Source organism: Panulirus ornatus, chromosome 20, assembly GCF_036320965.1.
Source record: "Panulirus ornatus isolate Po-2019 chromosome 20, ASM3632096v1, whole genome shotgun sequence".
In the NCBI taxonomy this organism is placed as follows: domain Eukaryota; kingdom Metazoa; phylum Arthropoda; class Malacostraca; order Decapoda; family Palinuridae; genus Panulirus; species Panulirus ornatus.
This window is the reverse complement of record NC_092243.1, coordinates 39,403,342-39,475,430: the sequence shown is the minus strand read 5'-3', so window position 1 is coordinate 39,475,430 and position 72,089 is coordinate 39,403,342. Positions and strand designations below refer to the sequence as shown.

The window sequence follows — 72,089 nt, the reverse complement described above, 5'->3', positions numbered from 1 at the left end:
GGAGGCGTATGGGCGGTACTTACAAGGAAGGAGTGCAGATGATTAGATGTATAGGAGAAGGTGGCAGGAGGTCAAGTGTTAGGTGCAGGGGTTGAAAAAGAGGGCAAATGAGAGCTGGGGTGAGAGATTATCATTAGACTTTAGAAACACAAAGAAATGTTTCGGAAAGAGATAAATAATGCGCAAAAGACAAGAGAACAAATGGGGACATCGGTGAAGGGAACAAAAGGGTAAGTGATAACAGCCAGTGAGAAGGAGACGGAGTGAGTATTTTGAAGAAATGTTAAATGTGATTGAAAGAGTGGTAGATGTAGGGTGTTTAGGTCGGACTGATATGCGAAGTGAGAGAGTCAGGGAGAGTGGATTGGTGAAAAGAGAAGAGGTGGTGAAATCCTTGGGGCAAATGAAATCCGGCAAGGCGGAGGGGTTGGATTGTATTGTAGTTGAATTTATTGAGAAAGGGGGTGACTGTGTTGTTGATTGTTTAGTAAGGATATTCAATTCATGAATGGATCATGGTGAAGTGCCTGAGGATTGGAGGAATGCATGTGTAGTGCCACAGTATAAAGGCAAAGGAAATAAAGGTGAGTATTCAAATATTAGAGGCATAAGTTTGTTGAGTGTACCTGGAAAATTATATGGGAAGGTATTGACTGAGAGGGTGAGGATATGTACAGAGCATCAGATTGGGGAGGAGCAGTGTGGTTTCAGAAGTGGTAGAGGATGTGTGGATCAGGTGTTTGCTTTGAAGAATGTGTGTGAGAAATACATAGAAATACAGATGGATTTGTATGTGACATTTATGGATCTGGAGAATGCATATGATAGGGTTGATGGATATGCTTTGTGAAAGGTCTTAAGAATATATGGTATGGGGAGGAAAGCGGCTGGAAGGAGCGAGAAGTTTTTATCAAGGGCGTAGGGCATGTGTACGAGTAAGAAGAGAGGAGAATGAAGGGTTCCACGTGAAGATTTGTCTGCGGCAGGGGAGTATGATGTTACCATGGTTGTTCAAATTGTTTATAGATGAGGTTGTGAGAGAGGTAAATTCAAGAGTCTTGGAGAGAGGGGCGAGTATTCAGTTCGTCGGGGATGATAGAGGCCCGGGAAATGAGTCAGTTGTTGTTTGGTGATGATACAGCACTGGTGGCAGATTCGAGTGAGTGACTGACTCTGGGAGAGTGTGTGAATGGAGAGAGTTAAGAATGTGAATAAAAGCAAGGTTTTTAGGATCAGCAGGGTTGATGAGCAGGTTAGTTGGATTGTGAGTTTTAATGGAAAAAGTTGGATGAAGTGAAGTGTTATCGATACTTGGGAAAGTACATGGCAACATATGGAATCATGGAAGCGGAATTGAGTCGTAGGGTCAGAGAGGGAGCGAAGGATCGGGGAGCACTGAAGAATGTGTGGAAATAAGATTGTTATCTTGGAGGGCGAAATTGGTTAGGTTTGAAGGTGTAGTAGTTTCACCAATATTATATGGATGTTAGGCATGGGATAAAGACAAGGCTGTGTGGAGGAGGAAGGATGTGTTGGAACTGATATGTTCAATGATAATATTTGGGATTTTTTTTTTTTTTTTACTTTGGAGGCTCCAGTCACGGACAAAAGTCCACATCAAGGCCGGGCCGTAATCAGAATATATAGACGTTGAAAGGGAAATGTGCCAGGTCATAGTTGGGAAAGACATAAGAGGGTAGAGAGATCCAAAGCTTCAAGATGTATGAAAAGAAACAGCTATCAAACTGGCCCACCCTTAAGTTGCCAACGCCTACACAGTAATCATGTGACGCAGCAGCTTGTCGAGTATTGCGTGGTCTAGCTAGTGGTGGGGGCACACAAACACCCGGCGCTCGAGATTAAATCCACAGTAATACCTGTAGAGAGAGAAAGTGAACAAACATTGCGGCACAGGGGATGCGGATAAAATTCTGAAGTTAGCTTCGGAGAGTTTATAAGTCGGAACGCCTTAAAGTCTGTCCATCTAGAACCATCCCAGATGTAAAAGCAGTACTCTGCACAAGGACGGATCAATCTTTTGTGTAAACGGGGCAACTATTCAGAAGAAAAGGAATTTCGATATCTAAACAGGACTCCCACTTTCTTACAGGCAGGCTTTGCTATTTCCGTACTAAGGTAATATGGGGTTTCCAAGGTAAAGTGGATGCTACAGTGTAGGATACAGGACATTACATTGAGAGACACCGCTGTTGATGGAGAAAGGTGGAAAGGCTGATCCATCAACAACGATAGAGACAGATCGGCCAGAAAGGAGGGGGCAAAATGAGGGAGGGAAGCCAAAAGAGGGGAGCTTAGAGATGAGAGTCGGATGCCAAACCTTGTCAGAACTTTGGATATATCTAGGGCAACTACATAGGATTCCTCAAATTCTTTTAGGGATGATAACCAGATATTAGTAAGAAGGGAAAGAATATCACCAGTGGATCTCGCCTTACGGAAGCCATACTGGTGATCAGAGAGAAGACTGTGACATCAAAATGTCTGAGGATGTGGTAGTTGAGGAGGGATTTAAAGTCTTTGGATATGGTAGATGTCAAAGCAATAGGACGATATGGAGAGGGGTTAGAACGGTCACCCTTCTTAGGGATGGGATGTACCCACACCTGATTTTAAGAAGAGAAAGTTCTGATTTTTAAACAGAAACGGAACATACGAACAAGCACAGCTTTTTTTTTTTTTTTTTTTTTTTTTTTACACGTGGATGGATGCCATCAAGACCAAAGACCTTGCTTGTGTCCAGAGAAATAAGCGTTTTTCGGGCAGTCCGAAAAGAGATTACGGGAAGAGGGACTGGATTAGTAAGAGGAACATCAGGGGTGAAGAAATGTTAGAGTCATCCAAGGTGGAGTTAAAGGAGAAAGAGGGACCAAAGAGACTTGCTTTGTTTACGGTAGAGACAGCTATAGTACCGTGAGAACGGGAAAGTGAAGGGAAGGTAGAGCGACAGAAGTTGTTAACTATGCCCTTAGCTAAAAACCAGGAAGACTTAGTGGATTAATAGGAGATAATTCACTTCCTCTGAATAAAGGAACGCTTTGCCTCACGGATAATGTGCTTGCAGTTATCTCGGGCAGTGATGAATGCTGAATGGTTGTCGGAAGAAGAGTTTTTCCAAGCCCGATATGCCTGATCCCTTGCCGGAATGGTCTCAGAACAGGAACGGTTGAACCATGGATTGGATGAAGAGGTCGTCTTGGACGAAGAAGAGATAAATGCTTCCATTTCTGCAACAATAACCTCTGCTATGCGTTTGGCGGAGACAGAAGCATCACCACATATGAGACAATAATATACAAGGAAAGTCAGAACAAAATGTTCGTAAGTTATTCCAGTCAGATTTGTTGAGATACCAGTAGTTACGTTTCGAAGGAGCTTCTGGAGGGGAAGGTGCCCGTTACAGTAGTTGCACTTATGAAAGTATGATCAGATGACTCAGTCAGGGGCGAGATTGTATATTTACAGTTCAAAGGATTAGAGGTGAAAAGCAGATCCAGAATATCAGGAGAGTGGTCACAGTGGTCAGGAATATGGGTAGAGCGGGAGATAATTTGCCCTAAATCAATGAGAATGGAGAACGTAGGCTTCCATCCATCCATCATCCGTATGGAGGAGTTCAACCATTCCCTATGGTGAACGTTGAAATCCTCGAGGTAGAGTATGCTAGGCTTTTGGGCAAGAGGATCTCACAGTTTTATAAGAGGAATCTAAATATATAGTCGAAGAAATATATACAATTTGTAGAATTAGGAGAGTAGTAGGTGAAACAAAAAAGTTGGAAGGCAGACCTTGAGCCACATAACTTCAAAGTTTTAGGACTCAAGGTCCTCGAAGCGAGCCAACAGGTGTGTTGATACTAGAGTCAGCACAGACACCAACTTTGAGCCGGACTCGTGAGTGGAGCACAGACAACACCTTTGAACCGGAATCGTGAGTGGAGATTATAATTGGATATGAAAAAGGGACTAGTGGAAACATCATTAGACAAATGGGTCTCAGAGAGAAGTGAGATACTAGGAGAGGTACTAGACAGTTAGGGTTCAACAGAGAAGAGGTAACTAGAGAGACCACGAATGTTGGTACAGTGAATAGAAAAAGAGGAAGGTCTTTCAGAGAAGGAAAGGTCGTGGGAAGGACCGATACCACTACTGTCTGAGCCCTCCCGCACGTTGGCAGTAGAGTCAGGCAGGAACCCGGAGATTCTTAGCACTGTAACGCTCCTCAGTTAGGACAGTAGTACTACCCTGGGCGACTGCTGCTGTAAACAACCTGCTACTTAATGGGTTGCTCTACGGGATATTCCTTGAGTTAGCTGGGGTATTGGGAGGGGCCAGTACACTGTCACTTAAGTCCTCCCTCTCGCTGGCGGTAGTAACCCCGGAAAGTGTAGTCATAGGAGTATACCTTAACTTCATGGGAGGGGCCATTACTCTACTCCATGAGCCCTCCCTTTCATTAGCAGCGGAGCCCAAGCATCACACCACCCACATACCACTGCTAGGACCACTATACCTTCAAACATACCCATCCTGCCACCCCAAATAGTGTCTTCTGCCTCCACACGTTCCTCATTGCAACCTGGACCTGCATCCCTTCACCCTACCTGTGGTTTGATCGAGTAATAAAAAGTGTGGTTGAGAGAGTTGAAGAAGATGTGCTGGAATGGTTTGGACATGTAGAGAGAATGACTGAGGAAAGGTTGATGACCAGGATACATCTGTCAAAAGTGAAGGAAAAAAGGAGAACGGGGAGTGAAAAAGATTTTGAGTGATCGCAGCCTGAACACGCAGGAGGTTGAAAGTTGGGCACGGAATCGAGTGAATTAGAACGTTGTGGTATACAGGGGTCAACGTGCTTTCATTAGACTGACCCAAGGCATGTGAAGTGTCCGAGGTAAACCATGGAAAGGTATGAGGTGCTGGTTGTTGATTAGAAGCTGCTGTTTCAGTGCATTACACATAACAGCTAGAGAATGGATTTCAGCAACTGAGACCTTTCTTCGTCTATTCCTGCCGCTAATCCGCGAAGGAAACGGCGATCAAGTATGAAAATAGAAAAAAAACTTATATATATATATATATATATATATATATATATATATATATATATATATATATATAGGGAGGTATATATATATATATATATATATATATATATATATATATATATATATATATATATATATATATATATTCTTTCTTTCTTTCAAACTATTCGCCATTTCCCGCATTAGCGAGGTAGCGTTAAGAACAGAGGACTGGGCCTTGAGGGAATACCCTCACCTGGCCCAATTCTCTGTTCCTTCTTTTGGAAAATTAAAAAAAAAACGAGAGGGGAGGATTTCCAGCCCCCCGCTCCCTCCCCTTTTAGTCGCCTTCTACGACACGCAGGGAATACGTGGGAAGTATTCTTTCTTCCCTATCCCCAGGGATATATATATATATTTTTTTTTTTTTTTTTTTATACTTTGTCGCTGTCTCCCGCGTTTGCGAGGTAGCGCAAGGAAACAGACGAAAGAAATGGCCCAACCCCCCCCCCCCCATACACATGTACATACACACGTCCACACACGCAAATATACATACCTACACAGCCTTCCATGGCCTACCCCGGACGCTTCACATGCCTTGATTCAATCCACTGACAGCACGTCAACCCCTGTATACCACATCGCTCCAATTCACTCTATTTCTTGCCATCCTTTCACCCTCCTGCATGTTCAGGCCCCGATCACACAAAATCCTCTTCACTCCATCTTTCCACCTCCAATTTGGTCTCCCTCTTCTCCTCGTTCCCTCCACCTCCGACACATATATCCTCTTGGTCAATCTTTCCTCACTCATTCTCTCCATGTGCCCAAACCATTTCAAAACACCCTCTTCTGCTCTCTCAACCACGCTCTTTTTATTTCCACACATCTCTCTTACCCTTACGTTACTTACTCGATCAAACCACCTCACACCACACATTGTCCTCAAACATCTCATTTCCAGCACATCCATCCTCCTGCGCACAACTCTATCCACAGCCCACGCCTCGCAACCATACAACATTGTTGGAACCACTATTCCTTCAAACATACCCATTTTTGCTTTCCGGGATAATGTTCTCGACTTCCACACATTTTTCAAGGCTCCCAAAATTTTCGCCCCCTCCCCCACCCTATGATCCACTTCCGCTTCCATGGTTCCATCCGCTGACAGATCCACTCCCAGATATCTAAAACACTTCACTTCCTCCAGTTTTTCTCCATTCAAACTCACCTCCCAATTGACTTGACCCTCAACCCTACTGTACCTAATAACCTTGCTCTTATTCACATTTACTCTTAACTTTCTTCTTCCACACACTTTACCAAACTCCGTCACCAGCTTCTGCAGTTTCTCACATGAATCCGCCACCAGCGCTGTATCATCAGCGAACAACAACTGACTCACTTCCCAAGCTCTCTCATCCCCAACAGACTTCATACTTGCCCCTCTTTCCAGAACTCTTGCATTTACCTCCCTAACAACCCCATCCATAAACAAATTAAACAACCATGGAGACATCACACACCCCTGCCGCAAACCTACATTCACTGAGAACCAATCACTTTCCTCTCTTCCACACGTACACATGCCTTACATCCTCGATAAAAACTTTTCACTGCTTCTAACAACTTGCCTCCCACACCATATATTCTTAATACCTTCCACAGAGCATCTCTATCAACTCTATCATATGCCTTCTCCAGATCCATAAATGCTACATACAAATCCATTTGCTTTTCTAAGTATTTCTCACATACATTCTTCAAAGCAAACACCTGATCCACACATCCTCTACCACTTCTGAAACCACACTGCTCTTCCCCAATCTGATGCTCTGTACATGCCTTCACCCTCTCAATCAATACCCTCCCATATAATTTACCAGGAATACTCAACAAACTTATACCTCTGTAATTTGAGCACTCACTCTTATCCCCTTTGCCTTTGTACAATGGCACTATGCACGCATTCCGCCAATCCTCAGGCACCTCACCATGAGTCATACATACATTAAATAACCTTACCAACCAGTCAACAATACAGTCACCCCCTTTTTTAATAAATTCCACTGCAATACCATCCAAACCTGCTGCCTTGCCGGCTTTCATCTTCCGCAAAGCTTTTACTACCTCTTCTCTGTTTACCAAATCATTTTCCCTAACCCTCTCACTTTGCACACCACCTCGACCCAAACACCCTATATCTGCCACTCTGTCATCAGACACATTCAACAAACCTTCAAAATACTCATTCCATCTCCTTCTCACATCACCACTACTTGTTATCACCTCCCCATTTACGCCCTTCACTGAAGTTCTCATTTGCTCCCTTGTCTTACGCACCCTATTTACCTCCTTCCAGAACATCTTTTTATTCTCCCTAAAATTTACTGATAGTCTCTCACCCCAACTCTCATTTGCCCTTTTTTTCACCTCTTGCACCTTTCTCTTGACCTCCTGTCTCTTTCTTTTATACTTCTCCCACTCAATTGCATTTTTTCCCTGCAAAAATCGTCCAAATGCCTCTCTCTTCTCTTTCACTAATACTCTTACTTCTTCATCCCACCACTCACTACCCTTTCTAAACAGCCCACCTCCCACTCTTCTCATGCCACAAGCATCTTTTGCGCAATCCATCACTGATTCCCTAAATACATCCCATTCCTCCCCCACTCCCCTTACTTCCATTGTTCTCACCTTTTTCCATTCTGTACACAGTCTCTCCAGATACTTCTTCACACAGGTCTCCTTCCCAAGCTCACTTACTCTCACCACCTTCTTCACCCCAACATTCACTCTTCTTTTCTGAAAACCCATACTAATCTTCACCTTAGCCTCCACAAGATAATGATCAGACATCCCTCCAGTTGCACCTCTCAGCACATTGACATCCAAAAGTCTCTCTTTCGCACGCCTGTCAATTAACACGTAATCCAATAACGCTCTCTGGCCATCTCTCCTACTTACATAAGTATACTTATGTATATCTCGCTTTTTAAACCAGGTATTCCCAATCATCAGTCCTTTTTCAGCACATAAATCTACAAGCTCTTCACCATTTCCATTTACAACACTGAACACCCCATGTATACCAATTATTCCCTCAACTGCCACATTACTCACCTTTGCATTCAAATCACCCATCACTATAATCCGGTCTCGTGCATCAAAACCGCTAACACACTCATTTAGCTGCTCCCAAAACACTTGCCTCTCATGATCTTTCTTCTCATGCCCAGGTGCATATGCACCAATAATCACCCACCTCTCTCCATCAACTTTCAATTTTACCCATATTAATCGAGAATTTACTTTCTTACATTCTATCACATACTCCCACAACTCCTGTTTCAGGAGTATTGCTACTCCTTCCCTTGCTCTTGTCCTCTCACTAACCCCTGACTTCACTCCCCAGACATTTCCAAACCACTCTTCCCCTTTACCCTTGAGCTTCGTTTCACTCAGAGCCAAAACATCCAGGTTCCTTTCCTCAAACATACTACCTATCTCTCCTTTTTTCACATCTTGGTTACATCCACACACATTTAAGCACCCCACTCTGAGCCTTCGAGGAGGATGAGCACTCCCCGCGTGACTCCTTCTTCTGTTTCCCATTTTAGAAAGTTAATACAAGGAGGGGAGGATTTCCGGCCCCCCGCTCCCGTCCCCTCTAGTCGCTTTCTACGACACGCGAGGAATACGTGGGAAGTATTCTTTCACCCCTATCCCCAGGGATAATATACATATATATATATACACACACACACACACACACACGCACACACACACACACACACATATACATATATATACATATGAAAAATGTAAGAAACAATTTAGAAAACAAACTTTTAGCTTGAAATGAATGAAAAAATGAACGTCACATAATGGTTCAACCTCTGGCTATGGAAAAGGAAATGTACAATTTATTCACACAAACGTCAATAGCAGTTCTCATCAATTTCACCACTGAATCAATAAGCTTCAATGTCTAAGCTACATTTTTCTCCAACTTCACTATTTTCTTGTCAAAACACCATGCATGAAAACTATCACTCCAGTAACACAACTATAAACATTTACTTCCCCTTTAAAAAGTTCTGGGGAAGACTGTCTCGATACACTGCGGCGAGGCGACGCGACGCTGACACAATCACTGTCACAATATCACTTCTGCCTCCTTCCAAGCGTTGTTTCAGGGAATAATTCCGGGTTGCTGAAGTGTCGCATAGGCTGGCACGATAGCCCGGGCCACATCGAAGACGTTATGAGCCCGGCCGTTGTCCACAGATTCGAACGCAGCGTGATCCTGCAGCGCCCAGGAAGCAGCTCACTTCCACCGGGTGGGACTGAAGGTCATAAGTGTAGTGACGTTGTGTGCGCATGTTTAGGATGTGTGAGGCAACTGTGTGGTAAAGTGCTCGGCGTGTTCCTCATGGCAGCTGTACCTTGGGCAGGACAGGTCTTGGGATATGTTGGGACGGTGTTTTTAGTGTTATAGTGATGATGGGTGATGTCCCCGATCGAAGGCGAGAGTGTTTGACCCAGTGTATGTATGGGGAGTGTGGCAGTTGATGGGTTTAAGTTTAGTGGGGTGAGGTCTAAGACATAGCTTGGGGAAGGGGGTGGTGTTAAGTGGTGTGTTGGGTCATTTCATTGTGTGTACGTCAGTGTATTGTCAGTGTATTGTCAGTGTTGTGGTCGTTGGGGAATGGGAGGGACCTGTGAGAGAGGTTGCTGAGGTATGAAACAGGGATAGGATTTTCATTATCACTTGGAAGATGGTCTTTGGTTATGGAACGCTTTGGTTTGGAGGGTCTAGTGGTGCTGCAGAGAACCGAGTGCCGAGCCTGTTGAGGTAGGATCGCAACGGGAGGATCTTGTTTCGTTGTGGAGGTGTTGTGTTTATGGCTGAGTCAGCCGGTGGTTGTTCTGAGTGCTCTGTCTGCCGTGGTTTGCGACGGAGCAAAGAAAGGAAAGAACAATAGGTGGGAGAGGCGTTGTCTGGGCTGTGGATGTTGTGCGATTCTTTTGCTTGTATAACTCTGATGCCAGTTAGTGTTTTGAAGATATTTTGTTAGCGTGTTTTCTTTTTCATTATTGTTTTTGTGTGAAGGGTAAATATCACATGAGTATCGCATGGGATGCCTGGAATGGTTGGTGTTTTGTTTAGTGGGAGTAACTGACCAATCAACTGGAGGGTGCAAGTTCAATTCGTGTCTCTCTGGGATTAAAGAAAAAATGATCGAAGAAATTTTGCGGAGATGCAGACGTTCTGATCTGAGTGAGCCATTGTTCCAAGTGTGTAACGTAGTGCTGCATGTTTGATGTTGCTACTGTGGTGTCTGGGTGTTGTGATTGTAAGGTCGTCTGCATAAAGAGGAATCCTCATATTGTGGTTTGCCTGAGTGTTATGTCATGTAAGAAGAGACTGAAGAGGGTTGGAGAAAGAATTGCTCCTTGGGAAACTCCACCGTAGAGTTTAACCAAGGGTTTTAGATGTGAAGCCGTGAGGAGTGGCTACATAGCTCGGCGTCCGGTCATGAAGTAGGTGAACCACTTCTTGTCATTATGATGCAGTTTGGTGTCAGGTTACGTGTGTGTGAGGATGTGTCGGGGGACAGTGGCGAGTGCTCTGCTGATGCCTGTAGACACCAGTTATGGGGAAATGGTGGTAGGTTGAAGTCATCTGGGATATGTTGTGTGAGGTCTGAGTGTAGTGTGGTGGTGGAGTGACTGGATCTCACGCCATGCTGTTTACGTTTTCGTTGATACTGTTTTAGATAAAGCTGTTCAATGTTTGGATACAGAAGACAAGTGACATAGGAGGAGTTGGCTGGGTTAGATGGTTTTAGGATAGGTATGATACTGGCAAGTTTCCAGATGTCAGGGATTTTGTTGTACAGCAGCAGTGGTTGAAGACGTCTAGACGTAAGTGTCTGAACTGCAACTTGGCCAAAGTGTTTTATGTTAAAGTTTGAAATGTTGTGAGGGTTTTAGCAGGAGAGTTTTGTACGGTTCTAATTGTATCGATTGCGCCAGTGGGAGAGAAGAATGGACGGGCAGTTGTCTGTGAATGGACTTTGTGTAGGTTTATCATGACTCTCCTGTGTAGGGATGAGGTTAGTTGGTGGCTGATTTCTGAGTCATGTTTCAAGAGTGTGTTTGTGTGTTCTGTGGGAGAAGGGTTGTTACTAGACTGGGAAGGTAGCGCTCCATGTGTGAGGGATGGACCGGTGCAACAGGGGTGGATCATCTTCGACATGTACCACAGTTGGCTGCTGTGGGTCCTGTGGTTCGCTGTGTTGAGGTTGGAGTGCCAGTTTGCCGTTCGGTCAGTCGGGGGCTTTGGGAGCTAACACGGGCCCCAGGGTAGTGACCCCCTAACCCCCTCTCACCGGGCCTACTTCCAGTGGTCTGGTGAGTGACGGTGTCTGAGAGTATGCATTTGTTCTATGATTTCTAGCGTTGGTAACGACTAGTTTTGCCTGAGATGTTTTTTTTTTTCTATTTTTTTTTTATGACGATCATAACGTGCGGGGAAGACGTCTGGGTTATGATTTCTTATGTCGTTGTGGGTTTTGTTGGCTGGGCTGGTTCTGGTGATGTAGTAGTGCGAGACTGCATAGTTCAGAGACGGCATTTCACCTGCACTAAAGTTTTGTAGTTTTGTCTCCATGTCCCGTGTGCTCACCTGTAGGTTGTATGTAAGTCATTTTGTTGGTTGTATGGGCCTGCTGGGGCGCTGCCACGATGGGTAAGTGGTCAGTAGACAGGTGTTGTGGCGCGCTTCAGGTTAGCAGTATGGGTGAGCAATAGTACTGTGTGGTGAGGTCGCCAGATGCACCAGACTTCGTGTCTTTTGAAGAATGATTATTGTCCAGTTTAGGATTAGCATCGCTTGCGATCTCTTCTTAAGTAAAACATCACCAAAGTTCATTCGGTATTTGCTTTAAGAATTTCGAAGATTCGAATCAAATAAGAATACAATTATCTGTAAAGCTGATCTCGTGATAATTCCAAATGGTCAAGCATTCCAGAGTTTTAGTTCAATGTCGGAGGATTTGTAAGCCGCTATTTGGCCGGGTGCGTCAGTTGGCTGCGCGGCGGGCTAGGCTATGACAACACGCACTGGGCGGTTAACTAGGGCGGTGGTGTTGGGAAACTTGATATTCAAGTAAGATTTAGCGCAGATGATGGTTTATAAAGTGTCATTGCTTGGTTATGACTTCGTAATAGCCAAAGCATACAAGCTGACGCCATCAGTGAGTCCTGCTGCTGCTGAAATTAAGAAATGTTGTACTGGCAATGTCGTCCCGTAATCAAGACCAACATCTGTCGGAGTCTGTAAAGCAAAACACATCGACCGCTTTCAGCCACTCGAAGGATGTGTGAGGTGCACATCAGATACACCGGTTCAGGAGATGTAGGTAACATCACTGATGGCACGGCTTCACTAGTCTTGATGGTCACATCTGAAGGTGAACGCCACCAGAATACCATTCATATGCAGTTGACTGGTTTGCCTCGCATGTCATGGATACATTCTTGAATCGCAACTAGTGCACCTGGGAGAGTTGCATTCAGTCAGGTGGAAAAAAAAAGAATGGCAGCACTAAGCCATGATATGCCTGGTATCATTCGCCCTCTTGACCAATAAGGAACCCACCTGGGTCATCAGGACCAGATGACAGACAACGACGAGGACTGACGACCTTCGGTCCTGCAGGCAGAACGTTGGCTGACATGTGATCCATGATGCTATCGTGATAGGTAACGCTGTTGTTGCTGAAATACACTGACCCGGTCAACGCTGAGGTGACCGAGGAACAGATCATGAAGAATACCGTGATCTGAGGTGGCTGTACGTGTGAGCCAGTACGTGCTCCAGGTGGCTGTGATGACAGCAACTGCTGCTCTGGTCTGAGCGGTTCGTCTGATCAGGGCAAGTTTCCTGCCACCCGCGTTGCCAGTAGCACAGTGTAATGATGGTCTGATGCCTGATATTGGGAGAAGTGGACTTTTCGAACCAGTAATACGTGAATATGAAAAGTTGTTACCAGGTCACATTAGCTGCCCCAAAGTAAACTCCACAAGAGGATTGCAGGGTGCCCCCCAAAAAAAATGTACTCACTTTATGACAGCTTATAATGCTGATTTTTTATATCTGAAAAAAAGTTCAGAGTTTAGGGTGTCAAAAAGTGAGTACATATTTTTTGGGACACCCTGTATACTGTATATTAAGTGTGGATTATCTACTCAGTCTCTGTCACAGACTTAACTAGCAATACCATGATTGGTGTACAGTCAACGTCCAACACCACAGATCACCTCACTATAAGTGCTCCCAGTTCACCTGCTGCAGGAGGTGACCAGCTGTAGTGTGACGATGTTTAAATGGGTAATCTGGTGCGGCTGAACGACATCATGATGTTGTGAGGGTGGGGTCGTCTGCACCTGTGTTGACAGCGGCACACTTGTAATTTTAGTACCTCCTGTGTGGGAGGAAGAATGAACTAAGGTATTAGTATAAACAAGTATGCGTATAATGTATATATTATGTATAGATTGTTATACACACGCGTGTAACATGTTTCTGATTAAATTGCATGAGCTTATCAGTGAGTCTTATTTACATTAATAGTTACTTATGTTACATAACAGTCTCAGCCACCCCCACCCTTCCCTCCCCTAACTCAAATGTTACAAAATAATTGAACGGCCCCGTAAAAATTGATTGTATTGATTACCTTAATTGTTAGATATAACCCTAAAAATATTTGCGTATGAAAGGTAAAAAGATAAAAGACAGTCAAAAGCAGATAGATTAACAAGTAAACGTGCAATACAAACAAATCCTTTACCTTTAGCATAAAAAATGAACAATTATAAAAAGATTAGGTAAATGATTCACTATAAACAGAGCAAACATTAAAGCAACCAAACAAAACAGATTATATAACAAGAAAAGAAACTATAAGAAAATATTAAACATTGAGAAAAACAAACAAAAACAACAACGAATATTAAAAAAACAAAAACAAATAAACATAGCAGAAGAAAAGTGCAATAACTTTACGAAAGAAAAAATAGAGTAATGAACCCGTCAACTAACAACAAAGAGTAACAACTTCTGCAAACATAGATACAAACGAACTTTGGGTTAACATAGAAAAGGTTGGTCTGTGTTAGGCTGCGTCATGCAAGGTTGGTCAGTCTGTATTAGTTAAGGGAGGCTACAGGTGGCGTGCAGTGCACTTTGGAACACATTACACATCCAGTAACAGAAATAACGACAAAAGTCGAGTTAAGCTCCGCATCGCCAAGATCTTTCATTAATGAGGGTTTATTTTTATGTTCTGTGATGCTCGTGTAGTGTTTATAGGATACAATAACAGTTGCCTAATTAAATACAATACCAATTGCTTAATATGACTTTGAGGACTAAATTTTCTTGAATGATACCATGGAAAACGATAAATGCCATGAAAAATGGAGAGTTGATTATGTGAGAGGAGTTAATATACCCAAGATTTATTTTAAGGTTCAATATTCTGGTCGTAATGTAGCAGGTGCAGCAGTGACCAAGCGTCGACCGTGGCGTCTGCAGCAGATGACTTAAATGTTCATATATTTCTGCTATAATTTCTGTAACCACGTGAAGTTCTCATAAGTTGTTAATTCTATTTTACCAGTGTATTACCTGCTCACATTTTCTAAGGTAAACATAATTCATAACATCTGATCTAACATAGTTTTATAGAAAATAATGCTCTAAATCCTGCTCTGCAACTTATTGTTATGCCTATGCACTAAACCAGCATTAAAAGAGACAATTAGTTTATGTTCATATCTAAGAGAACCGCAGAGCTGATGTAGACAATGACCCTCACAATCTACAGTGAGAACCTTGTCTAACCTCATGCAACATAGATTTATTACATATTCGATGTCTTACATAGATTTTGACTATGACACCAAAGTAAATCTGGGACCCTCGTCTGAATCAGGACGAGTTTTCATAAGTTGTGTTGATTTAAGCTACTGTTTCACCGACATTTACCTGTATTCTCTGAATAAGTTGTACTAAATGCAGAGTCCGCTGATGTACGTCAGCATATTTTAATGGTTATTTTTGTGGTGCCCCACAATAAGAGCTCGAGTTCATTACGTTTTCTATAATTGAACGTTCATGCAGAATTCGCTAAATATGAAATATTCCCACAATAGATATTACATGTCACAAAGAATCATGAACCATCTTCATATAAGACTACATGATTTTATAACCGGCTACAACCACGTATGTTTTGGGAATAGGGTGGACTTCAGATGATAGATTGTAATCTTTTTTTTTTGGACATGAGTTCTATCCAGATGATACGCAGTATAACGGACGGGCTGAGTTGCTTGTCGTGTCATCTAGCGGTGAGATGGTAACTAAAGTCGATACCAGATTTACTTTCACGTTAGGTATGGATAGAGACAAATGTGGGGAAGTTATATTTCTTAATCATATGTTCCTAGCCCCCCCATCTCCCCCCTCCAGGGTGAGGTGAACAGCAGATTGTCGAGTCACTAGTGTTGCCCAGACCCTGCTAGGGGCGACTGAGAGGTCTTTAAGTTTCTGGTAGTATGTGTTTTTCGTAGACATCGCAGATTTCGAGCTGCTGACTCGGTAGATGTTTTCCACCAGTGTAAGTGATTTACTTGTAACAAGGACAGTGTCATATTTCTAGCACGAAAACCAAGAGACTGGTGTATGTTTGTGAGCTTTACTGGGCTGGGAAAACCGACTCTTGTGTGGGTCAGTGATTAGCAAACGGTGGATTGGAAATGTTTTTGTCACTTGGATATGTTGGGAAGCGATTATCAGTACATGGACACTTGGCAAGAAGTAGTGATGAGTGTTTTGCGATATATAGTGGTTATAAAGAACTTCAGTGCAATACAACCTCTAGAAATAATATACAAAACCTGAATACAGTGTGACTGTCTTGAAAATATGAAAAGTTTTTAATGTTCTGAAAGAGGCGACTGATGCTTTGACGGCCCAGCTACACCTGGCCAGCGGAAGGTAAGTCACATAATTACTGGTTATCAACTTGTTTTGTCAGGAAGATACACATGATTGTGGCTCATATGTCGAGTGTTGGTTGGCGTAGATGTTTAGAGTAGTTGTATGTGATATGTCAGGCCATGATGATTGAATTATATAAGGTATTATGTAGAGCGATGTTTAGCCATGATGTGTAGACATTATAAGTGATATTTTAAGTGTTGTTTGGCCATGTTGTTGTTTGTCCATGATGATTTACCTGTTTATAGATGATGTGTTAATTGGCCATAGTGTGTCAACTGACTATTCAGATAATATGTCTAAAATGTTTTGTGGTCATGATAATTTACTAATTATAGGTAATGTTTGTGTGGTCATGATGTTTTAAATGATTATAGGTGTGAGTTATCTAGTAATGAGGTTTTAACCGAACTGAGGATATGTGTCGTGTTTTTAGCGATGTTTCAGCTGGTTACAGGTGAGGCTGCGAGGTTTAGTTGGCCATGATGTTCCACGTTATCATAGGTAATGTGACGAGTGTTGTGTGGTTGTTATGATGTGTAACTTTGGCTTATATGTCGGATGTTGTTTGACCCTGGTGTTTCAATTGATGTTATGGATGGTACGCCAAGTGTAGTTTGGTAATGATGTTTCAAGTGATCACATAAGACAAAAATTCATGTTATATGATCAGTGTTGTTTGGCCATTATGTATTAACTGGTTGTAGGTGATATGTGGAGTATTGTTTGCTTTGAGGTTTCAACTGATCATATGTGATAGATTAGGTGTTGTTTAGCCAAGACATTTCAATTGAATTAAGTGATATGTCGAAGCCATGATGTTTCAGTTAGTTGTAGTTTACATGTACAACGATGTGTAGTGATCATGGTTTGATTGTCCATTTGTTATATATGTTGAATCTTTTTCTTGATGATCATGGTTTAGCTGAGTACAGGTCGTTTAGAAACACAAAACTAAAGGAAACTGCGTAAGGCCTGTTGGTCCATGCGAGGTTGTTCTTGTGCGTCAGTCGTGGTTGTAGGAAAATTGTCAACTTATGAGACGTAACGTAACGGCAGCGTAACCTTACGCTACACAGGCAAAATATATTTTCACTTAGTATAATTCATTATTTTCACCAACGTGAGATGACACAGTACTGTATTTCTACAGTTGGGTGTTACTTATGATAAAGTTCATGCTTAGATGCGCCACAGAAATATCTTTAGAATATGTGATTAACTTTTTGCATTGTTAATGTAGTTAGTATGTAGGAAACAGGATAAGAGCATGGGAACGTCGTCCTATTTTTTTCTTATACAATGGATATTACTGGAGTGGGTTATGTAGATCAGAGCAACGGCTAGGATAGAAAATGTGTTCCTGAAACATGTTACGGAATCAAGAGAACCTCTGGAAACCCAACCTAACATTCTTTAGAGCAGTTGTTTACCTTATTTTCATTGTCATTATGTGAGTTACACTTTCGTGTTTACATCCAGTTTTGGGTTGTGTTGTGCGTATATTCTTCAGCAGGTGGGGGCGGGACGCAGCAGATGACACTGACGTGGGTATATTTCGAGTATGACCTCGAAAATCAAGGCAAATCTCAACTTCTCGATGAGGGTCGGTGTTTTCATAGGTTCTGCTGACTCGTATTTTACTTACATTTTCCCTGATCTTCATATCCCTTCTCTCTATTGATTTTGTTATTATTGGAAAATAAGGTATTATGCTTTCTATTCACTACACTGCCATAATTAGATATCACATATATTCCAGAACATTCTCTGCCACACCTTCACGAGAACTTTATCATTATTTTCACTCATGAGTTATGATAAAAGTGTTTAACGCTTCATCGATCAGTGAATAGATGATGAGCTCTTCACATAGTGACAACAGTTCAGCTCTTTGTGGCTAACGCAACCAGCGCCTTTCTGGAGAGCCATATCTATCTGTATAACTGATTGCAAAACTATGAATTACTCTTTTAACATTTGTACAAGAATCTTAGTTTTTTATCCTGATAAAGAATCTTCGTTTTATATCCTGATAAAGAATCTTCGTTTTATATCCTGATGAAGAAACAGTTAACATATATTTCAAACATCACACGCAGGACAAGTTGTCGGATCTGTAGCAACGGTTCTAGTTCCTGGCAGTTTAACGTGTGAAATGGCAGCTCGACATTTAGCAACGAAATTATCTATTTGCTTCCGTAGTTCGACTTGTGCACGTACAGTATAATGACGGATGCCTTCTACCGCGGTAGGAACAACAGTGGCAGTTCCTCGTTGTGTCTTGCACTGTCAGCTGACCCTAGTTTTCCAGCTGTCGTTGTAATTGTTGCACGAAGCGACCTGCTGGGGTCCATGACTCTCACGGCAAGTCGCTTGATAAGAGGAACATGATTTTATTTATAAAGGCTTAATGTCATCATGTCATTTGCTTTTATTTTCACGGGTGACGTCCGTACTTCCATTGTCATCTTGTACAGCATCAGTAGTAATACAGGACGAGACAAACATCATCAATATCATCATCATGTCTACCTCACACTGATGGATAGGGTCAACTAACGCCCCAGCTGACGATGTACATAGTTTTACCAGCTCTAGAATGGTAATGGTGGGGCACAGGATGAGTCAGGTGACGGCCACCAGGCTGTGACGCTGGAGTATTTGCTCTAAGTACAGCCTAGTCACACGCAGGTAGTACAGCACTGAGGTGCGGAACTGTATTTTGACGCTCTCTATTACTGGACGGTGTTACTGGTGCAAGAAGAGTGCAGGGAGATCTGTCATATCCATGTAACGCTGTGTTGCTCCTCCGGCAGCGTTGCTCTAGCAGTGTCGATGTCACGTTAACTTGTTTACACATGAGTGCCACAAAATATGTCACCTGTGAAGGATGTGTTGGGTATTGCAAGAGCAGGAACACCTAAAGGTATCACCAGATCTTTTATCTGTGTAGTTATTTACTCCAGTCATCACCATATAGATAGATACCTGGGGGTCTGTGTCGTGATGGAGGGAGATTCGTATTTATCATAACCGTATAATCCTGGATGATAGGGATCATATTTCATAAATAGGCCAACTAGCTGACATAATGCTGTATCCATTAGTGAACCATACTTCATTGTGACGCAGTTTTGTAATAATGTTAGACCTGATCTTCCTTCATACTGTCCAGTTGCTGAAGATATGAATACATTCATCCCAGGATATTGATGAAGTTAGTATGTCTCGTCGTGCTTGCGTACATTGTTTCAAAGATGATTATGGGTCTGATGATGAATCACATTGCCTCGGTAAACATGTACAGCCGCGCATGATAGTCTGAGGACACTCGCTCGTGAACACAGCCACAACTGGTAATTTTTGTTGTGTATTACAAATACTACAAATAGTCGTAAAATTCTATGGATGAATTGGGTTTAGTGCCTGAGCGGTGCCTGCAACACACAACAAACAAGATCTTATGTTCCTTACGTTCTATCATTATTAGAAATCCTTAACACACTTTATGTTTAGCCTTAATGAACATACTTTATATTGCTGTAACATCCATCCTTTCCTGGATTCCCCACATTACAGAAATAGCTAAGTCTGCCTCTAAGAAACTAGGTGTACTGTTTAGATGTCAAAGCTTCTTTCTTCTGAACAGGTGCTTCGTTTATATAAGGTAACAGTTGCTTCGTTTATACAAAGTAACAATTGTTTCGTTTATACAAGGTGTTGATTCGCCCCTGTATGGAGTACTGGTCTCACATCTGGGTAGGTTCTAGCTCTGCATCCTTACTTGACAGAGTTGCGTCGAAAGCTGTCCGACTTATAAACTGTCCAAGGCTAATTTCATCTCCTGACCCGCTTGCCCTACACCGCAATGTTGGTTCATTTTCCCCACTTCTATTGGTATCACTTTAGTTTTTGCTCCTGAGAGCTGGCTGTTTGTGTGCCCCCACCACTAGCTAGACCACGCAATACTCGGCAAGTTGCTGCGTCACATGATTACTCTGTGGCCATCGGCTCAGGGTGGGCCGTTTTATAATAACTGCTTCACTCCTTGCCCCTCGAATTTTTGGAACTCTACTTTTCACGTCTCGCCCAACAGCTATGATCTGGCACATTTTAAGAGAAAGGTTTTTCACTTCCTCCAAAATTCGTAAGTACTTTCCCTTGTTGTCTCTTCTTTTTTCCCTTTCATTAACCTCTATATTGCTCTGTGTTGACTTTTGTCCGTGACTGGAGCTTCCGTCGAATGAAAAAATTAATATTAACATAAATTTGCACGTATAGCGCAGGGGACAATCATCTTTTTCGTAGAGGACAATCAATTGTAGCGAAAGACCACGTTGAAAAGAGTTCAGCAAGTTGTGTTAAGCAAGGTGTATCGCTGTGAGTGATGTGTGACCCACGGAGCCGGATGTACCCGGCCAGAATGATACATTTAGATCCGGGACCGGAGTTTGCATGGTTAGTTTGATGATTATCTGGCCATCATAACGTAAATGTTTCATGTAAGAAAAATGCGTCATTTTGACGGAGCTAAAGCTTAGCGAATGGAATGTTCCGAACCGATTTGTTGATGATGCACTTCACTTGCCGGAGCGGAGTCTCAAATATTTTTTTCTCCTAACATTGTGGCACTAATTTGCATTCAAGTACGTAGCATGTATTAAGCTCGACGTTACGCCATTTGGTAAACATGTTTACCAAATGGCGTCCTAGCTTCGTCTCTTCGATGTATATCAACTGACTGTTATATTTCTCTCTTGTGTCTCCCCTGATGATGTGATTATTACACGAAAGTGCACTTGGGAACTTTTCGTGTTTCATTTTCACCGTGGACTCATAGGAATATATATATATATATATATATATATATATATATATATATATATATATATATATATATATATATATAAAGGCAGACAGTATGAATTATGTACGTGTATAATGTATATGTCTGTGTGTGTATGTATGTGTGTACATGAGGTGTATATGTATGTATATTTGCGTGTGTGGACGTGTATGTATATGCATGTGTATGTGGGTGGGTTGGGCCATTTCTTTCGTCCGTTTCCTTGCGCTACCTCACTAACGCGGGAGACAGCGACAAAGCAAAAAAATAAAAAAAAAATATACATGTTTATCATAATTTGTCGCTGTCTCCCGCGTTAGCGAGGTAGCGCAAGGAAACAGACGAGAGAATGGCCCAACCCGCCCACATACACACATGTATATACATACACGTCCACACACGCACATATACATACCTATACATTTCAACGTATACATATATATATATATATATATATATATATATATATATATATATATATATATATATATATATACGCAGACATATACATATATACACTTGTACATAATTCATACTTTCTGCCTTTATTCATTCTCGTCGCCACCCCGCCACACACGAAATAACAACCCCCTCCCCCGCACGCGCGTGAGGTAGCGCTAGGAAAAGCCAACAAGGCCACATTCGTTCACACTCATTCTCTAGCTCTCATGTGTATTACACCGAAACCACAGCTCCCTTTCCACATCCAGGCCCGACAGACCTTTCCATGGTTTACCCCAGACGCTTCACATGCCCTGGTTCAATCCATTGACAGCACGTCGACCCCGGTATACCACATCTTTCCAATTCACTCCATTCCTTGCACGCCTTTCACCCTCCTGTATGTTCAGGCCCCGATCGCTGTATGTTGGTGGGTTGGGCCATTCTTTCGTCTGTTTCCTTGCGCTACCTCGCTAACTCGGGAGACACCGATAAAGTATGATAAACATATATATATATATATATATATATATATATATATATATATATATATATATATATATATATACACACACACACACACACACACACACACACACACCTATGAGACCACGGGGAAAATGAAACACGATAAGTTCCCTAGTGCACTTTCGTGTAATAATCACATTATCAGGGGAGACACAAGAGAGAAATAAAAGTCAGTTGATATACATCGAAGAGACGAAGCTAGGACGCCATTTGGTAAACATGTGATTGTCCAAAACATACAACGAGCGTTTATAACCTTATCATTTTACAAATCTTATCAACAATAAAGTTATCTAATTATCACTAATATTAAGATTATACTTCTTTGTGTCTTTAATGATAGAAGATTCAATGATATTTCTCTTGGTAATAGAGTTAGAGTTAATAACTGAGATGGCATTACTCCAGTCAATACAATGATCATAGTTTTTAACGTGATTAAACAAGGCATGTGATTCTTGTCACGTTCTTATACCATATTCATGTTGCTTAAGTCTAATAGAAAGATCCTTACCATTCTGAGGAACATGAAATATATCACAATTTTCACAAGGCACTTTATAGATGCATCCAAGAGAATTTTCTGGTGAATTCCTGATTAAGATATTCTATATAGTATTATTGTTGCTAAAGGCAACATTTACATTAAAGGATTTAAGCAACATGGGAAGTAAAGTGAAATTATTACTAAAAGGGAGAACTAAAAGATTCTTGGTGTCAATGGGAGGTTTGGGCTCAACTCTATAAGATGATTTCTTTGCTAACTTAAGGGATTTATCAATGAAAGATCTAGGGTACTTGAAAATAGATCCAATAGAATATATCTTCTCAAACTCATCATCAATAAACTCTGGACTGCAAACACTAAATGCCCTAAGGAACATGGATATAAGTTAAAGTACCCTAGATCTTTCATCGATAAATCCCTTAAATTGGCAAAGAAATCATTTTATAGAGCTGAGCCCAAACCTCCCATTGACACCAAGAATCTATTAGTTCTCCTTTTTAATAATAATTTCACTTTATTTTCCATGTTGCGTAAATGCTGTAATGTAAATGTAGCCTTCAGCAGCAATGTTACTATAAAGAATATCTTAATCAGAAATTCACCAGAAAATTCTCTTGGATGCATCTATAAAGTGCCTTGTGGAAATTGATATATTTCATGTTGGTCAGACTGGTAAGGATCTTTCTGTTAGACTTAAGCAACATGAATATAGTAGAAGAACGGGACAAGAATCAAATGCCTTGTTTAATCATGTTAAAAACTATGATCATTATATTGACTGGAGTAATGCCATCTCAGTCATTAACTCTAACTCTATTACCAAGAGAAATATCATTGAATCTTCTATTAATAAGTACACAAAGAATTATAATCTTAATATTAGTGATGGTTTATACAAATTAGATAACTTTATTGTTGATCAAATTTTTAAATGATAAGTTTATAAACGCTCGTTGTATGTTTTGGACAATCATATGTTTACCAAATGGCGTCATAGCTTCGTCTCTTCGATGTATATCAACTGACTTTTATTTCTCTCTTGTGTCTCCCCTGATGATGTGATTATTACACGAGAGTGCACTTGGGAACTTATCGTGTTTCATTTTCCCCATGGACTCATAGGAATATCTTGCTCACGCGCAAAGTTGTGATCCTTTCCATGGTAAACCATGGAAAGTTGTGTGGGGCCTGGATGTGGAAAGGGAGCTGTGGTTTCGGGCATTATTGCATGACAGCTAGAGACTGAGTGTGAACGAATGGGGCCTTTGTTGTCTTTTCCTAGCGCTACCTCGCACACATTAGGGGGGGGGGGGGGGGATGGTATTCCATGTGTGGCGAGGTGGCGATGGGAATGAATAAAGGCAGACAGTGTGAGTTGTGTGCATGGCTATATAGGTATGTGTCTGTGTGTGTATATATATGTGTACATTGAGATGTATAGGTATGTATATTTGCGTGTGTGGACGTGTATGTATATACATGTGTATGGGGGTGGGTTGGGCCATTTCTTTCGTCTGTTTCCTTGCGCTACCTCGCAAACGCGGGAGACAGCGACAAAGCAAAATAAAATAAATATTTTTTTTTTTTTTGCTTTGTCGCTGTCTCCCGCGTTTGCGAGGTAGCGCAAGGAAACAGACGAAAGAAATGGCCCAACCCACCCCCATACACATGTATATACATGCACGTCCACACACGCAAATATACATACCCACACAGCTTTCCATGGTTTACCCCAGACTCTTCACATGCCCTGATTCAATCCACTGACAGCACGTCAACCCCGGTATACCACATCGATCCAATTCACTCTATTCCTTGCCCTCCTTTCACCCTCCTGCATGTTCAGGCCCCGATCACACAAAATCTTTTTCACTCCATCTTTCCACCTCCAATTTGGTCTCCCACTTCTCCTCGTTCCCTCCACCTCCGACACATATATCCTCTTGGTCAATCTTTCCTCACTCATTCTCTCCATGTGCCCAAACCATTTCAAAACACCCTCTTCTGCTCTCTCAACCACGCTCTTTTTATTTCCACGCATCTCTCTTACCCTTACGTTACTTACTCGATCAAACCACCTCACACCACACATTGTCCTCAAACATCTCATTTCCAGCACATCCACCCTCTTGCGCACAACTCTATCCATAGCCCACGCCTCGCAACCATACAAAATTGTTGGAACCACTATTCCTTCAAACATACCCATTTTTGCTTTCCGAGATAATGTTCTCGACTTCCACACATTCTTCAAGGCTCCCAGGATTTTCGCCCCCTCCCCCACCCTATGATCCACTTCCGCTTCCATGGTTCCATCCGCTGCCAGATCCACTCCCAGATATCTAAAACACTTTACTTCCTCCAGTTTTTCTCCATTCAAACTTACCTCCCAATTGACTTGACCCTCAACCCTACTCAACCCACACTTTACCAAACTCAGTAAATATCGAGGATGTAAGGCATGTGTACGTGTAGGAAGAGAGGAAAGTGATTGGTTCTCAGTGAATGTAGGTTTGCGGCAGGGGTGTGTGATGTCTCCATGGTTGTTTAATTTGTTTATGGATGGGGTTGTTGGGGAGGTGGATGCGAGAGTTTTGGAAAGAGGGGCAAGTATGAAGTCTGTTGGGGATGAGAGAGCTTGGGAAGTGAGTCAGTTGTTGTTCGCTGATGATACAGCGCTGGTGGCTGATTCTTGTGAGAAACTGCAGAAGCTGGTGACTGAGTTTGGTAAAGTGTGTGAAAGAAGAAAGTTAAGAGTAAATGTGAATAAGAGCAAGGTTATTAGGTACAGTAGGGTTGAGGGTGAAGTCAATTGGGAGGTGAGTTTGAATGGAGAAAAACTGGAGGAAGTTAAGTGTTTTAGATATCTGGGAGTGGATCTGGCAGCGGATGGAACCATGGAAGCGGAAGTGGATCATAGGGTGGGGGAGGGGGCGAAAATTCTGGGAGCCTTGAAGAATGTGTGGAAGTCGAGAACATTATCTCGGAAAGCAAAAATGAGTATGTTTGAAGGAATAGTGGTTCCAACAATGTTGTATGGTTGCGAGGCATGGGCTATGGATAGAGTTGTGCGCAGGAGGATGGATGTGCTGGAAATGAGATGTTTGAGGACAATGTGTGGTGTGAGGTGGTTTGATCGAGTAAGTAACGTAAGGGTAAGAGAGATGTGTGGAAATAAAAAGAGCGTGGTTGAGAGAGCAGAAGAGGGTGTTTTGAAATGGTTTGGGCACATGGAGAGAATGAGTGAGGAAAGATTGACCAAGAGGATATATGTGTCGGAGGTGGAGGGAACGAGGAGAAGAGGGAGACCAAATTGGAGGTGGAAAGATGGAGTGAAAAAGATTTTGTGTGATCGGGGCCTGAACATGCAGGAGGGTGAAAGGAGGGCAAGGAATAGAGTGAATTGGAGCGATGTGGTATACCGGGGTTGACGTGCTGTCAGTGGATTGAATCAAGGCATGTGAAGCGTCTGGGGTAAACCATGGAAAGCTGTGTAGGTATGTATATTTGCGTGTGTGGACGTATGTAAATACATGTGTATGGGGGTGGGTTGGGCCATTTCTTTCGTCTGTTTCCTTGCGCTACCTCGCAAACGCGGGAGACAGCGACAAAGCAAAAAAAAAAAAAAAAAAATATATATATATATATATATATATATATATATATATATATATATATATATATATATATGTATACGGGACACACGTCAGTATATGTTTGATTATGCATATTTTGATTTATGTAGTGATAGAATACATATGACGGTAACACTGGTTGTAAGCGAATGCGGCTGTTTACCGTCTGTTCTTGGCGCTACCTCGCTAACGCGAGAAACGACGAACAAGCAAAGGGGCAAGTTTATTCTGTATCTTTTGATAATGATAGTTTGTATTGGTCTCTCCAGTTGTAGTGACCTGTTTTCTCTCTCACCAATAACCCGAGTTCCCTTAATTACCTAAACTTTCTGGTTCTTTAAGACACGGTCAAAAACAAGGTTTTTAAAGTGGGGTCGCAGTAACGGGTCACTACAGTAGAACCCTTGGGAACCACTGCGACGAGGGTTGTAGTTCGTTATGGAGTGCTCTTGTAGGAAATTGATTGATTCTTATATATCATGCAAAGAAGATTTGAATATGCGATATTAAGGACGAGTCAATAAGGAATCTACTTGAAGGAACAAAGTCCTAGTTTTACCGCCATAAACTTCCCATAGCCATTAAGACACTTCGGTAGTTGGTCGGGCTGAATGCATACTAATTTGTAATTGTAATCATTCAATTTAATAGAGGAAAAAATAGTTTTTCTTATCCCAATTCTTTTTTATAACTTTCGATGATACATATTTTGTAATTTACTTTGGGCTGCCCTCACGGGTCACATTTTCTTACTCTCATTCTATTTGTAGGGATAACTTCGATAGTTGATTTTTGCCAATGTGTAGTTACGATTTATTTGGCAAAGTACATATTTATTGTACAAATACAAATATTTCACCGAGGATATTCCTCATCAAGTGTATAGATACACATTCCCAATGTGTTCCTCATGATATATTCAAGATTATTGATGACACGAGTACAAATATTCCATTGAACTTGATACAGAATCAAAATTATTTTTTAATGACTAAACACTAATATAAAAGAACTGAGGGCAGTCACTAGCATCAGTGTAGAACTGAACATTAGTCGCAAACACATTAAGATCATTAACACATCATTCCATAAAGACGATTTTACTTAGTTCCGAAGAAAAAAATAAAATCTTGGTTTGACACTGACTGACTGGTGGAGGAAGATGATGCCATTAAAACAATGTCAGTCTCCGTGAAGGTCACGCCAAAGCCTCTCCCTCCAGGTACAACATACTTTAGATAACTACTAACTCTCCCTCCTCACCTGTGATGAAGATTGCATCTCATATATTGTGGGTCATTACCATTTCTGATGCTACATTTATTCACGTTTCATGTGTTCTGTGTTCTCCTGGGAGTTACCAACCATACTAGTAATGACCAAGACTGGTATGGTCTCTGGGAGGGACGTCTACCATCCATCTTCATATATGGCATAGCCACCATCCTGGCATGTTGAATCAAAAACAATACAAAAAAGTGTTCTTGTTTTCACATCGAAATTGCTGGTGTTTTTCTCGGGAAATTGAGTTTGTTAGAACAGCAATTTAGTAGCGACCCTGTCATCCGATAGTGATGGGTTTAATGTGACACCTAAATAGGTTACGTGGAACTTTCATTCATTTTAATTTCTATTACACGATGCCTTATGGAGTCAATAACAGTTTGTTATTATTATATACCGTATGTATTGATAACAGTATACTTGTCATTATTATATACCGTATGTATTGATAACAGTATACTTGTCATTATTATATACCGTATGTATTGATAACAGTTTACTTGTCATTATTATATACCGTATGTATTGATAACAGTTTACTTGTCATTATTATATACCGTATGTATTGATAACAGTTTACTTGTTATCAGTGATATGTCTCGTCATAAACACTTCCCTGGTGACAGAACTTAGCAAGGGCGTGACCCCTGCCAGGATGTGGGAGGTGGACACATGTGGTGCGTCTTCATCATTGCTGGGTCATATGAGTGATTCTTCTGTCCTGCATGAGGTGATTACCTCTCCCATCATGCCCCCTACACAAGGTGATCACCCCTCCCATCATGCCCACTACACGAGGTGATCACCCCTCCCATCATGCCCCCTACACGAGGTGATCACCCCTCCCATCATGCCCCCTACACAAGGTGATCACCTCTCCCATCATGCCCCCTACACAAGGTGATCACTCCTCCCATCATGCCCCCTACACGAGATGATCACCCCTCCCATCATGCCCCCTACACAAGGTGATCACCTCTCCCATCATGCCCCCTACATGAGGTGATCACCCCTCCCATCATGCCCACTACACGAGGTGATCACCCCTCCCATCATGCCCACTACACGAGGTGATCACCCCTCCCATCATGCCCCCTACGCGAGGTGATCACCCCTCCCATCATGCCCCCTACACAAGGTGATCACCCCTCCCATCATGCCCCCTACACGAGGTGATCACCCCTCCCATCATGCCCCCTACGCGAGGTGATCACCCCTCCCATCATGCCCCCTACACAAGGTGATCACCCCTCCCATCATGCCCCTTACACGAGGTGATCACCCCTCCCATCATGCCCCTACGCAAGGTGATCACCCCTCCATCATGAGCCCCCCTCATGCCCTACACGGTGATCACCCTCCTCTGCCCCTACACAGGTGATCACCTCTCCCATTATGCCCCTACATGAGGTGATCACCCCTCCCATCATGCCCCTACACGAGGTGATCTCCCCTCCCATCATGCCCCTACACGAGGTGATCACCCCTCCCATCATGCCCCCTACACAAGGTGATCACCCCTCCCATCATGCCCCCTACACAGGTGAGATCACCCCTCCCATCCTACCAGGTGCCCCCTACTCACGAGGTGATCACCCTCCCTCATGCCCCCTACACAAGGTGATCACCCCTCCCATCATGCCCCCTACACAAGGTGATCACCTCCCTCCCTACATAGCCCCCATACTACTGAGGTATCACCCTCCCATCATGCCCACTACACGAGGTGATCAGCCCACCTCCCCTCATGCCCCTACATAGGTGATTCACTCCCCTCTCCCTCATTGCCCCCTACAGTGACAATGTCAAGTGATCACCCCTCCCATCATGCCCCCTACACGAGGTGATCACCCCTCCCATCATGCCCCCTACACAAGGTGATCACCCCTCCCATCATGCCCCTGCACGAGGTGATCACCCCTCCCATCATGCCCCCTACACAAGGTGATCACCCCTCCCATCATGCCCCCTACACGAGGTGATCATCCCCTCCCATCATGCCCCCTACACGAGGTGATCACCCCTCCCATCATGCCCCCTACATAAGGTGATCACCCCTCCCGTCATGTAACGTATGCACAGTGATTCATGATATTCTACTGTCGTTGGTGTCATCTTAGTAATTCATGTTAGGATTATTTTAATCTTCTGTATTGTGTTTCAATATTTTGTGGACTATGGCTGATTTAGTTTAAAATTTTTTTGTCAACTTCTTTTATACATTTTGTAATGGTCAATAAACACTTTATCTATCTATATATCCATCTTTCCATCTATATCTATCTATTTATCTATCTATCAATCTATCAAGTGTGGCCAGGTCTGGTAGGACCCCATGGTTGATCAGGTGAGTGGAGGTGTCTCACGTCAGGCCAGCATGTGTGGAGGGAGGTTATGAGAGTGACCTGTCCTCGTGTACCGATGATAAAGCAGGATAAAGAAATACAACATAAACAATTATCATTTATTTCCTCTAATTAGTTATACAGTGGCACCAGGACCAGTGTGCCTGGCTGGCATCTCACACATGACCACCTTCCTGCTGGTGCACCACCACAGTCACCACTCCAGGGACGCAGGTCACCATACCAGGGGCGCAGGTCACCACACCAGGGACGCAGGTCACCATACCAAGGGCGCGGGTCACCACACCAGAGACGCGGGTCACCACACCAGGGACGCGGGTCACCACACCAGAGACGCCGGTCACCATACCAGAGACGCGGGTCACCACACCAGGGACGCCGGTCACCACACCAGGGACGCGGGTCACCACACCAGGGGCGCAGATCACCACACCAGAGACGCGGGTCACCACACCAGGGACGCGGGTCACCACACCAGGGGCGCGGGTCACCACACCAGAGACGCAGGTCACCACACCAGAGACGCGGGTCACCACACCAGGGACGCGGGTCACCACACCAGGGGCGCGGGTCACCACACCAGGGGCGCGGGTCACCACACCAGGGACGCGGGTCACCACACCAGGGACGCGGGTCACCACACCAGGGGCGCGGGTCACCACACCAGGGGCGCGGGTCACCACACCAGGGACGCGGGTCACCACACCAGGGGCGCGGGTCACCACACCAGGGGCGCGGGTCACCACACCAGGGGCGCGGTCACCACACCAGGGACGCAGGTCACCACACCAGGGACGTGGGTTACCACACCAGAGACGCAGGTCACCACACCAGAGGCGCGGGTCACCTCACCAGGGGCGCGGGTCACCACACCAGAGACGCGGGTCACCACACCAGGGACGCGGGTCACCACACCAGAGACGCGGGTCACCACACCAGGGGCGCGGGTCACCACACCAGGGACGCGGGTCACCACACCAGAGACGCGGGTCACCACACCAGGGGCGCCGGTCACCACACCAGAGACGCGGGTCAGCACACCAGGGGCGCGGGTCACCACACCAGAGACGCGGGTCACCACACCAGGGACGCGGGTCACCACACCACTGACGCGGGTCACCACACCAGGGGCGCCGGTCACCACACCAGAGACGCGGGTCACCACACCAGAGACGCGGGTCACCACACCACGGGCGCCGGTCACCACACCAGAGACGCGGGTCACCACACCAGAGAAGCGGGTCACCACACCAGGGGCGCGGGTCACCACACCAGAGACGCGGGTCACCACACCAGGGGCGCGGGTCACCACACCAGGGACGCGGGTCACCACACCAGGGGCGCTGGTCACCACGCCAGAGACGCGGGTCACCACACCAGGGGCGCCGGTCACCACACCAGAGACGCGGGTCACCACACCAGAGACGCGGGTCACCACACCACTGACGCGGGTCACCACACCAGAGACGCAGGTCACCACACCAGGGACGCGGGTCACCACACCAGGGACGCGGGTCACCACACCAGAGACGCGGGTCACCACACCAGGGGCGCGGGTCACCACACCAGGGACGCGGGTCACCACGCCAGAGACGCGGGTCACCACACCAGGGGCGCGGGTCACCGCACCAGGGACGCGGGTCACCACACCAGGGACGCGGGTCACCACACCAGGGACGCGGGTCACCACACCAGGGGCGCGGGTCACCACACCAGGGACGCGGGTCACCACACCAGAGACGCTGGTCACCACACCAGGGGCGCGGGTCACCACACCAGGGACGCGGGTCACCAACACTTAAACATGGATTAGATGGTCCAGTAGGTGTGAGGTCATAAGCATCGCTGCCAGCACGTACACATGAAATGGGTGATCCAGAAGGTGTGAGGTCACCAACAGCGCTCCAACACGTACACTTGGAGTGGATGGCCCATCAGATGTGAGGTCACCAGCAGTGCTGCCAGCACTTACTCATGAAGTGGATGGTCCAGCAGGTGTGAGGTCACTTTCAGCATTGCCAACATGTACACTTGGAGGGGATGATTAGCAGGTGTGAGGTCACCAGCAGCGCTGCCAATACTTATACGTGTAGTGGATGGTCCAAGTAGGGTGAGGTAGGTCACCAGCAGCGCTGCCAACACGTATACGTGTGATGGATGATCCAAGCAGGTGTGAGGACACCAACAGGGCTGCCAACACCTACACGTGGAGTGGATGGTCTAGCAGGTGTGAGATTACCAGCAGGGCTGCCAACATGTACACGTGGAGTGGATGGTCCAGCAGGTTTGAGGTCACCAGCAGTGCCACCAACACCTACACGTGGAGTGGATTGTCTAACAGGTGTGAGGTCACTAACATCGCTGCCACCACCTACAGGTGGAGTGGATGGTCCAGTAGTTGTGAGGTCACCAGCAGCGCTGCCAACACCTACACGTGGAGTGGATGGTCCAGCAGATGTGAGGTCACCAGCAGGGCTGCCAACACCTACACGTGGAGTAGATGGCCCAGCAGGTATGAGATCACCAGTAGTGCTGCCAACACCTACACGTGGATTGGATGGTCTAGCAGGTGTGAGGTCATAACAGCGCTGCCAACACCTACACGTGGAGTGGATGGTCCAGCAGGTGTGAAGTCACCAGCAGCGCTGCCAGCACGTACACATGCAGTGGATGGTCCAGCAGGTGTGAGGTCACCAGCAGGGCTGCCAACACGTACACGTGGAGTGGATGGTCCAGCAGATGTGAGGTCACCAGCAGCGCTGCCAACACCTACACGTGGAGTAGATGGCCCAGCAGGTATGAGATCACCAGTAGTGCTGCCAGCACCTACACGTGGATTGGATGGTCTAGCAGGTGTGAGGTCATAACAGCGCTGCCAACACCTACACGTGGAGTGGATGGTCCAGCAGATGTGAGGTCACCAGCAGGGCTGCCAACACCTGCACGTGGAGTGGATGGTCCAGCAGGTGTGAGGTCACCAGCAGGGCTGCCAACACCTACACGTGGAGTGGATGGTCCAGCAGGTGTGAGGTCACCAGCAGCGCTGCCAACACCTACACGAGGAGTGGATGGTCCAGCAGGTGTGAGGTCACCAGCAGCGCTGCCAACACCTACACGTGGAGTGGATGGTCTAGCAGGTGTGAGATTACCAGCAGGGCTGCCAACACCTGCACGTGGAGTGGATGGTCCAGCAGGTGTGAGGTCACCAGCAGGGCTGCCAACACCTACACGTGGAGTGGATAGTCCAGCAGGTGTGAGGTCACCAGCAGCGCTACCAACACTTACACGTGGAGTGGATGGTCCATCAAGTGTGAGGTCGCCAACAGCTACACGTGGAGTGGATGGTCCATCAAGTGTGAGATCACCAACACCTACACGTGGAGTGGATGGTCCATCAAGTGTGAGGTCACCAACACCTACACGTGGAGTGGATGGTCCATCAAGTGTGAGGTCACCAACACCTACACGTGGAGTGGATGGTCCATCAAGTGTGAGGTCACCAACACCTATCCGTGGAGAGGATGGTCCAGCAGGTGTGAGGTCACCAGCAGCTACATGAGGGTGAGGAGTCGAAGGCAGATGCTGAGGTAACCCAGGGCCACACTGGAGCGGTGAGCCAGGCAGCGGCCGCCCATGGCACGTTCCTCCCGCCTCACCCTGCAGGATGGTCTGGTGGTTAGGCCTCACCAACTACATGGTCACAACACCATCTGTATGGTCACAACCCTAACTGCATGGTCACAACCCCAACTGCATGGTCACAACCCCAACTGCATTGTCACAACCACTACATGGTCACAGCACCAACTGCATGGTCACAACCCCAGCTGTATTATCAGAACACCAATTACATGGTCATAACCCCAATAACATGGTCACAATCTTAACTGTATCGTCACAACCCTAACTGTATGGTTACAACTCCAACTACAAGGTCATAACCCCAACTACATGGTCACACACCCAACTAAATGGTCACAAACCTAACTACATGGTCACAACTCAAGCTACATGGTCACAACCCCAACTACATGGTCACAACACCAGCTACAAGGTCATACCCCCAACTTCATAGTTACAACCCCGACTACATGGTCACAGCCCCAACTACATGGTCACAACACCAGCTACATGGTCACAACCCCAACTACATGGTCACAACCCCAGCTACATGGTCACAGCCCCAACTACATGGTCTATGACCATGGTCACAACACCAACTACAAGGTCATAACCCCAAATTCATGTTTACAGCCCCAACTACATGGTCACAACACCAGCTACAAGTTCATAACCCCAACTACATGGTCACAACACCCACCAGCTACAAGGTCATAACCCCAAATTCATGTTTACAGCCCCAACTACACGGTCACAACCTCACCTACATGGTCACAACCCCAACTACATGGTTACAACACCAACTACATGGCCACAACCTCAACTACATGGTCACAACCCCAACTATATTGTCACAAACCCAACTACATGGTCACAACCCCAACTACATGGTCACAACACCAGCTACAAGGTCATAACCCCAACTTCATGTTTACAGCCCCAACTACATGGTCACAACCCCAACTACATGGTCACAACACCAGCTACAAGGTCATAACCCCAACTTCATGGTTACAACCCCAACTACATGGTCACAACCTCACCTACATAGTCACAACCCCAAATATATGGTCACAACCTCAACTTCATGGTCACAACCTCAACTACATGGTCACAACACCAGCTACATGGTCACAGCCCCAACTACATGGTCACAACCCCAGCTACATGGTCACAACCCCAGCTACATGGTCACAACACCAGCTACATGGTCACAGCCCCAACTACATGGTCACAACCCCAGCTACATGGTCACAACCCCAGCTACATAGTCACAACCCCAACTACATGGTCACAACCTCAACTACATGTTCACAACCCCAACTACATGGTCACAACACCAGCTACAAGGTCATAACCCCAACTTCATGTTTACAGCCCCAACTACATGGTCACAACACCAGCTACAAGGTCATAACCCCAACTTCATGGTTACAACCCCAACTACATGGTCACAACCTCACCTACATGGTCAGAACCCCAACTACATGGTCACAACCTCAACTACTTGGTCACAACCTCAACTACTTGGTCACAACCTCAACTACTTGGTCACAACACCAGCTACATGGTCACAGCCCCAGCTACATGGTCACAACCCCAGCTACATGGTCACAACCTCAACTACATGGTCACAACCTCAACTACATGGTCACAACACCAGCTACATGGTCACAGCCCCAACTACATGGTCACAACCCCAGCTACATGGTCACAACCCCAACTACATGGTCACAACCCCAACTACATGGTCACAAACTCAACTACATGGTCACAAACTCAACTACATGGTCACAACCCCAGCTACATGGTCACAACCCCAACTACATGGTCACAACACCAGCTACAAGGTCATAACCCCAACTTCATGGTTACAACCCCAACTACATGGTCACAACCTCAACTACATGGTCACAACCCCAGCTACATGGTCACAACCCAACTACATGGTCACAACCTCAACTACATGGTCACAACCCCAACTACACGGTCACAACACCAGCTACAAGGTCATAACCCCAACTTCATGGTTACAACCCCAACTACATGGTCACAACACCAGCTACAAGGTCATAACCCCAACTTCATGGTTACAACCCCAACTACATGGTCACAACACGAGCTACAAGGCCATAACCCCAACTTCATGGTTACAACCCCAACTACATGGTCACCACCCCAACTACATAGTCACAACCTCAACTACATGGTCACAACCTGAACTACATGGTCACAACACCAGCTACATGGTCACAGCCCCAACCACATGGTCACAACCCCAGCTACATCGTCACAACCCCAAGCTACATGGTCACAACCCCAACTACATGGTCACAACACTAGCTACAAGGTCATAACCCCAACTTCATGTTTACAACCCTAACTACATGGTCACAACCTCACCTACATGGTCACAACCCCAGCTACATGGTCACAGCCCCAACTACATGGTCACAACCCCAGCTACATGGTCACAACCCCAACTACATGGTCACAACCCCAACTACATGGTCACAACACCAGCTACAAGGTCATAACCCCAACTTCATGGTTACAACCCCAACTACATGGTCACAACCTCACCTACATGGTCACAACCCCAGCTACATGGTCACAGCCCCAACTACATGGTCACAACACCAGCTACATGGTCACAACACCAGCTACATGGCCACAACCCCAACTACATGGTCACAACCTCAACTACATGGTCACAACACCAGCTACAAGGTCTCAACCCCAACTACATGGTCACAACCCCAACTACATGGCCACAACCTCAACTACATGGTCACAACCTCAACTACATGGTCACAACACCAGCTACAAGGTCATAACCCCAACATCATGGTTACAACCCCAACTACATGGACACAGCCTCAACTACATGGTCACAACCTCAACTACATGGTCACAACACCAGCTACAAATTCTCAACCCCAGCTTCATGGTTACAACCCCAACTACATGGTCACAACCTCAACTACATGGTCACAACCTCTACTACATGGTCACAACACCAGCTACAAGGTCTCAACCCCAACTACATGGTCACAACCCCAACTACATGGTCACAACCTCAAATACATGGTCACAACCTCAACTACATGGTCACAACACCAGCTACAAGGTCATAACCCCAACTTCATGGTTACAACCCCAACGACATGGTCACAACCTCAACTACATGGTCACAACCCCAACTACATGGTCACATCCCCAACTACATGGTCACAACCCCAACTACATGGTCACAACCTCAGCTACATGGTCACAACCCTAACTTCATGGTTACAACCTCAACTACATGGTCACAACCCCAACTACATGGTCACAACCCCAGCTACATGGTCACAACCTCAACTACATGGTCACAAACTCAACTACATTGTCACAACACCAGCTACAAGGTCATAACCCCAACATCATGGTCACAACCTCAACTACATGGTCACAACCCCAACTACATGGTCACAACCCCAGCTACATGGTCACAACCTCAACTACATGGTCACAACCTCAACTACATGGTCACAACACCAGCTACAAGGTCATAACACCAGCTATATGGTCGCAACCCCGAAGTGTATATCTTTTATGTCAGCTGTGACGGCACAGGTAACTGAAGCCCTAATCAGGGCCATCCCATTAACACTATATATATATATATATATATATATATATATATATATATATATATATATATATATATATATATATATACACTCTGTATTTCTACAGGCTGGTGGCACTCACCTAGTGTGTCTCCTGGCTGGTGGCACTCACCTGGTATGACTACTGGATAGTGGCACTCGTCTGTTATGTCTATTGGTTGATGGCACTCACCTGGTATATCTGCAGCTGGCTGGTGGTGGCACTCACCTGGTATATCTGCTGCTGGCTGGTGGTGGCACTCACCTGGTATATCTGCTGCTGGCTGGTGGTGGCACTCACCTGGTATATCTGCTGCTGGCTGGTGGTGGCACTCACCTGGTATATCTGCTGCTGGCTGGTGGTGGCACTCACCTGGTATATCTGCAGCTGGCTGGTGGTGGCACTCACCTGGTATATCTGCTGCTGGCTGGTGGTGGCACTCACCTGGTATATCTGCAGCTGGCTGGTGGTGGCACTCACCTGGTATATCTGCTGCTGGCTGGTGGTGGCACTCACCTGGTATATCTGCTGCTGGCTGGTGGTGGCACTCAGTTGGTCTATATGTGAGGCTGGTGACGCTTCTCCTTGCATGACTATTGACTGGTGAGGTTCACCAAGCCTTGTTACTACGTAGTGGCACTTACCTTCTATAGTTGCTGTGTTGTGACATTCGCTTGGTATTGATGCTGGCTGATGGCGCTCACCTCCTGTGGTTGCATTCCCCTGCTGGGGTGTGGCACCTTGTGTCATGTTTGGTGGCTCTCGTGTATTACTATCTCTAGCTGACACGTTATGCCATCCATTATCAGCTGCTGTCAGCTCTCACGCCCGAGGAGGGTGATAGGTCGCCTGCCACATACCTGTGTGGCCGCTGGATGGTGGTGCTCAGCTTGTGTGGCCGCTGGATGGTGGTGCTCAGCTTGTGTGGCCGCTGGATGGCGACAATCGTTAATGTAGTACTGGCTAGTGTGGTTACTTCGATGTGGTGTAGTATACCTGGGATGGCTGTCAAGCGGATGAGGGTGGTGTAGTATACCTGGGGTGGCTGTCAAGCGGATGAGGGTGGTGTAGTATACCTGGGGTGGCTGTCAAGCGGATGAGGGTGGTGTAGTATACCTGGGATGGCTGTCAAGCGGATGAGGGTGGTGTAGTATACCTGGGGTGGCTGTCAAGCGGATGAGGGTGGTGTAGTATACCTGGGGTGGCTGTCAAGCGGATGAGGGTGGTGTAGTATACCTGGGGTGGCTGTCAAGCGGATGAGGGTGGTGTAGTATACCTGGGGTGGCTGTCAAGCGGATGAGGGTGGTGTAGTATACCTGGGGTGGCTGTCAAGCGGATGAGGGTGGTGTAGTATACCTGGGGTGGCTGTCAAGCGGATGAGGGTGGTGTAGTATACCTGGGGTGGCTGTCAAGCGGTAGAGGGTGGTGTAGTATACCTGGGGTGGCTGTCAAGCGGATGAGGGTGGTGTAGTATACCTGGGGTGGCTGTCAAGCGGATGAGGGTGGTGGCCGGCGTATACGTGGGCGTCGCCGAAGCATCCTAAGTGTCGCTGCCAGGAGAGGACCCTGGCCACCCACTCCCTCCTGAAGAAGTCGTGGTAGCCAAGGTGACCACAGAACGCGCCTGTTAGGAGGACATCTTAGTTTGATGCGTACGTCACTGGAGGATATTTGACATGAATCTATCTTGAGTGAGTCATAAGGCAAGGTGGTTCTTGACCTGGGGAATGAGGCTTGTGTGACGTGTGCTGCTGACCTTGTTCCATGAAGAGGTCGCGACGGTTTTCGGGGAAGTCAGCTTGGGCGATGGCAACAGCTTCGACTAGCATGGCGGCGCACAGCTTTCTCAAGTGGCCTTCAAGACTCTTCCCAACGCCTGTGGCAGCCAACACCTGCTCCAGCTGGGGGCCGCATCCTGCCTGCAGTAGGAGAGGGATTGATAAACCTTTCTAAATTGTTTCCAGGTGATTAAAATCATTAGTAATAACACAAACACAACTATCTCTATACGCAATGTAGAATCATGATGAATATTTAAAGAAAACAAAACAAACACAGATTTTAAATTCGTAAAAAGATTCTATGTCTCAAGAAATGACGACCCTTTTAAGACATCCTCATGAAATAATAGATAGAGAAAGACGAGGAAATTTCCCTGACGAACCAGTTAGGGACCTTAGACGGTGGGCGCCAAGCCGGGGGACAGCCACCCAGGGAAGCATCGATACGAGCATAATTTTGATCAGTCACAGAAGTATGATGTCTGTCTGTTACCCCTGGCGGGAGGAGGACTCAGAGGTGCACCTTAAGTATTACTTTACACTCAAGAATGGCAGTAAACGTTAGCGTTGTGTGATATTACTATCATCCCGCTAGAGACGCTGTAACTTATAACCCACGTCTGAGTACACAAACCAACTCGTCAGTCCTCTTCACACGGCTGTTCTGGGGGGAAGGTATGTAACAGCATTACCCTGGTGACGACGACACCGCCCAGGAAGTAACAAGATCCTGCTGGGAGTGACGACCCTTCCCAGGAAGTGACATCGCCTTCCAGAAAAAGGCGACACGATCTAGGAAGTGAGAGTCTCCACACAACACTCTAGCTGGACGGCAGGAGTTAGGAGGCGTAGCGAGAGGGACTAGGAAGATTGGAGGGAAGAAGTAGGACGTGAGGCAGGATTATCTCTGTAGTGCAACACACGAACCGGGAGGAGACCCGTGAGCCAAGCTCAACATGAGGACAGGTCGACCTGGATGCTGGACACGACAGATTCGACCAGGATGCTCGACAGGAAAACAGGTCCGACCTGGATGCTTGACAGGTGGACGGATCTGACCTGGATGCTCGACGGTATGACAGGTCTGACCTGGGTGGTTGATATGACAGGTCTTACCCGTTAGCCTGGCTTGATAGTACGACAGGTCTGACCCGTTAGCCTGGCTCAACAGAAGGATAGGTCAGGCCCAATAGCAAAGCTTGATAGGAAGAAAAAGTCTGACCTGGATGCCAACGATGAAGATGAAACCCTGGTGTGTGAGGGAGTAGCCAGAGTAGCCTGGAGCCGTCATGCGCTGCCAGCACACACGGCTCACGGAGCACCGCCCTCCTCCACGACCAGCACTTTCCCTCCTCCCGTCTGCTGCTCCTTCAAGTCCACCGCCCAGCACCTCCTCCAGGCACTCGTCGGACTGGCCCTCTTCCATCTGCTCCTCTCCTGTGGTGAACGTACACTTGTCACCACATGGACTCCATCAAAAATGTTATCCTTAATGTTATCATGAATGTAGGTAATAACCAAAATCATTACATATGATGAACATTTTTCTCATGCCATATGTACCATACGCCTTCCTTAACACAGTGAACCACAAACTCCTGAGCAGCCAACTCTGGCACACGTCAAAGATGATCCACCCCTGTTGCACCGGTCCATCCCTCACACATGGAGCGCTACCTTCCCAGTCCAGTAACAACCCTTCTCCCACAGAACACACAAACATACTCTTGAAACATGACTCAGAAATCAGCCACCAACTAACCTCGTCCCTACACAGGAGAGTCATGATAAACCTACACAAAGTCCATTTACAGACAACTGCCCGTCCATTCTTCTCTCCCACTGGCGCAATCGATACAATTAGAACCTTACAAAACTCTCCTGCTAAAACCCTCACAACATTTCAAACTTTAACATAAAACACTTTAGCCAAGTTGCGGTCCTAGCGCTTACGTCTGCTCCACAACAAAATTCCTGACATCCGGAAACTTGCCAGCATAGTATCAGTCCTAAAACCTTCCAAACCATCATGATACCAGTCCTCTTACCGCCCAATATCACTTCTGTCTTCTGTATCCAAACTCTCTGAAAAACTTTATCTAAGACATTATAACAAACAAAACATCCTGCTCTTACCTACACAACTTGGACACAGACCCAGTCACTCCACGACCACACTATACACTGATCTCATAGAACATATCCAAGATGACTTCAACCAACCATAGCCCCTCCCCCTCCCGCACACTACGTATTTTAACCAGTGGACATCAACAAACCACTTAACACAGTCACACGTCACACAATATATGCCTGACACCACCGTCCACAACAGTGACAAAAGGTGGTTAGCAAACTTTACAGCCGGCCGCTAAGCTAGGATAACTCACAGTGGAGAAACAGTTCCTTCACCAACCCTCATGAATCTTTTCCTTCATGAATCCTTTTACGTCATGGGCGCCTCAGTGTGAAGGTCCTCTCAGATGCAGACCCTGCAGTCACATCATAGCACCCTTACACCACACATGCAACATGCAGCGCAGAACAGCGTGTTCACCCAGAACCGAATATCTGCATCTCCACAGGTCGTCCGTCATCAGTTTAATAACAGACAGACACGAATTCAGATTGTAACCTGCAGCCACATCAAATGGCCAGTCTCTCCTATTCATCACAACCACAACAGTCTGGGCATCGCTTACGACACAAACGTGACACTCGCTACCTAAGCCACAAACATAAACACAACCAAAGCAACAAACGACCTAAATGCCCACATAACACTAACTGGCGCTAGGTGTGGACTAAGAAGGGGAATCCCTTGGTATTTTCCACAGACAATCATCCGTTCCACCCCAGACTACGCCTCGCCTGATCGGACATCCACACTGTCAAAAAAGAAAGAAAAAAAACGACAGAAAGACTTGAGGTTCCCGGATTAGTGAGTGGCTGCCTCGCACAAACACTCACCACCTATACGAATATCCTCCATACCATATACAACCATACCTCACTATACTCGACATTCATTACTCAATATACTCGACATTCATACCTCACTATACTCGACATTCATTACTCAATATACTCGACATTCATACCTCACTATACTCGACATTCATTACTCAATATACTCGACATTCATACCTCAATATACTCGACATTCATACCTCACTATACTCGACATTGTTCTTTACAACAACAATAGACCCATCCCATCCAAACCTCTCCATAACTCACCACTATATTTATCACAATAGACATAAATAGCTTACCTTGCTTAACGCCTCAGCAACCTAGACTTACTGACCCAGACAATTATAATACGAACAAAAATCTTAAGATCACCAAGTTTGCTGAAAGTAAGCAGTTGATATCTATCTATCTAGGTGTTCAAAGAGTTTCTGATAAAGTTCCGCGTCAAAGTTTACCAGAAAAAATTCATTCGCATGGCACTGATGGAATTGTATTTCAGACGATAGGAGATTGGTAGCCTGGCAGTAAGCAAAGAGAAGTGATTAATGGTCAACATTCCGGATGGTTAGACGTTACATGTGGAGTGCCATAAGGATCAGTCTTGGCACCGGTTCTGTTCCTCACATGTATTAGTGATGTTGACGATGGGATGTATTGCAAGATGTCAACATTCACTGATGATACGAGGCTGAGAAATGAACCTGGAAATGACGTTCCACAGCTTCAGCCAGACTGGGTTCTTATGTGGCAGATGAACTCACACATCGATAAGTGGAAAGTTGTACATATCGGGAGCAGAAACGAAAATGCAAACAACAATATGAATTCTGTTGAACTGCAAAAGATAAATTGAGAATAAGACTTGGGCATGAAAATCTCTGGTGACCTAAAACCTAGTAAGCAGTGCACAGAAGTTGTGAAAAGAGCGAACATAATTCTTGGATTCAATAAGTAGGGCCTTCGATTTTATGTCCAGGGAAGTTATCCCTACTGCAACTCATTTGATCGTCCCATCTTGAATATTGTGTTCACTTTTGGTCAGCCTTGCTAAGATAAAGGAGAGAGAATGGAGCCACCAAGATCATTCCTGCTTTGAGGATCAGATAGTACGATGACATATTACTTAATAAAAGAGAAGGTAGTAAAGTGAGGATGCTGACAGGTGTTCAGTATTATAAAAGGTTTTGATCATTTCGATCAAGTTACTGAAGACTTGTTTCGTCTGATATCGCTTGCAGTAATGGGAATAACCTCGCGGGCAAACGTTTTACCTTGAACGAGGCGAAGTACTTATACTTTAGCATGATTGTTAACATATGGAATGATGTGCCAGTTAGAGTGGCTGGGAGCAGTACTGTACGTAGAGACGTATAGGAACACACGATAGATATTCCGCTACTAAGTCCACGACTTACATTATTCGCGCCTCTTTCGTCACACTCATTATCTGCAGGTTATTATCTTTGAATTTTCCTGATACTTTCTAACCTGGAATGTAACCGGAGAAGCGTCATGTGAGTTAGCAAGAATGGAGGAGGCTGTCTCGGGTTGTTCTTCCATGTGTTGCGGGGGGAGGGGGTTGTCATGTGTGGCGGGGTGGCGATGGGAATGAATAAGGGCAGACAGTATGAATTATGTACAAGTGTATATATGTATATGTCTGTGAATGTATATGTATGTATACGTTGAAATGTATAGGTATGTATATGTGCGTGTGTGGGCCATTTTTTCGTCTATTTCCTTGCGCTAACACGCAAACGCGGGAGACAGCGACTAAGTATAATGATAACAATAATAATTTATATATATATATATATATATATATATATATATATATATATATATATATATATATATATATATATATATATATATATCGTTTCGTGATAGTTCATGAGCGATCAGGACCAGAGGTCATGAGACAGTGTGATGTGTGCGTGCGTGCGTGTGTGTGCGGTAAGTGTAGGGTCGGGCAATAGAGCAGTAAGTGGTGGGTGTCGTTATGACAGTTGTATCGTGGTCATGAAGTGTCTGGGGTTATGATGAATGGTGTTTGTAGTGATGAGTGATGGTCAGAGAGTAAGCGGGAGAGCGTGATGAATGTATGTGTGGGGCGCGTGGACTCTGATGGGCGTATTTCTGATGGGTTGATGTTGATAGATCTGGAGAAAGCATATGACGTGGTTGGCAAGGTATGGGTTGTGTAAGGGTTGCGAATACATGGTGTGGGGGAAAAGCTGTTAGAAGTAGTGAGGAGTTTGGATTAAGGTGTGTGTGTGTGTGTGTGTGTGTGGGTAGAGAAGAGGGTAAATGGTTCCAGGTGAGCATAGGGTAATACTTGAAGGTTGAATAAGAGGGTATACATGAAGGTTGAATAACAGGGCATACATGAAGATTGAGTAAGAGGGTATACATGAAGGTTGAGTAAGAGGGTATACATGAAGGCTGAGTAAGAGGGTATACATGAAGGTTGAGTAAGAGGGTATACATGAAGGCTGAGTAAGAGAGCGTACATGATGGTTGAGTAAGAGGGTATACATGAAGGTTGAGTAAGAGGGTATACATGAAGGCTGAGTAAGAGGGTATAAATGAAGGTTGAGTAAGAGGGTATACATGAAGGTTGAGTAAGAGGGTATACATGAAGGCTGAGTAAGAGGGTATAAATGAAGGCTGAGTAAGAGAGTACACATGAGTAAGAGTATACATGAAGGTTGAGTAAGACGGTATACATGAAGGTTGAGTAAGAGGGTATAAATGTATATGTCTGTGTATGTATATATATGTATACGTTGAAATGTATAGGTATGTATATGTGAGTGTGTGGACGTGCATGTTTATACAGGTGTATGTGGGTGGGTTGGGCCATTCTTTCGTGTGTTTCCTTGCGCTACCTCGCTAACGCGGGAGACTGTGAGAAAGTATAATATATATATATATATATATATATATATATATATATATATATATATATATATATATATATATATATATACGAACGCGGTTATATTGAGTGCGCTCGCTCTTTCATATAACACATCCATGCAATAGCAAGAATTCGAACCGCTACCATTTGTGTGGGAGTTGAGTACGCTTGGTAATAGCTGATGGAACCTACTGTGGGGTGGTTCTCCCATCTCCCACACAAATGATAGTAGTTCGAATCCTTGCTGTTATGTGTGATTATATAGAACTCTCTCTCTCTCTCTCTCTCTCTCTCTCTCTCTCTCTCTCTCTCTCTCTACATAGTGTCCTCACCTTAGCGAAGGTAGCTTACCGGAGAGTACAGGTCGAGGGTCATGTGGCGGGGAGAGCCTGGTGGTGTTGAGGGAGCGAGGCGTCAGAGGCGCTTCCCAGAACCCGGCCGCCAGGATCGCTCCCAACCCTGCCAACGGTTATAATGTTAGGTGGTTCCCACACACACACACACACACACACACACACACACACTCCTGCAAGGTAAGTTGGTTAAACTATTCACCACTTAAGCTCTTGTGGTAGACGGTAGAACACCCTCAGCCGTGGCGGTAGACGGTAGAACACCCTCAGCCGTGGCGGTAGACGGTAGAACACCCTCAGCCGTGGCGGTAGACGGTAGCTTAACTTACCTCCAACTTACGTTGCTTCTGTAGTCATGATACTCATTGTCAGTACTGTGTGGCCACAGACCGCAACCACTGGTGTGACATGGTATGATATGGTGATGGATACTGGTATGATATGATGATGGATACTGGTATGGTACGGTGATGAATACTGGTATGATATGATGATGGATACTGGTATGATATGGTGATGGATACTGGTATGATATGATGATGGATACCGGTATGTTATGGTGATGGATACTGGTATGATATGATGAAGGACACTGGTATATTGTGATGGATACTGGTATGATATGGTGATGGATACTGGTATGATATGGTGATGGATACTGGTATGATATGATGAAGGATACTGGTATATTGTGATGGATACTGGTATGATATGGTGATGGATACTGGTATGATATGGTGATGGATACTGGTATGATATGATGGATACTGGTATATTGTGATGGATACTGGTATGATATGGTGATGGATACTGGTATGATATGGTGATGGATACTGGTATGATACGGTGATGGATACTGGTATGATATGATGATGGATACTGGTATGATATGATGATGAATATTGGTATGATTTGGTGATGGATACTGGTATGATATGAAGATGGATATTGGTATGATATGGTGATGGATACTGGTGTGATATGATGATGGAATCTGGTATATGGTGATGGATACAAGTATGATATGGTGATGGATACTGGTATGATAGGATGGATACTGGTATGATATGGTGATGGATAGTGGTGTGATATGGTGATGGATACTGGTATGATATGGTGATGGATACTGGTATGATATGGTGATGGATACTGATATGATATATTGATGGATACTGGTATGATATGATGATGCATACTGGTATGATATGGTGATGGATACTGGTATGATATGGTGATGGATATTAGTATGATATGGTGATGGATACTGGTATGATATGGTGATGGATACTGGTATGATATGGTGATGAATACTGGTATGATATGATGATGTATACTGATATGATATGATAATGGATACTGGTATATGGTGATGGATACTGGTATGATATGGTAATGGATACTGGTATATGGTGATGGATACTGGTATGATATGGTGATGGATATTGGTATGATACGATGATGGATATTGGTATGATATGGTGATGGATACTGGTATGATATGATGATGGATACTGATATGATATGATGATGGATACTGGTATGATATGGTGATGGCTACTGGTACATAGTGATGGATACTGGTATGATATGGTGATGGATATTCGTATGATATTGTGATGGATACCGGTATATGGTGATGGATACTAGTATGATATGGTGATGGATATTGGTATGATATGGTGATGGATACTGGTATGATATGGTGATGGATACTTTTATGATATGATGATGGATATTGGTGTGATATGGTAATGGATACTGGTATGATATGATGATGGATATTGGTGTGATATGGTGATGGATACTGGTATGATATGATAATGGATATTGGTATGATATGATAATGGATATTGGCATGATATGGTGATGGATACTGGTATGATATGGTGATGGATACTGGTATGATATGATGATGGATATTGGTATGATATGGTGATGGATACTGGTATGATATGATGAAGGATACTGGTATATTGTGATGGATACTGGTATGATATGGTGATGGATACTGGTATGATATGGTGATGGATACTGGTGTAATATGGTGATGGATACCGGTATGATATGGTACTGGTCTGATATGGTGATGGATACTGGTGTGATATGGTGATGGATACTGGTATGATGTGGTGATGGATACTGGTATGATATGATGATGGATACTGGTATGATATGGTGATGGATACTGGTATGATATGGTGATGGATACTGGTATGATATGATGATGGATACTAGTATGATATGGTGATGGATACTGGTATGATACGGTGATGGATACTGGTATGATATAGTGATGAATACTAGCGTGATATGTTGATGGATATTGGTATGATATGGTGATGGATACTGGTATGATATGATGATGCATATTGGGTTTATATGGTGATGTATACTGGTATGATATGGTGATGGATACTAGTATATGGTGATGGATACTGGTATGATATGGTGATGGATACTGGTATGATATGATGATGTATATTGGGTTTATATGGTGATGCATACTGGTATGATATGGTGATGGATACTGGTATATGGTGATGGATACTGGTATGATATGGTGATGGATACTGGTATGATATGGTGATGGACACTCGTATGATATGGTACTATTTGATGGAAACTGGTATATGATGATGGATACTGGTATGATATGATGATGGATACTGGTATGATATGGTGATGTATACTGGTATGATATGGTGATGTATACTGGTATGATATGGTGATGGATACTGATATGATATGGTGATATATACTGATATGATATGGTGTTGGATACTGGTATATGATGTTGGATACTGGTGTGAAATAATGATGGAGACTGGCGTGGTATGATAATGTATATTGGCTTGGTATGATGATGTATACTGGCGTTATATGATAATTGGATGGAGCATAATTGTTGGAAAGTGTCAACACCATAACTTCCATGATCAAAGGCGATTGCTTGCTAGGGTCATAACTATGGCAAAATGGTAGCCAACCTTAAATGTGTGTGGTATTGTGTGTGTTAATTGCTAGTGAGGAACTGCAGAAGGTTTCATTAAGTTAGGATCAGAATTTATCAAAATTTTGACGAAGGTTAAGTTGCACGTTACACTGACACTGTGGCCATGACGGTGCTGGAGCAAGTGGTCGGTGTCTACCGTGTTGTGCAGGCCACACAATTAGCATATAGGATAACAGTGAGTGGCACACAGGATAACAGTGATTACCACAAAGGATAACAGTGATTAGAACACAGGATAACAGTGATTAGCACACAGGATAACAGTGATTAGCACACAGGATAACAGTGATTAGCACACAGGATAACAGTGATTAGAACATAGGATAACAATGATTAGCACAAAGGATAACAGTGATTAGCACACAGGATAACAGTGACTGGCATACACAATAACAGTGATTACCACAAAGGATAACAGTGATTAGCACACAGGATAACAGTGACTGGCACACAGGATAACAGTGATTAGCACACAGGATAACAGTGATTAGCACACAGGATAACAGTGATTAGCACAGGATAACAGTGATTAGCACACAGGATAAGTGATTAGCACTCAGGTTAACAGTGATTAGCACATAGGATAACAGTGATTAGCACAGAGGGTAACAGTGATTAGCACAGGGTGACAGTGAATAGCACAGGGTAACAGTGATTAGCACACAGGGCAACAGTGATTAGCACACAGGGTAACAGTGAATAGCACACAGGGTAACAGTGATTAGCACACAGGGTAACTGTGATTAGCACACAGGATAACAGTGATTAGCACACAGGATAACAGTGAATAGCACACAAGATAAGAGTGATTAGCATACAGGGTGACAGTGATTAGCACACAGGATGGCAATGATTAGCACACAGGGTAGCAGTTATTAGCACAAGATAATGACGAAGGTTATGCACGTTACACTGATTGGCCATACAGTGTAGCAAGTGGTCTGTCACCGGTTGTACACACATTTAGCAATCAAGATAACAGTGAGTGACACAGGATAACAATGATTAGCATTAAGGATAACAGTGACTGGCACACAGGATAACAGTGATTAGCACACAGGATAACAGTGATTAGCACACAGGATAACAGTGATTAGAACACAGGATAACAATGATTAGCACAAAGGATAAGTGATTAGCACACAGGATAACAGTGACTGGCACACAGGATAACAGTGATTACCACAAAGGATAACAGTGATTAGCACACAGGATAACAGTGACTGGCACACAGGATAACAGTGATTAGCACACAGGATAACAGTGATTAGCACACAGGATAACAGTGATTAGCACAGGATAGTGATTAGCTCACAGGATAAGTGATTAGCACACAGGTTAACAGTGATTAGCACATAGGATAACAGTGATTAGCACAGAGGGTAACAGTGATTAGCACAGGGTGACAGTGAATAGCACACAGGGTAACAGTGATTAGCACGCAGGGCAACAGTGATTAGCACACAAGATAACAGTGAATAGCACACAGGATAACAGTGATTAGCACACAAGATAACAGTGAATAGCACACAGGATAACAGTGATTAGCACACAGGGTAACAGTGATTAGCACACAGGATAACAGTGATTAGCACACAAGATAAGAGTGATTAGCACACATGATAATAATGATTAGCACACAGGATAACATTGATTAGCACACAGGATAACGGTGATTAGCACACAGGATAACAGTGATTAGTACACAGGGTAAGTGATTAGCACACAAAATAAGTGATTAGCACACAGGATAACAGTGATTAACACACATGATAACAGTGATTAGCACATAGGGTAACAGTGATTAGCACACAAGATAACGGTGATTAGCACGCAGGATTACAGCGATTTGCACACAGGGTAACTAGTGATTAGGACACAGGATAACAGTGATTAGCACACAGGATAACAGTGATTAGCACACAGGATAACAATGATTAGCACAAAGGATAACAGTGATTAGCACACAGGATGACAGTGACTGGCACACAGAATAAGTGATTACCACAAACGATAACAGTGATTAGCACACAGGATAACAGTGACTGGCACACAGGATAACAGTGATTAGCACACAGGATAAGTGATTAGCACACAGGATAACAGTGATTAGCACACAGGATAACAGTGATTAGCACACAGGATAACAGTGATTAGCACACAGGGTAACTGATTAGCACACAGGGTAACTGATTAGCACACAGGGTAACTTATTAGCACACAGGGTAACAGTGATTAGCACACAGGGTAACAGTGATTAGCACACAGGATAACAGTGATTAGCACACAGGATAACAGTGATTAGCAAACAGGATAACAGTGATTAGCATACAGGGTACCAGTGACTAGCACACAGGGTAACTGATTAGCACACAGGGTAACTTATTAGCTCACAGGATAACAGTGATTACCACAAAGGATAACAGTGATTAGCACACAGGGTAACTTATTAGCTCACAGGATAACAGTGATTACCACAGTGATTAGCACACAGGGTAACAGTGATTAGCACACAGGATAACAGTGATTAGCACAAAGGATAACAGTGATTACCACAAGGGATAACAGTGATTAGCACACAGGGTAAGTGATTAGCACACAGGATAACTGTGATTAGCACATTGGGTAACAGTGATTAGCACACAGGGTAACAGTGATTAGCACACAGGGTAACAGTGATTAGCACACAGGGTAACAGTGATTAGCACACAGGATAACAGTGATTAGCACAAAGGATAACAGTGATTACCACAAGGGATAACAGTGATTAGCACACAGGGTAAGTGATTAGCACACAGGGTAACAGTGATTAGCACACAGGATAACAGTGATTAGCACACAGGATAACAGTGATTAGCACACAGGATAACAGTGATCAGCATACAGGGTACCAGTGACTAGCACACAGGGTAACTGATTATCACACAGGGTAACAGTGATTAGCATACAGGGTAACAGTGGTTAGCATACAGGGTAAGAGTGATTAGCACACAGGGTAACAGTGATTAGCACACAAGATAACAGTGATTTGCATATAGGGTAACAGTGATTAGCACACAGGGTAAGAACAGTGAGAGTTGTCTGCTTGATATACGAGGAGAAGACTGACTGTGTGGATAGTCCGGGTCTGCCTCCATGATGACCAGTCGCGCCACGTTGCTCACGTCCTGCGCCTCCTGCAGGAGAGACTGCACGCCCGCCACCACGACACCCTCCTCCAGGGCCCTCACCACCATCCGGAAGTGTGCTGTGAGGCGGGGCCTGGCCTTAGTGGTACATGGGAGATGAGGTGTGAGGTATGGGTCGTGAGGCACACATGCAGCCTGAGGTATTGCCTGTTAACTCGTTGCTTGTTTGTACCCCATGCTGTACCCCAACATTATCGATAGGTGAGGGGAGGATGAACAGGTGGGTGGACTGTGGACTGATTGCCCCGCCCTGGATTAAAGCTTGTGGTTGTGCCGTGCTGACTCGTGGTCAGTAACGCTATCCATTACACCTCGTAGGCCCGTGTCTGTGTGTGTGTGTGTGTGTGTTACGAGGAGAGTGCTACACTCGTCTCACCGTCTCTTAACCTCGTAAATGTACCACGTCTTGACCCTTATGCACACACACACACACACACACACACACACACACACACACACACACACACACACACACATATATATATATATATATATATATATATTGGAATGGATCACAATTTTGCGCGTGATCTAGATATTCCTATGAGTCCACGGGGAAAATGGAACACGATAAGTTCCCAAGTGCACTTTCGTGTAATAATCACATCATCAGGGGAGACACAAGAGAGAAATATATATCAGTTGATATACATCGAAGAGACGAAGCTAGGATATATGGCATATATGTATGGACTTATCAAAACACATAAACAGAATTTTCCAGCAAGACCTATAGTGAATTCAGTAGGCTCCATCACATATAAATTGTCAAAATGGTTAGTTTCTTTATTAAGCCCTTTAGTGGGTAAGGTATCAAATTTTAATATCATGAACAATGTAGATTTAGTCAACAAGCTAAACAATATCAATGTTAATTTTGATTTCAAACTAGTTAGCTTTGATGTTTCCCCACTTTTCACTAAAGTTCCAGTTGATGACCTTTTAGAATATTCATTTGATTTATTGGATGATATTCATTTACCTGTTTCAAAGTCTGTTTTCATTGAACTGATAAAATCATGTATAAAAGACTGTGTATTTCAATTCAGTGGAGATTATTTTGCTTAAAAATTTGGTATGGCAATGGGTAACCTTCTTTCACTTGTACTAAGTAATCTTTATATGGAATTTTTTTAAACAAAATTACTAAAGGATATCTTACCTTCTAATGCAATTTGGTTTAGGTATGTAGATGATGTTCTTTGTGTTTGGCCAACAAATGAAAATTTACAAATATTTCTCCTCTTAAGAATTTAGTACCTTCCATCAAATTTACTGTAGAAAATGAAAATAATGGTATGTTACCGTTTTTAGATTGCATGATCCATTGGCAAGGAAACAAGTTTAGGTTTAGCATATACAGAAAACCTACCAATATATGATCGTATATCCATTATTACTCATCTCAACACGACAGAGTTAAATTATCATCATATCAATCTATGTTCCTTAGGGCATTACGTATTTGCAGTCTAGAGTTTATTGATGATGAGTTTGAGAAGATATATTCTATTGGATCTAAGTTAAAGTACCCTAAATCTTTCATTGATAAATCCCTTAAGTTAGCAAAGAAAAATCATTTTACAGAGTTGAGCCCAAACCTCCCATTGACACCAAAAATCTTTTAGTTCTCCCTTTTAATAATAATTTCGTTTTACTTCCCATGTTGCTTAAATGCTGTAATGTAAATGTTGCCTTCAGCAACAATAATACTATAAAGAATATCTTACTCAGGAATTCATCAGAAAATTCTCTTGGATGCATCCATAAAGTGCCATGTGGAAATTGTGATAAATTTTATGTTGGGCAGACTGGTAAGGATCTTTCTGTTAGACTTAAGCAACATGAATATAGTATAAGAACGGGACAAGAATCAAATACCCTGTTTTATCACGTTAAAAACTCTGATCATTGTATTGACTGGAGTAATGCCATCTCATTTATTAACTCTAACTCTATTACCACGAGAAATATCACTGAATCTTCTATTATTACATACACAAAGAATTTATAATATTAATATTAGTGATGGTCTATACAAATTAGATAACTTTATTGTTGAGAAAATTTGTAAATTGATAAATTTATGAACGCTCGTTGTATGTCTTGGACAATCGCATGTTTACCAAATGGCGTTCTAGCTTCGTCTCTTCGATGTATATGAACTGACTTATATTTCTCTCTTGTGTCTCCCCTGATGATGTGATTATTACAAGAAAGTGCACTTGGGAACTTATCGTGTTTCATTTTCCCCGTGGACTCAGGAATTTCTTGATCACGCGCAAAATTGTGATCCTTTCCAATATATATATATATATATATATATATATATATATATATATATATATATATATATATATATATATATATGTAAAATTCATTTATTCATATTTATATATTATCCCTGGTGAGAGAGGTGAAAGAATACTTCCCACGTATTCCCTGCGTGTCGTAGAAGGCGGCTAAAACGGAAGGGAGCGGGGAGCTGGAAATCCTTCCCTCCAGTTTTTACTTTTTCCAAAAGAAGGAACAGAGAAGGTGGCCAAGTGAAGATATTCTCTCTAAGGCTCAGTCCTCTGTTCTTAACTCTACTTCGCTAACTCGGGAAATGGCGAATATATATATATATATATATATATATATATATATATATATATATATATATATATATATATATATATATATATATATTCCCTGGGGATATGGGAGAAAGAATACTTCCCACGTATTCCCTGCGTGTCGTAGAAGGCGACTAAAAGGGAAGGGAGCGGGGGGCTGGAAATCCTCCCCTCTCGTTTTTTTTTTTTTTTTTTTTTTAATTTTCCAAAAGAAGGAACAGAGAAGAGGTCCAGGTGAGGATATTCCCTCAAAGGCCCAGTCCTCTGTTCTTAACGCTACCTCGCTAGCGCGGGAAATAGCGAATAGTATGAAAAAAAAAAAAAAATATATATATATATATATATATATATATATATATATATATATATATATATATATATATATATATATTCACCCACATAAGGGTGAGAGAGATGTGTGGAAATAAAGAGTGTGGTTGAGAGAGCAGAAGAGGGTGTTTTGAAATGGTTTGGTCACATGGAGAGAATGAGTGAGGAAAGATTGACCAAGAGGATATATGTGTCAGAGGTGGAGGGAACGAGGAGAAGTGGCAGACCAGATTGGAGGTGGAAAGATGGAGTGAAAAAGATTTTGAGTGATCGGGGCCTGAACATGCAGGAGGGTGAAAGGCGTGCAAGGAATGGAGTGAATTGGAACGATGTGGTATACCGGGGTCGACGTGCTGTCAGTGGATTGAACCAGGGCATGTGAAGCGTCTGGGGTAAACCATGCAAAGTGTGTGGGGCCTGGATGTGGAAAGGGAGCTGTGGTTTCGGTGCATTATTACATGACAGCTAGAGACTGAGTGTGAACGAATGGGGCCTTTGTTGTCTTTTCCTAGCGCTACCTCGCACACATGAGGGGGGAGGGGGATGTTATTCCATGTGTGGCGGGGTGGCGATGGGAACAAATAAAGGCAGACAGTATGAATTATGTACATGTGTATATATGTATATGTCTGTGTGTGTGTATATATATGTGTACATTGAGATGTATAGGTATGTATATTGTGCGTGTGTGGACATGTATGTATATACGTGTGTATGTGGGCGGGTTGGGCCATTCTTTCGTCTGTTTCCTTGCGCTACCTCGCTAACGCGGGAGACAGCGACAAAGGAAAATAAATAGATAAATGAATTATATATATATATATATATATATATATATATATATATATATATATATATATATATATATATATATATATACAGCGTAAATGAGATGGCCTTGATTAGGTCGTTCTGTGGCGCGCGCCGTCTCAGCTAACGTAAGACAAGTTTCCTTGAGTGGCCCACATTGCCTTTGAACATCCGCTTGAAGAAAGTGATTATCTTGTACTTGAATTGGATTATACGGTAAAGAGGAAGTAATTGCTGGCGAGAGGTTGATGCACAGTAGGAGAAAGTATAAATAAATAACTAGGAAGTCTAAAATACCTCCTTTAGGGAGACACATTATTGGGGTTGCATTCCTTAACCTGTGTAGAGAGCATGAGGGAGAGAGGTGTGTCCCAGCGGTGAGATATAGTGGCAGAGGAACGAACTGAGGACGCAAAAGCAGCACAAAGACACCCAGTGGAAAAGACACAGGAAACACTGGAGTTAAGTTGCAGTGGAGAAGGTTGAGAGAACAGCAATGGCTACATCTCAATGGCTACATCTCAGTGGCTACATCTCAATGGCTACATCTCAATGGCTACATCAGAACAGGAAGAGAAGATCATCAATTGTGCTATACACGTAGTTGACCAGTCATAAGAAGACCCAGATCTGTTTCACAAATCTGTATGGGACAAATTTAGAGCAAAGGAAAGAAATTTTAGATTAAGGAATACGTAAGGTCAGGACCTACGTCAGGAGGTCATCACAAGGACCTGGAGGTACCACCATTCCTGCCAGCCAGGGGCGGCAAGACACCTTAGGAAACACTGAATGAAATCCAGTGGTACTGAGCACGTGATGTGGGTGACAGCTCACCACTTGTATTCTTGGTGTAGAGATCATTATCAAGGTACTGGCGGTGTGTGTGTGTGTGTGTGTGTGTGTGTGTGTGTGTGTGTGTGTACCTGAGTGATGGCACCGTCCCAGTAGAGTGAAGGAGAGCCACACTATGATAGATATTCAGGAGACGTGGTACCTCTGACACAAGGAACCCCAGTAAGCAACACCTGGACGACATTTGGATCAAACCAGAGAACACAGGAGGGAACACCTGACGGCCACCAGCGACTGAAGCCTGGGCTCGGAGGGAGCGGATCTGGTGTGACGAACCTCCTGGATGGCCATGAACGGGTGTGACGAACCTCCTGGATGGCCATGAACGGGTGTGACGAACCTCCTGGATGGCCATGGACGGGTGTGACGAACCTCCTGGATGGCCATGAACTGGTGTGACGAACCTCCTGGATGGCCATGAACGGGTGTGACGAACCTCCTGGATGGCCATGAACGGATTAGTCAAGTTCTGGATGAGGTGGACGATTCTCCATTCCTGCAGTGTCAGGATGGGGCCACAGTAACATCTATGGTACCTCAGGGTTCAGAACTGAGGCCATTACTGTTTGAAGACGATCAGGAAGGAGACTTATCTATGAGGCGGGTAACCATAAAACAATATATCAGGATAACTTACGAGACAGCAGTGTATCAGGATAACTCACAAGACAGCAGTGTATCAGGATAACTCACGAGACAGCAGTGTATCAGGATAACTCACAAGACAGCAGTGTATCAGGATAACTCACAAGACAGCAGTGTATCAGGATAACGCACAAGACAGCAGTGTATCAGGATAACTCACAAGACAGCAGTGTATCAGGATAACTCACAAGACAGCAGTGTATCAGGATAATTCACAAGACAGCAGTGTATCAGGATAACTCACGAGACAGCAGTGTATCAGGATAACTCACGAGACAGCAGTGTATCAGGATAACTCACGAGACAGCAGTGTATCAGGATTACGCACAAGACAGCAGTGTATCAGGATAACTCACAAGACAGCAGTGTATCAGGATAACTCACGAGACAGCAGTGTATCAGGATAACTCACGAGACAGCAGTGTATCAGGATAATTCACAAGACAGCAGTGTATCAGGATAACGCACAAGACAGCAGTGTATCAGGATAACTCACAAGACAGCAGTGTATCAGGATAATTCACAAGACAGCAGTGTATCAGGATAACTCACGAGACAGCAGTGTATCAGGATAATTCACAAGACAGCAGTGTATCAGGATAACTCACGAGACAGCAGTGTATCAGGATAACTCACGAGACAGCAGTGTATCAGGATAACGCACAAGACAGCAGTGTATCAGGATAACTCACAAGACAGCAGTGTATCAGGATAACTCACAAGACAGCAGTGTATCAGGATAACTCACAAGACAGCAGTGTATCAGGATAACGCACAAGACAGCAGTGTATCAGGATAACTCACAAGACAGCAGTGTATCAGGATAACGCACAAGACAGCAGTGTATCAGGATAACGCACAAGACAGCAGTGTATCAGGATAACTCACAAGACAGCAGTGTATCAGGATAACGCACAAGACAGCAGTGTATCAGGATAACTCACAAGACAGCAGTGTATCAGGATAACTCACGAGACAGCAGTGTATCAGGATAACGCACAAGACAGCAGTGTATCAGGATAACTCACAAGACAGCAGTGTATCAGGATAACTCACAAGACAGCAGTGTATCAGGATAACTCACAAGACAGCAGTGTATCAGGATAACGCACAAGACAGCAGTGTATCAGGATAACTCACAAGACAGCACTGTATCAGGATAATTCACAAGACAGCAGTGTATCAGGATAACTCACGAGACAGCAGTGTATCAGGATAATTCACAAGACAGCAGTGTATCAGGATAACTCACGAGACAGCAGTGTATCAGGATAACTCACGAGACAGCAGTGTATCAGGATAACGCACAAGACAGCAGTGTATCAGGATAACTCACAAGACAGCAGTGTATCAGGATAACTCACAAGACAGCAGTGTATCAGGATAACTCACAAGACAGCAGTGTATCAGGATAACGCACAAGACAGCAGTGTATCAGGATAACTCACAAGACAGCAGTGTATCAGGATAACGCACAAGACAGCAGTGTATCAGGATAACGCACAAGACAGCAGTGTATCAGGATAACTCACAAGACAGCAGTGTATCAGGATAACTCACAAGACAGCAGTGTATCAGGATAACTCACAAGACAGCAGTGTATCAGGATAACTCACAAGACAGCAGTGTATCAGGATAACTCACGAGACAGCAGTGTATCAGGATAACTCACAAGACAGCAGTGTATCAGGATAACTCACAAGACAGCAGTGTATCAGGATAATTCACAAGACAGCAGTGTATCAGGATAATTCACAAGACAGCAGTGTATCAGGATAATTCACAAGACAGCAGTGTATCAGGATAACTCACAAGACAGCAGTGTATCAGGATAATTCACAAGACAGTGGGCCACAGTATTGTCAGACGGTGTGTGTTGCCTCCGTCAGGTGTAATATGGAGTGTGGAGGACTGGCATAGCGATCCGCCCTGAGATTAAAGCCTGGTTCATCTGGCTAATCATTCGTCCGTCTGACGGTTTTTAACCAGAGACTCTGAGGAATATGTAATGAAGGTCTCCATACACCCCCTGGGCTGGTGCTGCTGCCTCCCTCACTATCATCACAGTAATGATGGCCACGTTATCCATGTGCATCACAGGTCCGGGACTCTCATCACTGCATCTCGGTCTGTCTGTCACGAAGCATCAGCAAACACACACAGGTGGCGCAGCGAAGGCTTGGCCTTTATGAAGAAGAACGTGTCTCATTTGTGCCTTGAAGATTTGTGATCTATCTTCATTACCTTTACTGGCAAGATGTATGGTACACAGCCAGTCAGATAAGTAATCATTTTTATCATTATTGCATTAAATGCTTCCAGTTTCATTTATCTTTATCATTCAAATATCAAACCAGGAGATACAGACGTCGCCTCAGACACCCGCTCACCCACAGAACATGACAGTTTTCAGCCTCAACTTTTCAAATATGTTTCTTAGCTTGTGTAAACTTACGTTGAAAACAAACACTGTTTAAGAGATGGAGTCCACGAGTGTAAAACTCCTTCCCACTACAGCAGCAATTATCAGTTACACAGGCAGAGCGAGGCAAAGTTACTCAGGCAGAATGAATTCAGACGAGGGAAGGCATCATGATGAAGCACTTGTGACTCGATCAATAAGAAAGTTGCTTGAAAATGGAGGTTTGACACATGTTGGTATGTTGGAAATAAGATCTACAGAGAAGTAAGAAATCAATTATCTGAAATAATGAGCTTCGGAATTAGTTGAAATTATGTAGACAAGATGAGAAGTTCTCACAATTGTAAGAGGGATCATGAGAAGACTCGCCAGTTGGGAGAGGAATATAAGGCATTGTAAAGACGTCGTCAGAGAGAATGGAGACCGTGTGAACTCACTCGGGGACATGCGGAAAGGACGCAGTCAGACAGGTAAGGAGAAACAAGTGTACAGACATGAGGTCAGACGGGTCATGTGTGGGCGTCATAGAGACTGTCAGACAGATGGAGATGCCCATGACACAGTACACAGACACTGTTGATAACCATGACACAGTACACAGACACTGTTGATAACCATGACACAGTACACAGACACTGTTGATAACCATGACACAGTACACAGACACTGTTGATAACCATGACACAGTACACAGACACTGGTGATAACACTAGGGTGTGAGGGACATCTGGGGGGAGTCAGCAGACTCACAGCTCGAGGACTGAACACAGCGAAGCAGACCTGGGGACACCACAACAGAGGTACACTGGGAGTGGGATGAAGCTGTGTGGAGGATGATACTTGCTGTTACAAGGTACAGCAACCAGGGCAGTGTGTGGTCCATCCAGTAAATGAATTGGGAAAAGTGCTGAGCAGTGTACAGGGTCTGTGAATGTGAGGGAAATGTGAGATTATATATGAAGCCTCAGACGTGGAGGGCTGGTCATCGCACTGTACGACTGCGTAGGTCTTGTGACGCTCCGGAATGAAGGGAAGAGAAATCAGTTCAGACATCCCTGAACATGTAACATACTTGACTGAATGATTGTGTGGAGGGCTGGCTACAGGGATACTCCTCATCAATATAGTTACAAGCTAAGTGTTTTTTTTGCACATATATGTACATTGTACATACACATGAACACATTACACTATGGGTTTGTCCAGGCGGGATTTCACATATCCCATATGTATGTAACATTGAAATAATTTTAATATCTTACGTATTTTCTATATATCACATGTATTTTTGTTACGCACTTGCATGTAATTTGCACAAACATAACTATATTTACATGAAAATGATTTACACATGAGGAAGTCTGCATGTGATGCACCGTACATACCTGCTATTGCAGAAATCGAATGTGGGTTAGCATGGCCTCGGAAATTACGATCGTATTCCAAATTGATTAAATCCTTCCTGGCTGGTTGTTTGGTAGTACAGGTTTGTGAGGCAGTGTGACCTAAGGTAGTTACACGAGGCGAACCAGGTCAGGAAGTGGAAACAAGATGGGAACCATGAGTTTATGATGAGCTAAATTCAGATTAGCCAGGATAATACACAGCTTCATCGTATAGTGAAGCCACCAAGACTGGTAAGCAATCTGAAAAGCCATTTTAACCCTAATGACATGACCAGTTAAATAGTGTTATACCACAGATTGGTTGTAAGTTCTCCTGGATGATGAGATCTGGAAGTCGCGATGACCCTCATCTGATGATGAGGACCTCCTGACGTGGACGTAGGTTGTCAGCTGGCCCTCCTCCTGACGTGGACGTAGGTTGTCAGCTGGCCCTCTTCCTGACGTGGGCGTAGGTTGTCAGCTGGCCCTCCTCCTGACGTGGACGTAGGTTGTCAGCTGGCCCTCCTCCTGACGTGGGCTTAGGTTGTCAGCTGGCCCTCCTCCTGACGTGGGCGTAGGTTGTCAGCTGGCCCTCATCCTGACGTGGACGTAGGTTGTCAGCTGGCCCTCCTCCTGACGTGGGCGTAGGTTGTCAGCTGGTCCTCATCCTGACGTGGGCGAAGGTTGTCAGCTGGCCCTCCTCCTGACGTGGACGTAGGTTGTCAGCTGGTCCTCCTCCTGACGTGGGCGAAGGTTGTCAGCTGGCCCTCCTCCTGACGTGGACGTAGGTTGTCAGCTGGTCCTCCTCCTGACGTGGGCGAAGGTTGTCAGCTGGCCCTCCTCCTGACGTGGACGTAGGTTGTCAGCTGGGCCTCCTCCTGAGCGGCCGAGTCCAGCCAGGAAGACAGACCACAACGTGACGCTGCTCCGTCCTGGCTTACTGGACTCTGCCGCTCAGGAGGAGGACCAACCCACGCCAGGATAGCTAGGACAACGATACCCCTCTCCAGTAACAGCTAGGACAACGATACCCCTCTCCAGTAACAGCTAGGACAACGATACCCCTCTAGTAACAGCTAGGACAACGATACCCCTCTCCAGTAACAGCTAGGACAACGATACCCCTCTCCAGTAACATCTAGGACAACGATACCCCTCTCCAGTAACAGCTAGGACAACGATACCCCTCTCCAGTAACATCTAGGACAACGATACCCCTCTCCAGTAACATCTAGGACAACGATACCCCTCTCCAGTAACATCTAGGACAACGATACCCCTCTCCAGTAACATCTAGGACAACGATACCCCTCCACAGTAACATCTAGGACAACGATACCTCTGTCCAGTAACAGCTAGGACAACGATACTCCTCTCCAGTAACATCTAGGACAACGATACCTCTGTCCAGTAACAGCTAGGACAACGATACTCCTCTCCAGTAACATCTAGGACAACGATACCCCTCTCCAGTAACAGCTAGGACAACGATACTCCTCTCTAGTAACATCTAGGACAACGATACCCCTCCCCAGTAACAGCTAGGACAACGATACCCCTCTCCAGTAACAGCTCGGACAACGATACTCCTCTCCAGTAACATCTAGGACAACGATACCCCTCCCCAGTAACAGCTAGGACAACGATACCCCTCTCCAGTAACAGCTAGGACAACGATACCTCTGTCCAGTAACAGCTAGGACAACGATACTCCTCTCCAGTAACATCTAGGACAACGATACCCCTCTCCAGTAACAGCTAGGACAACGATACCCCTCTCCAGTAACAGCTAGGACAACGATACCTCTGTCCAGTAACAGCTAGGACAACGATACCCCTCCCCAGTAACAGCTAGGACAACGATACCCCTCTCCAGTGACAGCTAGGACAACGATACCTCTGTCCAGTAACAGCTAGGACAACGATACCCCTCTCCAGTAACAGCTAGGACAACGATACCTCTGTCCAGTAACAGCTAGGACAACGATACCTCTGTCCAGTAACAGCTAGGACAACGATACCTCTGTCCAGTAACAGCTAGGACAACGATACTCCTCTCCAGTAACAGCTAGGACAACGATACCTCTGTCCAGTAACAGCTAGGACAACGATACCTCTGTCCAGTAACAGCTAGGACAACGATACCCCTCTCCAGTAACAGCTAGGACAACGATACCTCTGTCCAGTAACAGCTAGGACAACGATACCCCTCTCCAGTAACAGCTAGGACAACGATACCCCTCTCCAGTAACAGCTAGGACAACGATTCCCCTCTCCAGTAACAGCTAGGACAACGATACCCCTCTCCAGTAACAGCTAGGACAACGATACCCCTCTCCAGGAACAGCTAGGACAACGATACCCCTCTCCAGGAACAGCTAGGACAACGATACCCCTCTCCAGTAACAGCTAGGACAACGATACCTCTCTTCAGGAACAGCTAGGACAACGATACCTCTCTCCAGGAACAGCTAGGACAACGATACCTCTCTTCAGGAACAGCTAGGACAACGATACCTCTCTCCAGGAACAGCTAGGACAACGATACCTCTCTTCAGGAACAGCTAGGACAACGATACCCCTCTCCAGTAACAGCTAGGACAACGATACCTCTCTTCAGGAACAGCTAGGACAACGATACCTCTCTGCAGGAACAGCTAGGACAACGATACCTCTCTTCAGGAACAGCTAGGACAACGATACCCCTCTCCAGTAACAGCTAGGACAACGATACCCCTCTCCAGTAACAGCTAGGACAACGATACCTCTCTTCAGGAACAGCTAGGACAACGATACCCCTCTCCAGTAACAGCTAGGACAACGATACCTCTCTTCAGGAACAGCTAGGACAACGATACCTCTCTCCAGGAACAGCTAGGACAACGATACCTCTCTTCAGGAACAGCTAGGACAACGATACCCCTCTCCAGTAACAGCTAGGACAACGATACCTCTCCAGGAACAGCTAGGACAACGATACCTCTCTCCAGGAACAGCTAGGACAACGATACCTCTCTTCAGGAACAGCTAGGACAACGATACCTCTCTCCAGGAACAGCTAGGACAACGATACCCCTCTCCAGTAACAGCTAGGACAACGATACCTCTCTTCAGGAACAGCTAGGACAACGATACCCCTCTCCAGTTACAGCTAGGACAACGATACCTCTCTTCAGGAACAGCTAGGACAACGATACCCCTCTCCAGTAACAGCTAGGACAACGATACCCCTCTCCAGTAACAGCTAGGACAACGATACCCCTCTCCAGTAACAGCTAGGACAACGATACCCCTCTCCAGTAACAGCTAGGACAACGATACCTCTCTCCAGGAACAGCTAGGACAACGATACCCCTCTCCAGTAACAGCTAGGACAACGATACCTCTCTTCAGGAACAGCTAGGACAACGATACCCCTCTCCAGTTACAGCTAGGACAACGATACCTCTCTTCAGGAACAGCTAGGACAACGATACCCCTCTCCAGTAACAGCTAGGACAACGATACCCCTCTCCAGTAACAGCTAGGACAACGATACCCCTCTCCAGTAACAGCTAGGACAACGATACCCCTCTCCAGTAACAGCTAGGACAACGATACCCCTCTCCAGTAACAGCTAGGACAACGATACCCCTCTCCAGTAACAGCTGCGCTCTTCCTGCACCAGCAGTAGCAGTTGGCCCTTGAGCTACACTTCCCGGAAGATGTGTATAGCATTGTTGTGTTACCCATGTGTGTGTGTGTGTGTGTGTGTGTGTGTGTGTGTGTGTGTGTGTGTGTGTGTGTGTGTCTTGTGTGTGTGTGTGTGTGTGTGTGTGTGTGTGACCGTCTTCATTATGTGGAGACAAACACGTCAACAAGTGCCAGTGTGGGAGAGCCGTGCACACTGGTCGTGGTGGTCCAGGCTGGCATACCTGCTCACCCGTCAGTCAAGTGTGTGTATTTTTCTACATTTCTTCCTAGTTTGGTGAGGGTAAGAAGGTACGTGAAGTCAGGCGCATGAGATGTACGTGTCATTATTATGAGTAGGTCATCACAGTTGGTGGTAATACATTATGAGTAGGTCATCACAGTTGGTGGTAATGCATTATGAGTAGGTCATCACAGTTGGTGGTCCTACATTATGAGTAGGTTATCACAGTTGGTGGTAATACATTATGAGTAGGTCATCACAGTTGGTGGTAATACATTATGAGTAGGTCATCACAGTTGGTGGTAATACATTATGAGTAGGTCATCACAGTTGGTGGTCATAAATTATGAGTAGGTCATCACAGTTGGTGGTCATACATTATGAGTAGGTCATCACAGTTGGTGGTAATACATTATGAGTAGATCATCACAGTTGGTGGTCATACATTATGAGTAGGTCATCACAGTTGGTGGTAATACATTATGAGTAGGTCATCACAGTTGGTGGTAATACATTATGAGTAGGTCATCACAGTTGGTGGTCATACATTATGAGTAGGTCATCACAGTTGGTGGTCCTACATTATGAGTAGGTCATCACAGTTGGTGGTCATACATTATGAGTAGGTCATCACAGTTGGTGGTCCTACATTATGAGTAGGTCATCACAGTTGGTGGTCCTACATTATGAGTAGGTCATCACAGTTGGTGGTCATACATTATGAGTAGGTCATCACAGTTGGTGGTCCTACATTATGAGTAGGTCATCACAGTTGGTGGTAATACATTATGAGTAGGTCATCACAGTTGGTGGTCATACATTATGAGTAGGTCATCACAGTTGGTGGTCCTACATTATGAGTAGGTCATCACAGTTGGTGGTCATACATTATGAGTAGGTCATCACAGTTGGTGGTCATACATTATGAGTAGGTCATCACAGTTGGTGGTCATACATTATGAGTAGGTCATCACAGTTGGTGGTAATACATTATGAGTAGGTCATCACAGTTGGTGGTCATACATTATGAGTAGGTCATCACAGTTGGTGGTCCTACATTATGAGTAGGTCATCACAGTTGGTGGTAATACATTATGAGTAGGTCATCACAGTTGGTGGTCATACATTATGAGTAGGTCATCACAGTTGGTGGTCCTACATTATGAGTAGGTCATCACAGTTGGTGGTCATACATTATGAGTAGGTCATCACAGTTGGTGGTCATACATTATTTCTTTAACGTGTCAGTCACCTGGTGAGAATTTTTTGTGATATTTTCATGGTGAGAGAGAGTTCACTCCTGTACTATGACTAATGATACATTCCATACAGATTATATAAATGTATTCATGATACATGAACAGCAGGAGAGTCGACTCCATCAACCTATACATAAGTTGCAGTAATGAACTGATCAGTCAAGTCGTCATATAACACAGACAAATGTACTGTTATCCTTAGCGGCGAGATTCATATGAACATTTGTACCAAAATATTAGCAGTTGTAATCACTCCGTCAACATCAACAAAATTGTGCTTTACTTTATTCTTATGACCAGTCAAATGTAATCATCATTGTGTACTCGAGTACAGTCAGGTAATTACACTTAGAGTACGAAGATGTATTAACGAAGACCTGGCTGTTGTGTGTGGGGTGGCCTGGCCAACAAGATACGTGTTGCACCATTTTTCTTGTGTTGTCGTTTCATGATTATTCTTTCATGATGATTTGGTTGATAATTGGATGGGCTGAACAGTTACCAGGAGATAGATTAAAGTTCTTAGTGTATAAGCAATTAAGACAATCAGTGACGGGGTTACAGGTAGAGTAACCATATGAGGGATACAATGTGACGGGGTTGTTAAGATGTATATGATGAGCAGTTTCATAACAGTGTTTAGCGATCGTATTTTTGTGGTCACATCCGTGCGTAGTGCGTGACGGTGCCAGTAACATCTCTGGGTTACTGTGTACCTGTCTGGCCAGTGTGTATGTATCTTTACATAACTTACATTTAACCACCTCCACTTAATTACGATCTTACTGATAGTGGACTGGAAGGCAACATGAACAACACTCTTTTCCAGTATCTGTCTTACATTAACTACGTCAGGAGAATAGAGCAACACCACACATTTACTCCTATGATCATTTTTCCACATTTTTGTTACTAGATCCATGAAATGTCTTCCTGGCTTTCCAGTCAGACTTATTCACAAACCACTTACGATAGCATAATGTTACTGCCCACTGTGACGTCAGCTGCTGCTGCAACACTTCCTTCTGTAACACTCGCTTCTGCAACACTTCCCAGTGTGACACCTGCTGCTGCAACATTTCCCAGTGTGACATCTGTTACTGCAACACTTCCCAGTGTGACATCTGTTACTGCAACACTTCCCAGTGTGACATCTGTTACTGCAACACTTTCATGCCCATATGATTACACAGGAGGTCATAGTAATCCTGGGTGATGGAGACACGTTGCACTATGGTCGTGTGTTGCCAGATACTTCAATCTTTGTTTCCGGTGACCGTCTGATGTGTTGGTGTCGTGTTGTGCTTTATATCATTAGGGTTACTGCAGACACCATGGTCCACTGACTGCCTTAATAAAGGTCCCCTTCTCTGTTCCTTCTTTTGGAAAATATGAAAAAAAAAACGAGAGGGGAGGATTTCCAGCCCCTCGCTCCCTCCCCTTTTAGTCGCCTTCTACGACACGCAGGGAATACGTGGGAAGTATTCTTTCTCCCCTATCCCCAGGGATAATATGTATATATATATATATATATATATATATATATATATATATATATATATATATATATATATATGCGTGCATAGTGCCATTGTACAAAGGCAAAAGGGATAAGAGTGAGTGCTCAAATTACAGAGGTATAAGTTTGTTGAGTATTCCTGGCAAATTGTATGGGAGGGTATTGATTGAGAGGGTGAAGGCATGTACAGAGCATCAGATTGGGGAAGAGCAGTGTGGTTTCAGAAGTGGTAGAGGATGTGTGGATCAGGTGTTTGCTTTGAAGAATGTATGTGAGAAATACTTAGAAAAGCAAATGGATTTGTATGTAGCATTTATGGATCTGGAGAAGGCATATGATAAAGTTGATAGAGATGCTCTGTAGAAGGTATTAAGAATATATGGTGTGGGAGGCAAGTTGTTAGAAGCAGTGAAAAGTTTTTATCGAGGATGTAAGGCATGTGTACGTGTAGGAAGAGAGGAAAGTGATTGGTTCTCAGTGAATGTAGGTTTGCGGCAGGGGTGTGTGATGTCTCCATGGTTGTTTAATTTGTTTATGGATGGGATTGTTAGGGAGGTGAATGCAAGAGTTTTGGAAAGAGGGGCAAGGATGAAGTCTGTTGGGGATGAGAGAGCTTGGGAAGTGAGTCAGTTGTTGTTCGCTGATGATAAAGCGCTGGTGGCTGATTCATGTGAGAAACTGCAGAAGCTGGTGACTGAGTTTGGTAAAGTGTGTGAAAGAAGAAAGTTAAGAGTAAATGTGAATAAGAGCAAGGTTATTAGGTACAGTAGGGTTGAGGGTCAAGTCAATTGGGAGGTGAGTTTGAATGGAGAAAAACTGGAGGAAGTGAAGTGTTTTAGATATCTGGGAGTGGATCTGGCAGCGGATGGAAACATGGAAGCGGAAGTGGATCATAGGGTGGGGGAGGGGGCGAAAATTCTGGGAGCCTTGAAGAATGTGTGGAAGTCGAGAACATTATCTCGGAAAGCAAAAATGGGTATGTTTGAAGGAATAGTGGTTCCACCAATGTTGTATGGTTGCGAGGCGTGGACTATGGATAGAGTTGTGCGCAGGAGGATGGATGTGCTGGAAATGAGATGTTTGAGGACAATGTGTGGTGTGAGGTGGTTTGATCGAGTAAGTAACGTAAGGGTAAGAGAGATGTGTGGAAATAAAAAGAGCGTGGTTGAGAGAGCAGAAGAGGGTGTTTTGAAATGGTTTGGTCACATGGAGAGAATGAGTGAGGAAAGATTGACCAAGAGGATATATGTGTCGGAGGTGGAGGGAACGAGAAGAGGGAGACCAAATTGGAGGTGGAAAGATGGAGTGAAAAAGATTTTGTGTGATCGGGGCCTGAACATGCAGGAGGGTGAAAGGAGGGCAAGGAATAGAGTGAATTGGAGCGATGTGGTATACCGGGGTTGACGTGCTGTCAGTGGATTGAATCAAGGCGTGTGAAGCGTCTGGGTAAACCATGGAAAGCTGTGTAGGTATGTATATTTGCGTGTGTGGACGTATGTATATACATGCGTATGGGGGTGGGTTGGGCCATTTCTTTCGTCTGTTTCCTTGCGCTACCTCGCAAACGCGGGAGACAGCGACAAAGCAAAAAGAAAAAAAAAAAAAAATATATATATATATATATATATATATATATATATATATATATATATATATATATATATATATATATACACACACGCACACACACACACACACACACACACACACACACACACACACACACAAGCGCTTTCGTATAATTACATCGTCAGGGCTGAGCACAAATAGAAAGAACCAGAAGATAATCCACCAGCCGACTGGGCGGGGTGTGGGTAGATAAATCCTAATAAGAGCTGATGGGATCAGGGCACAGGTCAGCCCCGACGACCTCATGCTAACGTAGGTTCTGGGAAACATATTTAGAATTCTTTTCACTTATAAAGTTATCTTAGTTATATAACGTTATCTACGTTATATAAACCAACATTTTGATTCATGCTGATATCTCTATTAGGTTTGATAAGAGACGAATTAATAGGATTTCAGTCCGTTATTGAATTCTTGTACGTGATAACATTAACGCTGCTCCAGTCATTTTGATGACCAAAATTTTTAAGGTAAACAAATATTGCATTAGATTCTTAACCAAACCTAACACTATTTTTATGTTGTTTGTCCGTTTTATTAAGAACCTACCAGTTAGCCGATGTGAAGCTGATTACACTCTTTACAGGGGATGTTGTACACACACACCCCTTCTGAGAAGCTACAGAATTTATCATAAGACTTCCCCTAACTGTATTATGATAGTTGAAGACTATATCAATAATAGATGTTTTTGACGTTGAAACATATCTAGCAAGTTCTCACAACGGGGTAATACCAACAAGTTTTTGTTCACAAATGTTTCTTTAGGCTGATGATTGTAGAGACAGCCCTTCCAGCAAGACTACAAGCTGAATCAAGGAAATGTTCGGGATACTTTGCTGTATAATAACCACCATGAGACATATTGTAGGGTTCTTCATCATCATGAGTGAAGTGTGGACTACGTGTGTGACATGCTGTAACGTTGTGTGATGAGGAGAGGTGTAGTCACTATATGGACAGACACTGGTGGGTTTACGGTATATACTATATTTTAGGCTATTTATATCCCTATGGATATTACAATCTGAGAATGCCAGTATATTGTCTGTCTCAGTTTTATGTGTGGACTTTATTTAGTTTAACGAACTGTTCAGATTGTTAAAAAAAATTTTATTAATAACAGGGACGTTTATATATATATATATATATATATATATATATATATATATATATATATATATATATATATATATATATATATATAAAGTCGAGAACATTATCTCGGAAAGCAAAAATGTGTATGTTTGAAGGAATAGTGGTTCCAACAATGTTGTATGGTTGCGAGGCGTGGGCTATGGATAGAGTTGTGCGCAGGAGGATGGATGTGCTGGAAATGAGATGTCTGAGGACAATGTGTGGTGTGAGGTGGTTTGATCGAGTAAGTAACGTAAGGGTGAGAGAGATGTGTGGAAATAAAAAGAGCGTGGTTGAGAGAGCAGAAGAGGGTGTTTTGAAATGGTTTGGGCACATGGAGAGAATGAGTGAGGAAAGGTTGACCAAGAGGATATATGTGTCGGAGGTGGAGGGAACGAGGAGAAGAGGGAGACCAAATTGGAGGTGGAAAGATGGAGTGAAAAAGATTTTGTGTGATCGGGGCCTGAACTTGCAGGAGGGTGAAAGGAGGGCAAGGAATAGAGTGAATTGGAGCAATGTGGTATACCGGGGTTGACGTGCTGTCAGTGGATTGAATCAAGACATGTGAAGCGTCTGGGGTAAACCATGGAAAGCTGTGTAGGTATGTATGTTTGCGTGTGTGGACGTATGTATATACATGTGTATGGGGGGGGGTTGGGCCATTTCTTTCGTCTGTTTCCTTGCGCTACCTCGCAAACGCGGGAGGCAGCGACAAAGTATAAAAAAAAAAAAAATATATATATATATATATATATATATATATATATATATATATATATATATATATATATATATATTCCCGTCAGAATACAGGTGTTTGTGCATCGTGCCAGCATAACCAAGTATAAAGGTTGAGGAACCTTACCTTCAGCAATGCGTGTGCCGACAACAGCGTCGAAGTTCATCTGGGTCACATGTGCTGTGTAGTAGTGCAGCAGCCGATGACACGCCTCCACCACCCTCCCTACCTGCCTGAGCAGGGCATCTGTGTCAACCTCCGGCCATCCATCCACGCTACGCTCTCCCAGTCCTGCCATGTCAGCCTCTAGAAGGTCGTCAACGTTGCGCTTTAGAAGGCTGTCAATTTCAGGCGTCAGTACGCTGTCTGTGTCAGTCGCCAGGACGCTGTCTGTGTCAGTCGCCAGGAGGTTGTCTGTGTCAGTCGTCAGGACGCTGTCTGTGTCAGCCGTCAGGACGCTGTCTGTGTCGGTCGTCAGGGGGTTCTCTGTGTCAGTCGCTAGGACGCTGTCTGTGTCAGTCGTCAGGACGCTGTCTGTGTCAGTCGTCAGGACGCTGTCTGTGTCAGTCGTCAGGACGCTGTCTGTGTCAGTCGTCAGGAGGTTGTCAGTGTCAGGCTGCAGCGTCAGCGTTTCGTCCACAGTCAGGGGTGGAGGCCGCATTTCATTGGCAGAATCGACCAGAGTTTTGGACTCGTGTGGGACGGTCGACCATCCTGGGTACGGAGACTCCACATGACCAGACCTGCTGAGCGCTGCTGCAGGAGAGACCAGCGCGAGCTGGGGGCCACACACAGCAACCAGGAGGAGCAGGACTCCGCCGCCGGACACACACTTCATCATACTACAGTAAATGGTCTGGAGCGAGTGTCGTTATGGGCGTCAGATGGGCGCACAGCTTTACCGAGTACGTTAGCGGTCCTTGTTGTGGGTCACACTACAGAAACTGGTGAGAATATGGTCCAGCTTGTGGGGCGAGCCACGAGCGACGGAGGGTGCATCCGCCAAGCACGCCCGCTCATTCCATTCTGACCTGCCGCCGTCTGCACTGGCTCTGGCCCACCCGCCACGCCAGTCTAGCCCTGGCCCACACACCACACCACACCAGCCCTGGCCCACACACCACACCACACCAGCCCTGGCCCACACACCACACCACACCAGCCCAGCCCTGGCCCACTCAACACACCACACCAGCCCATCATCCCTGGCCCACACACCACACCACACCAGCCCTGGCCCACACAACACACCACACCAGCCCTGGCCCACACACCACACCACACCAGCCCTGGCCCACACACCACGCCACACCAGCCCTGGCCCACACACCACACCACACCAGCCCTGGCCCACACACCACACCACACCAGCCCTGGCCCACACACCACGCCACACCAGCCCTGGCCCACACACCACACCACACCAGCCCTGGCCCACACACCACACCGGCCCAGCCCTGGCCCACTCAACACACCACACCAGCCCTGGCCCACACACCACACCACACCAGCCCTGGCCCACACAACACACCACACCAGCCCTGGCCCACACACCACACCACACCAGCCCTGGCCCAC

The 72,089-nt window shown here is 44.6% G+C and overlaps 1 protein-coding gene across 2 annotated transcripts; it reads right to left on the bottom strand.

The window, feature by feature from the left end:
• Positions 1–33,154: 33,154 nt before the first annotated feature.
• LOC139755952 (UPF0764 protein C16orf89 homolog) lies at positions 33,155–71,587 on the bottom strand. 2 transcript variants are annotated; one of them, XM_071674761.1, is made up of 7 exons: positions 70,638–71,585; positions 51,172–51,309; positions 45,048–45,155; positions 40,020–40,234; positions 38,773–38,935; positions 38,493–38,640; positions 33,155–33,398 (listed from the first exon to the last, which is right to left on the bottom strand). In XM_071674761.1, the coding sequence occupies exons 1-7, from the start codon at positions 71,350–71,352 to the stop codon at positions 33,293–33,295; spliced, it is 1,593 nt and encodes a 530-aa protein (XP_071530862.1). In that variant the 5' UTR covers positions 71,353–71,585; the 3' UTR covers positions 33,155–33,292. The 2 variants fall into 2 exon arrangements, with proteins under 2 accessions (XP_071530862.1, XP_071530863.1); XM_071674762.1 differs by lacking the exon at positions 51,172–51,309 and having other exon boundaries at positions 33,271–33,398; positions 70,638–71,587.
• Positions 71,588–72,089: the final 502 nt, after the last annotated feature.

Bases quoted from the DNA above. Each gene is read 5' to 3' on its own strand.
- LOC139755952 (XM_071674761.1), bottom strand. From the start codon at position 71,352: ATGATGAAGTGTGTGTCCGGCGGCGGAGTCCTGCTCCTCCTGGTTGCT. The intron at 51,310-70,637 runs GTAAGGTTCCTC...CCCGCCTCACAG, and splicing joins CGGCACACGCATTGCTGAAG to CACACTTCCGGATGGTGGTG. The intron at 33,399-38,492 runs GTATACTACACC...ACCATCCTGCAG, and splicing joins CCGCTTGACAGCCACCCCAG to GGTGAGGCGGGAGGAACGTG.